This window comes from Punica granatum, chromosome 8 (genome assembly GCF_007655135.1).
Source record: "Punica granatum isolate Tunisia-2019 chromosome 8, ASM765513v2, whole genome shotgun sequence".
In the NCBI taxonomy this organism is placed as follows: Eukaryota; Viridiplantae; Streptophyta; class Magnoliopsida; order Myrtales; family Lythraceae; genus Punica; species Punica granatum.
In genome coordinates this window covers 19,679,536-19,738,255 of record NC_045134.1, presented here as the reverse complement: position 1 = coordinate 19,738,255, position 58,720 = coordinate 19,679,536, and the positions used below count along the sequence as shown (strand labels likewise).

General features: G+C 35.8%; 1 protein-coding gene across 2 annotated transcripts; it reads right to left on the bottom strand.

Annotated features, from left to right (window-relative positions):
• Positions 1-24,090: 24,090 nt before the first annotated feature.
• Positions 24,091-29,361, bottom strand: LOC116189098 (type I inositol polyphosphate 5-phosphatase 4-like). 2 transcript variants are annotated; one of them, XM_031518629.1, is made up of 13 exons: positions 28,675-29,361; positions 28,502-28,586; positions 28,112-28,180; positions 27,886-27,973; positions 27,671-27,781; positions 26,957-27,578; positions 26,639-26,832; positions 26,419-26,527; positions 26,163-26,311; positions 25,415-25,729; positions 25,243-25,332; positions 24,473-24,750; positions 24,091-24,384 (listed from the first exon to the last, which is right to left on the bottom strand). In XM_031518629.1, the coding sequence occupies exons 1-10, from the start codon at positions 28,705-28,707 to the stop codon at positions 25,501-25,503; spliced, it is 1,689 nt and encodes a 562-aa protein (XP_031374489.1). In that variant the 5' UTR covers positions 28,708-29,361; the 3' UTR covers positions 24,091-24,384; positions 24,473-24,750; positions 25,243-25,332; positions 25,415-25,500. The 2 variants fall into 2 exon arrangements, with proteins under 2 accessions (XP_031374489.1, XP_031374490.1); XM_031518630.1 differs by having other exon boundaries at positions 27,671-27,775; positions 28,675-29,360.
• Positions 29,362-58,720: the final 29,359 nt, after the last annotated feature.

The following is a 58,720-nucleotide window of genomic DNA, read 5'->3' as shown; positions in this document are numbered from 1 at the left end:
AGAGAAACCTTTCTTGTTCTTTTCGAGTTCCGAGAGTAAGGATCATCATCCTCGAGCGGACAATCATCTCCACCCCCATCCACACCTTCCTCTCTCATTCTCTCACTAGAGCTATAGTTGTAGTTATTTCTTGAATCATGAATTTAAGTCAATCAAACATAATGTCGAATCGTTTACTTAGTTATATTATAATATACGATAAAAATTATGATCTCAAATTAGAAATTTAATGATGATCACCTAAAAGATCGAGCGGCGGTGTAGTAGATCTCAAAATAGATTTTTTTTAATTTATTATAAAGTAAAGTTGGTCTAACCCATAACGTAAATTGTTCATTATTAAATATTTTCATAGGAGTGAAATGCAATGTAATCGAAAAATAACACACGCGCGGTGAAGCCACCAAAATCGCCCTATAATTTGTTTGGTTTCACAGACAAATTTTAACTTTAATTTTAACTTCACTCCACTTAACTCCATTTATCTTTAATTCAATAACACAATCATCACTTTCTCTTAACTATTCATTACTTTTGTCACAATTTAACAATATAATTACTACTTTCTTTCAACTAATCATTACTTTTTCTCAACTATTCATTATTTTTTCCAAAATTTAACAACACAATCATTACTTTTTATAAACTATTCATTACTTTGTTTATACGTTTTCTCATAATTCAACAACACAATTATTACAATTCAATTAAAATCAAAACTCAACTCTAAACCAAACATAGCTTTAGAGACTAGCTTGTACTATATTTATAGAAGACTATAGATTTATAGATTTTTTTTCTTGGTTATAAGGGGTCTTATAAGTATAATACGATGAAATAATAGTTCTAATAACTAACAAAGGAGTACGGATGGTTTTACTTAGTATCGAACCGGTAATTTCTTGATTGTGAAGCGAAGACTTACGCAGTTGCATTACACCATCTCTAATAAATTTATAGATTATAGATAGACTTATAAATTATAGAATATTATATTTGTAGACAGATAGATAGTTATAGATTTATGAATTCCAGTACTTTATCTATTTATTTATTTATTTTTGGTATTCAAACATAGAAATGGGGACTCTTCAATCTCAGTTTCTTGAATAAAGCCTGGTGTTGTTAAATGCATTTCTTTCTTTTATTACTATTGCACAATACCATATATCTTTTTTGGTTTTTTAGACCGAATTTGTTCCTCCGGATCACATCGGGTGTCTGTCATTCTTTTATGCTCGCTACTAAAAATTCAAGTAAATTCCGTTAAAATCCATATAATTTACTGACAGTCTAAATAAAACTTTTCAAATTTTCCGTAATTGACTTTATTTGCAAGTTATTAAGATTTAATTAGTAATTTACTTTAATTAGTTTTATGAAATAATATGTGCAATTTACTTAAAATATTTCTAACTTTAGGTAACTCACTATTTTCCAATGTGAACCCTGTTATTCGAAAGTCCAATTGAGTTCCGACTAATCCAGTCGAGATGAGTCGGCCCATTAAGGGGTAAATCTCTCCCAATATAAATTCTTTACATTCAGAAGAACTCAAACCCACGAACCTATGCCCACCTACCACAAGTGCATAGGACAAGATAAATCGGTTGAAACCAAGTATGATAGCCTGATTAAGCTGCTTCTTATCACCAAATCAACGGCGAAAGATATTATTTTCCTTAATTTATTGCATCATAGCCCTTGTACGCATAAACTTTAATTAGGAGGACAGAGAGGAGGCGGTTGTGACTTGTGAGGTAGCAACTCAGAAAGGGCTAGAGCTAGGGTTTGGGCTAGAGCTAGGGCTTTAGGAGTTAATCCCATCTCGTTCCCCCAGACCACCATTGTTAAGATCGAGGGGTTGACTGCAAGGAACAAACATATATAAGCTAATCGGGACATGTATATGTTTGTGTGTATGTATACCCACACACATCATTGGCTCATCTGCATGCATGCAGATGCAGATGAGTACAAAACAAGGAAGATTCGCTCTTAAAAATGTGCCCCCACGCAGTCCCAGACTGCAGACACAAACTCACGTACGAGTGATGAAGTTGGATTGGGATCTCTCAGAGAATGACTGACGTCATCGTGGAGTGAAAGTGGGAGTTGGTCTAATTTAAATTTCTCTGTTGATGAATGACTGACGATGATGATATATATAGATTTGCGTGGTATTCTGATTATATAGACTTATATATGAATGGTATTTCTCTAATACCTCATTGAAATCGCGATGATGAATTCAAGTCCTCGAATTTGATGTAATTATGGCTCAAATCAAATATTTCGCAACGAGATTCGAACTTATATGATTGGATCGCATGGATTGCTATGCCTATTGCCCCCAATCCTTTTGCCTATCAAAAAATATATCAATGTATATGTGATGTCATATTTAGTATAAATCACATCGCATCATTCGTCAGCAATATAGCATACGTGCATCCTCGAATGCAGTTCCAACCTTCTTCAGTTGTCTCTCTCTCTCTCTCTCATAGCTGATACTGATATGTGCCTTATTCGATAAGCAAAGGACTCGTCCCATTTATGGGAAAGGAATATATCTCTATACAAACAGTATCATCAAAACTCTTCTGCTCTAAGCCAACGATTTCAAAAGAAAGTGTAACGTACTGTCGTACGTCTTTGCTAATTGACTTAAAAATCACATATGTTTGATACCTAATAGTACTATTAGTGTCTATTTATTAATTATTTATGATTTATCTTTCATTGTATTAAATTTTGAATCTCACCTATGTAACCTAACAGTTTTAAGGTGGTTATTGGTAATGAAAAAACTTCACTCCATTTCAAATACTAATGTATATATTTAAATGGGGTTAAAATGATAGGTAGAAAAAAGTATGTGTAAGAATTTATTATTGAATTAGAGGAAAATGATAATGATTATATTATTGAATTGATGAAAAAATAGAGTGGAGTGGAAGAATTTTTTATTAAAAATTGATTGTAATAATGATTATGAAAAAAATATGTGTGAAAGATAAAATAGTAATGATTATATTATTAAATTGTAAAAAAAAATAGCGTGGACTGGAGTTAAGCTGTAATAGAATTAAACTCCATTATCAAATGAATAATATTCACCCTATCAATGGTTCCTTCCTCTGCAATTTATCAAAAAAATAGAAATATGTTTTCGATAAACTGAACATAGAAACATACTGAGAAAATTGACGCAGTGCAGTTGTAGCAAGCTCCGCAAGGAGCCAAAAAGGTTTGAAATTTGATTTTCTCCAGCAAAGTGAGCATGCGGGATCTATATGAAACCTATATTATATACTAATTGCAAGTTCGTAATTGCAACTCCTTTTTGTTTATTGAAACGAGTCGAAAGGCTGGCAGGTTCGAAGGAATAAGATTTGTTCGCATATATAAACTGGTGGTCAATATTAAAATTAGCTGAGGCTTGTCCGTGAGGGATTTCATTGTTTAATTCTTTTATATCTTACTAATTATATTTTGGTCATTTTTCCTTTTCATGAGGTTATGGTGAAAAGTGAGTTGAGGGTCTATTTTTGAGTTTTCGACAAGGACTAGTAATCTCGACGGTTCGCAGGGGTAGAAGAAACTTTATTTTTAATTAATATCGCTTAAAACATAAGACCTCCCACAAGGGGGCAATTCCAAGCAAGCTTGACCTCGTGATTGAAGATTTAAATTAAGACCTCCCATCAAGGACCAATTTTATGTAAAATTCTTGATGAGGTCATGCCATCCTAAGCAACAACAAAATCAATGAGGACTACTATTAATAAAGAAACCTATCAATAGAAATATATGACAAGACTCTGGAAGGATAAAATAGAGATAACAAAAACGAGATTGATAAAATGTAATTTATAAGGTCTTAGATAACAATCATTCCGCAAAGTCATAAGGTCTACTATGATAGTAGTACTATCAATAAAGAAACCGATCAATAAAATATATGACAAGACTCTAGAAGGATAAAACGGAGATACTACATTTCAAATAAAAATGAGATTGACAAAATGTAATTTTAAAAGGTCTTAGATAACAATCATTCCGCAAAGTCATAAGGTCTGCTATCAATAAAGAAACCGATCACTAGAAAAATATGACAAGACTCTAGAAGGATAAAACAAGGATATAGTACATTTTAAACAAAAATGAGATTGATAAAATGTAATTTTAAAAGGTCTTAGATAACAATCATTCCGCAAAGTCATAATATAGTGGCATTCGCTCGCAGATGCCCGTTAGGGTTCTTAAGTTAACCCTGCAACTCATCACACCCTCCGATATAATAATCAAACTGTTTTCTGAAGCTACATTGAGTGCAAACCAATTGAACATATATGGAATTATTTTACAGCAACCAAACACCCTTTCAAACTGTTACGTGAATTTTTTGAAATGTGATTTATCCAATGCCACCTTTCATGATAGATTCGCTTGTACATTCAAGATGAAGATTTTGCAAATCCGAACTTGCTGGTCCGACGAACACCCACACACAATGACCTCATCTAAGCCTATTAAATTTTTATTTTCTTGGTGAGAAGTTTTGCATGCATGCTTTATAAATTCAAGCATCATTATCATGCATTCAAACAAGTTATTGCGGTTATGCGTTTATTCATAAACCGAATTTCTCTATGGATAAAATTTTGCTATGGACAATAATAGGCTTCTAAACAAACTTAGCATTTCAATAATTAAGGGACTTGAAAGAGGAGTGAGAAATCACTTATCTGATTCGGCCTGCAGAGTTGGGCTCGATGATCCGTCACGGACGAAGATCCCATCACCATTCGCCATCTCGAGCCGTACGGAGTGCTTATGATGGCGAAGAGTTGACCACTTCCGTCGCAGTCGATAGTTGGATTCCTATGAGACGGGATCTGAGTGTTTCACATTGACGTCGAGCCCCACATAGAGGGATTCCACCGGAACATAGATCTGGAGAAGAATAGAGAGTACCCTCGTGTTCCTCGCTCTATATGTCCACTGCCCTTTGGAAAATTGGTGATAAGCTCACGAACCAAAACTTGATAAGAAAGAATTGTGGATGGTAGAGCCAACAAAACTCACTTGATAAGATGACTCGCCACGAGTAAGAAAAGTCGGGTTAATTCGCCACGCTCAAGGAAGAACGATAAGAATCGGGGTTTTCGCCACTAAACAAGGAACTTGTTTAGATAAGAAAGAGAAGAAACGCTCTAAGCAATTTCATTCAAATATTTATCAAATTCGTCTCTCTTCTCCTCTTACAATAGGTGTATATTTATATAGAGGGAAGACACCTCCATTGATACTAGAATAGGAAACTAATATCAAATATTCTCCAGATTACTTTCCTAAAATAGAATAAAGAAATAATCTGAAATATAAAACTTAAGATTACTGACTCAAGCTAATATAGGAAATAATATCTAATTAAGAGAAACTATATTATAGTAATATAGGAAACTTAATATCTAATTAAGCTAAATTCTTGTTCTAGAGTCTTCTAGAATGCGTGTTTGGTCTCGAAAATTCGAATACATGTTGGGCTGCAATCTGAAGCACATCATCCCTTCTCGGTTGGAAAAAGACTCGACCTCGAGTCTTTGTCGATTTTCTCCCGATCTTGATTTGTGCATTTCGCCGCTTCTTAACTTGCCACTTCAACAACATCTTTTCTTTGAGAACTCTTTCCAGTAATTCTTCATAAATTGACTGCTTTGTGTTTCCACGCCAGCCAACTCGTTGCCTGAACTGTTGCTTCCTTGGTGGAGTCGTATATGCTTTGGCAAATTTTGCCTCGATTGGATGAAACACCATCGACGAATCTTTAATAGCAATTACTTCCTGTAGTTCCACTTGGCCTGGGTCTAAAACCAGTTCAGCCTGGACTTTCTCTTCAAAGTTTGAAATTAGTTCCTCCCGAAGAATCTTGTCAATCACTAAATCCTTCTCGACCAGAACATTATTATCTTGTGACGCTTGAGCTGCTACATTCTTGGACTCCACTTTTTCTTCTTTAAATTTGTCACCCTTCATAGAAGTTTCTTCAAGTTGTACTTTGTCCTCGACATCAACAATTGTCATAGGAAAAGCATTTGTTTTTCCATGCTTAAGAGGATATGTAGACTTCATGCAACCGTCTTCAGATTCATAGAGGCGTTCTTCGTATCCCAAAGGAAAGAATCTGACCTTCAAGAGTTGTTTCATGTGCCTCCACGTAAATACCAGATTCCTTCCATCTTGAAGATGATTATTTTCAATTTCTCCCACTAAGTAGACGCTTTGCCCCTTAACCGATAAACAACTCTAACAACTCGACTTCCATCATCGGGGATGCTGTAGTAGTCGAAGAATAGGTCCACATCCGAAATCCACGCCAAGTATTCCTCAGCGCTCATGCTTCCGTTGAAAGTCAAAATTCTCTTTGGGGGATAATCCTTCTGCACCCATTGGTGTCTTCTTATTCCACCGGAACTCTCGAGGGCTTGGGTCACTCGCTCGAGCCGTGCAATGAACTCCTCTCGCGTCTGCTGGAAAATGAGATGCAAGTCTTGGTTGAAAGTAAACCCTCTTGGAACTCGTTTAGGGTTGCTTTTAGCCATAATCTTTTCATATTTATCAAAAATCCACTCAATCACACATGTTTCACTCGGCCAACAAGGATAGAACCTGCCTCTGATACCAAATGATAAGCTCACGAACCAGAACTTGATAAGAAAGAAGGGTGGATGGTAGAACCAACAAAACTCACTCGATAAGATGACTCGCCACGAGTAAGAAAAGTCGGGTTGATTCGCCACGCTCAAGGAAGAACGATAAGAATCGGGGTTTTCGCCACTAAACAAGAAACTTGTTTAGATAAGAAAGAGAAGAAACGATCTAAGCAATTTCATTCAAATATTTATCAAATTCGTCTGTGTTCCTCTCTTACAATAAGGTGCATATTTATATAGAGGGAAGACACCCCACTTGACTATAAAATAGGAAACTGATATCTGATATCCTCTATATTACTTTCCTAAAACAGAATAAAGAAATAATCTGAAATATGAAACTTAAGATTACTGACTCAAACTAATATAGAAAATAATATCTAATTAAGAGAAACTATATTATAGCAATATATGAAACTTAATATCTAACTAAGCTAAATTCTTGTTCTGGAGTCTTCTAGAATGCGTGTTTGGTCTCGAAAATTCGAATACACGTTGGGCTGCAATTTGAAGCACATCAATTGGTCCCTGGTGACAGGTGAGAGGCAGACTTGGAACTTCTGAATGTGAAACCAGCCATTCAATATATCCCACATATGTATTAGATACGCCTATACGAGTCTGCCATTCATGAGGCGGTTGTGGGTCTTCCTTTCGTGGAGGATTGCATTCTCTAAATCCAAACCCGTCCAGACCATCTCATTACCATTGACTCTCTGTCACATTGCTGCCAATGAAATGTAAAAGAATTATGGGATCTCCTTCGAAGGCGTCCTGAACAATGGGTTTTGTTCATTCCTTTTTAACCGTTGGGAAGTTTCGTCTCCTGCATAACCGCTCATTTCCCAGGGGTTCCTCAAACCCCCTGTTGGGAGTTTCGGCTTATGGGCCCCTATTATCTAACCCATATCAATTTTGTTCAGGCGAAAGTGCCGATAACGTGTATCGACAAATGATGAGTTTTTTTTTCCGGATTTTATATTAGAGTATATTTCAGTGCTTCATGAATTATATAGCATGATAATAATATGTAATTTTGTAGCTTTGTGATTAGTGAAAATTCTAAGAGCCACCATGGGATAATCCAAAGAATATCTTAAATGGCCATATCTCTATTAAACAAGCTCATGGCACGCTGCCTATGTGCTTCAAAGTTCATTCATTCGCTTGATGCAATTCTGTCGTTGTATTATTTGTCACATGACAAGATATAACTGTCGAAAAATTTCTCCTATGGTGGCTGGAACCGCATGTGAACCTAGGTAGATTTAACCCGTTCATGATCTCTCCCAGCTAATTCCGATATTTCCTTACGCCCAATCCTCTTTCGGACCACAATGAATATCCATACGGAGCAAGCAGTTGTACTTCTATCATTTAAATAAAACAAGTTCAACATTTCCATGTAAGGAATATAAGATCACGGCCGAATTTAATCTTGATTCAATTGGCTCATTTTGATTTTCTATGTATCTCTCACTGTCTATGGTTATCTCTTATTATTATTATTATTATTTTGGTGAGAAACGGGGCAATGCCCAGTACAAAGAGCATGTTTATCTCTTATTTTATTTTCTTCATCCTATAGGGAATAAATATTAGGGTGAGAATGGGCTACGGGCTCAAAGTATATGCTGGGCTCGAAATAACATTAAGGGTTCGGCCAGAAAAAAATGAAGCCATCTCCGTCCTAATTCGAACAAGTCCGATAGGAGGACCGTCCGAACGCAGCCCTCTCGTTTTAAGAGCACGTCTTTACTCGTAGAAAATAACAGAATGTCGAACATTATATTCTTCTTATAAGAAAGGGAATAACATCTGATTATCAAATTTCTTGCAGAAATTCAGAAAAGTCATTCTAAGTGTGCGTTCGATCCATCTTGGGTATATATGAGCATATCATTTTACCAATTAATAACATCTCCTTCAATGCAAATAATCAATGAAAACCCACAAGGCCTTAACAAATAATTAATCTACCATATAACAAAAACGCTCGAGCCCTAACAAAAGATTCAAATAGTAAGCTTTGCCATTTTCGTTTGGCCCTCAATCTTTTTCTCTCTCTCCAAATTCGTCCATGGCTTTGTGTGTGCGCCTTTTTTTTTTTTTTATAAATATTAGTAAGCGACATTAACAATGGCTACGTTTGCGTATAATGGAACAATTGAGCATGCCGTGCCACGTGCATAAATGCTAGGCATCTTTTTTTCTTTCGAATCCGTGGTACAAGTGCAAGGGAATTGGACTTTGCCCATATATTTTGAGCATGAGGTTCATGACAATGGACATAGACCCATCAACACTAATAAAAGAGGACATAAATTGGCACTGAATTAGATAATTTCCTAGGATATTGAATTTATACTTATCCACCATCGAGGGACCTTCCCAGCTGTCGGGTCACATCCGAATTGGTCCATGACAATTTTTGTGCTGGCGAATACATAGGCATTCATACCATTTTCAACTTTTTGTCTTTAGTCCTTATTTTTGCGACATGTGTCTCATCAATATTTATTTATTTTCGGAAAATAACTGAGACTATATCTATGTCGTCATATTCGAATATTGACACCTTATAATAATGAGTAATTAGTCAATTAACCGAAAAGTAGGCGCGCCGCGGCTCTTTGTTATAAATAATGAAAGGGTCAAGCCTATTAGTTAGGCCACAAGCCATCTTATGTTATCTGTTGGCATAATGCTAACAAAATCACACCCGCAATGTCTTTGTTGCAAACCTCAGCATTAATCAAACCTTTTGTTATCTCTCGTCAAAGTAGTAGAAGGAAATACAGGAAAATTAAATCACATAGAATAAAAATATATTAAATCAACAAATAGATCAGAATTATTCTTCAATTAAATCTACAATATGGTACAATCGAAACGGACCACTAATATATATATATATATATATATATTTTCTCAACGAAAATCAATGAATGTACATTGATCACAGAAATGGATATAAGGGAAAAATGTTCAAAATGGTACCTTGTAGAGAAAGTAAATACGACAGATCCACATAGATCACTGCAAATGAAGATAACATGTAACTAAAGCATATCAATTGAATTTAGATACAATGGCAATAATTCATTAATATTATTTCTAAAATAATCCGATTCTTCAATAAAATCTTATGTTGCTTTTGGTTTCAAAGTATGATTTTAAAATTAGATTTTAATTTTGAAAAAGAGTGGTGTAAATGGAGTTCATCCCTTGACTTTATATGAGTTATTTTGTTTTATTATGAAAAAAGAGTGGTATAAATGGAGTTCACCCTTTTAACTTTATATAAATTATTTTATTTTATTATAAATAGAATTAAATTAAAATAAAATTTTAAAATTCAATTATGAAACTAAACGAGGCATTATTTTCTCGTCAGGACATCAAAAAGTCAGGTCTCTCTGAGACCATACTTCATTTGCTGAGTCCTGTCTCCCCTGTGGGCAGCTTGTCTGAGTCAATTGGTCAATCACAAGGTAGTTTTATATTGTTGTTATTACATAACAAAAAAGATAAGATTTAATTACATAAATCATGTGAGAAGACTGGGAAAAGATAAGTATTTGTATATTGTAAATACGTCAGTATATAATATGTTATCTATTATTTATGGATTCATTAATGGGTTAATTTGACAAGTGTTCCACTGTCTACTGCCCATGTCGTAATCAAGCAGATTTCGATGACCAACCAATATGGATTATTTCAGTTAATTTGATTTTCATTCTTCTTATATAAGGTTATAAATTCGAATTTTTGTTAATACAGATAATTCTCAATTGAGAGAATTTCTATCCTCAATGATTCAACCTGGTTTGGACCTTGATTAATTAGGCCCTATAGGCTTCGAAGACCTGGCAGGGCACGTCGGAAAAAATAAACAAATAAATAGAGAGTTGTGTTTACAATTGGGGAAGCAGGAGGAAATTAAGTTTGTGTTTGGTTTTCGAGTTGATTAGAGTGCGTTTGGATTGAGAGTTGAGTTGAGTTGAGTTTTGTTTTTAATTGGTTTGTAATGATTGTATTGTTGAATTATGAGAAAAAGTGTGAAAAAGTAATAAATAATTGAGAGAAAATAATGATTAAGTAATTATTGTGTTGTTGAATTGTGAAAAAGTAATGAATAGTTGAGAGAATTTAATATTAAAAATTGAATTGAATGGTTAAAAAAATTTTAAAAATAAAAAAATTAATGATTGTGATGTTGAATTGAAGATAAGTAGAGTTGAGTTGAGTTGAGTCGAATATTTTTTCGAAAGCAAACACACAGTGATCCAATTCAACTTGATTTTGTGTAATGATTGCAAGTGTGACAAAATATATTAAAGTATGATATATATATATATATATGTATACATGTAAAAGTAGATAGAAAATTTATTATTAAAAAATTGATTATAAAAATAATTATGAAAAAATATGAGTGAGAAATTATTATTAAATAAATAAAATGACAAAATAATAATGATTATATTGTTGAATATGAGAAATAATAGAGTTGAGTTGGATAATGTTGAGTTATTACTTTTAAGAAAAATGAAGTCAGGCTTCGTTTGATTTTTAATGTCTTACTCAAACCAATTCAACTTTATTCTTTACAAATTCAATAACGTAATTATTACTTTTTTATTTTTTATCTGATAAATTATCTGGAATACTTTTTTCTAACTATTTTTACAATTAATTTTTAATAATAAGTTCTCTATTTACCTTCACATATATATACATAATAATATTTTAATAATGAATTTTTCATCTACTTTCGCATGCATCTATATATACATACATATATATTATCACATAACAGTATATTTGTTAACACTTATAATCATTGCACAAAATCAAGTTGAATTGTTGAAAACCAAAGGAAAGCTAAGGTATTTAAAAATGATAAGGTCGGCATAAATGATGACATCTAGCTAGATCCACCTTCAATCTTTGAAAATGGTGGAGATTGGGGAGGATAAGGGATCGATGAATATGTTATATATATAAATCCAAAAGTTGGCAGGATTAATTAATATATTAATTTTAATTATAATTGCCGATAAAAAGAACCAAACAACATTTTATGCACCGAACATACCGGCAGCATTATACATATCCAATCGAAGATGAACGTATACGTCGTGGTGCATAAATATTCGTATATAGTTAATTAATATCATAATATAGATACTGAAATTATCTTGTGATCATAATCAAATTGATATCAAACGGGATTTTAGCCACTAAAAATACTCGTGATTTCACTCAAAATTAATAAATCAAAGTATCGACATTCTTACTTAATAGCCATTATCATATTGTTGTCTTATTGAGGGACCAGCAAACGGACTTGCACTCTTGTTTTTAGGCATTCGTGTAGGAGGGATTCTGCATTGTGAGACTACGGAGTACTCTTAGTATTGATTAAGACTAATTATTGCCTGAATATCGACTTAATCTATACCATTTAAGCCCTTTTGGTCTGAAGAATTGAATCATTTTAGCTCCTTAATTTCTTTTTTTTCTCAGTCTTGGATTTGTTCCTCTTTTTATATTGTCACCTTCAGCTGAGCTTTTCAGTTTACTTATCCAAAAAAAAAAAACTCGAGCTGAGCTAAGCTGCATTGATCATTGTAAATAAATTACAATCCAATCTGTAATCGCCGAGCCTATAACTTTTCCATACTATGTACTTTTTCTTATCCGAATTAAATCTATAAATAATCATATTTTAGAATCTATAATTTCGAGATAATGGTTATCTTGGATGATGATTCCTAAACTCTGTTGCGCAGGTACTTCGGACAAAGAGACTTTTTCCTTAAATTCAACAGAAACTTTAAAAAGAAAAATTATGGAAAATCTTTTTTCCAGATATCTATTTTATGACATAACGATTACTCAAAATTAAATAGAAATTTATGTCATATTGATATGCTACATTTCTATATGATTGGTTCTCAGATTTTTTGTGTATTCAAAGCTCTGCATTCGATATGTAAAAATTGGCCATTCATGCATATAAGATCACCGGCCAAGAGTTTGTTTTTAGTCAAATAATAAAATCTTACTTGAGAGTTGAGACGAATCCAGATCTCAGGTCGGTCTAATTTAAATATAAATTGATGGTACAAAAGATTTTTTTTTCCTACTTTTGTTGGAAAATAAGGAACGATGAAAACAAAAATAAAAAGTGGAAAATAGAGGGGAAGAATACACAGTTTTCGATGCCAAAAAGAAAGAGAGAGAGAGAAAAAAAGTTTGGGTGACCAAATTGTCAGGTCTGTGTCCAATTCCAGGCTTTCTGGGATTCCCCTTTATCCAATTTAATTAATTAAAACGTCCAAAAAAACGCCCACGCATACATACACACCCATATATGTATATATATATATATATATATTTTTTTTTTTTGTTACAAATGAAAAATTTATGAATTTAATATAATAAAATATAAATTTTAAATATTTAATAAAAAATATAAATAATTTCATCTAAAACATGTTACACCCCCTTTAATCACCCATATAAATCCTTGTCCTCAAGAATCGGTCCACAGAGTGGGGCCCCTCATTGATTTGCTGACGCATGGAATGTAAAAACAAACAAAAAGCAAATAAAATATAAAAAAAATCAGTGAAATACAATTGCACATCGAATATATGTCGTCTTCCGAGCTCCGTCACCTAATTATAGTCCAATATCTTTATCTATACTATTATATAAGACTGTACTATTTTATAAGGAGAATTCTTAGAATTTTCTATAATTCCTTACTGCATATTCATGATTGATAATAACTAATGGATTAAGACCGATGATAAATGTGCATTAAAAAACTCTTTGTACGTTCTTTCCATTACTTAAACGTTCTCTTCTATCCTTATTTTTCAATCTCAATACAACGCAGCCTCCTTATTCTTTTCGTTCTAGTTTAAATTTTTACTTTTTTGCCACGATATATCTAATTTATTTTTATTGAAAATTTGATAGATCAAAGTCACGAGTGTGAAATATCAAATGTTATATGAAAGTAGATTTTTTTATCAATATATTTGTTGCATTTTTAATAAATATTAATTCTATGTGTAGCACGGTTATATATGTAGCATATATATATATAATAGATATTTTGTGTAAAATATTTTTTATATATAGACAATTGCCATTTAGATTTCTATGTGTGTCAAATACATCATTGACAACTCTCACTTCAAAAAGACAAATTTCAGAAAATAAATAAAAATCGACATTCGTATGTTCAGTAATATTCTCAGGAATTGGAATTCTACCTAACAACCTAAAGAGATTAGCATTGGAGATGTGCAATAATACTCATCAATTTCCAATAATATTGTTGATGTAGACCTAATTTCTATGTAAGAAAAATATACCTAAGTTAAATATATATGTTATTTAGAAATTGAGTTAATAAAACTAATATGATATATGATTTTATTCCTCAGTATCTTACTAATATAAAATTGCAATTAGTTTCCAAAATTAAAATGAATGAAAAAGAGAAATCTTTGAAAAAATGACGGAAAAATAAAAAGTAAAAGAGAATCATCGAACGGTGATTCCGAGATGGTCCTGGTCAGAATTCAGAATCTCTTGTTGGGGAGAAATATTAAATAAATTTTCCAGAAAAAAAAAATTCAGAAAAAAACTTTATTTCCGGAAAAATTTTAAAAATATTGAGGAGAATAGAGAGGATAGGCCCCCAAAATAGTCCCCGGCTGCGTTGCCACGTGCAAGATCCACAGTGCATTTAATGTTCTCCTCTTGTCTTGTTTAAAATATATCCAATGGATTTGTATTTTTGATTGTCTCTAAATTGGACCTTACACTGCTTTTTTACATAAGGATTACATTAGACAAAAACAAACTTCACTTGAAAGAGAGACACCTACCCTAATGGATCTCTAATTTTGTCAAGCCCACATACAAATTATATTAATTAAATGAATAAACTTATATTATATATAATTAATATGTATGCTTAATAATTTTAATTAATTAAATTAATAAACATAATTTAAAAATACAAAAGAGATAAAAAATATTTAAAATAATAATAAAATATATATTAATAAATAAAATAAAATAACATGACATAATGTTAAAAAAATACACGATGTAAAAAGAAAAATACATCCGTTAAAAATATTACATGACGAATGATAATTTTAAAAAAAAATTACATCCTGTTGTGGATTTTACTGTAGTTGCCACATATGTTCCATCAAGTCCGGCTATAATTGTCGATGTATTTCTCGATCCTGAAACTTGATATTATTTTGGAAAAATTCCAGTCACGGAGCAAAATTTTGCTCCATAGCTCCGATAGTGGTAAGCAGCTGTTGGGAGTTCATTGTACAAGGTTGCCCGGATCGACGTTCACATCTTACGTTTCCCGCTTATCCTTAACGATCATATTATGCAATATGATACGAGCTCTCATAATCACTCTGAGCTTCTTCTAGGACTACGATCGAGTAAGACCATGTATAATTGCAAAGCGAGCCCTTAGCACTCTGAATGCATGCTCCACGTCTTTCGGTGCTGATTCTTGAGCTTTGGCAAACAACTTACACTTCTTTGACTGTGGCCGGGTGATTGTTTTGATAAATGTTTCCCATTGATAGTATATACCATCCGCTAAATAATATCCAGTGTCATGGTTGTTGCCATTAATAGTGAAATTTACCTAGGGAATACGACCTTGTAGAACATCATCAAAGACTGGTAATCGGTCTAAAACGTTGATGTCATTGTTGGACCTAGCTACTTCAAAAAAGGCATGCCATATTTACAGCTCAGGTCTCACCATTACTTCAAATATTAAGCTTGGATCGCCATGAAAATCGCTCTTGAACATATCATAACAAGCTTTCAAGCAATTTCTCCACTTCTAGTGCATGCAGTCAATGTTGCCCATCATACCGGCGACGCCGCGGGCCTCCTCGATTTGGAGCAGGCATTGGACATCTGTTGCGTTAGGCATTCTCAAGTGTTCGCCCCGAAAACCACGACGATGCCGAACACGAACCTTTCCAAGCATTTGGTTGCAGTGGTCTCGGCCATCCGGAGATAATCGTTAATGACATCAGCTCTAACTTCATACGCCAACATAAGCATGGCGGCCATGCACTTTTGTATAGGGTAAAAGCCTTGGTTGCCTACCGCATCGGGCCTCTATTGGAAATATGGATCATGATTTGATAGGCCCTTGACAATGCGAAGGAACAAAGGTCATCCCATTTGAAATCTTCCCCGGAATTGCTCAAGAGAGTACGTCGACTCCTCGGCGAAGTAGTCCTTCACAAGTTGATTGTGACCTGCAACACGACTTCTGTTTACTCTTTTCTTTTTGGGTCTTGAGGAAGAGCTTCCATACACCCCTTGTTGGATCATCTTTAGTATTTCGGGGCATTGCTCTTCCGTATCATCGAAGAACTCGTCTTCCAAGCATTTTATAGATAGGAAGTGATAGAAATGGCTAGTTTCCAATAGCTAGTTCCCAACGGCTAGTTTACAAAGGTTGATTTGTTTAGTTCTAGATTAATTATTAATTTTCAATAAGACATGTTATTAGTGAAATTTAAATTTCATTAAATAGATGAGATTACAACGGTACACCATTCGATTAAAATAGAAATTACAAATTACAATTGAAATGGAAATTACAACTACATAGCTCACTAGAGGGGAACACCTTTCCCATAATATCTGTTATATACTGTTCATGAATGACAAGTGCATCTGAAGGCATATTAGACTTGTTTATAGAAATGAGTTGCACCAATAATTTCCTATCCTCTGTTTAGACAAGCCATTTCTTTACTGTATTTTTCTCCCTCTTTAGGTTGGCTTCCAGCTTTCTCATATCGAAACTCTCTGCTTAAGCTTCCTCATTTCCTCATTCCTAGACGCACTCGAATCACATCAGGATGAGATAACTTCGACTGCCTCATCGACATAAAGAACCTTTTTACCTTTTTTCTTTCTCTTTGCTGCGTCTCTACCTTTTGGACGAGGTAGAGGGCGCACATTCTCATCAGGGTTGGACAATGCCGTGTACCCCTGGAAGCATTTGTCTTTGCTCTCTTCGAACTATTAGTTAGATCCCAAAGTGCTCTCCATTTCAACTCCTTTCGAAATATGTTCCAATGCAACGACGTAGTGAAATTTGATTTTTATTTTATGTTTATCTTTACATAGCTGGTGCGCTAGCTCCACGACATCGTCTTCATTTGCTCCGCTTTGACGATAACGCTCAGCAGTCTCATAGCACCGTTGGAAGCTCCCGCAAAAATGGTTAATCTTATACCACTATTGCTTTAAGGCGTTATATGTTTTCTTTGAGAAGATGGTGATGTTGTGTTGGCGGCAATGTTCGTTGATTTTGTCCCAAAATTGCAAGGCAGTTTGATTTGATCATCGCCGACCACAAAATCTTTCCCATATAATAGCCAACCATTGATTAGCAGCTCGTCCTATTCCCACTTCCATTCATTCGAAGTGCGACCAACCTTGTCTTGAGCTTGAACCACCTCATTATCGTCATCATTGATGTCAAAACCTTCTACCACCGTTTGAAAGTTGGATGAATGGTGAACCCCCTAGCGTCGAATGTGGAGATTGATCATACTCGACGGCACTTCCAGATGTCGACCCCGTGCCACCCATAAATTGGAAAGGTAAACCCACATGTCCATAATACAGAGGAGGATATGGATGATGATAATACATATGATGATATGGATGATGATAGTTTGGATGGGGAAAATTCAGATTGGAGGAGGAAAATTCGTATTTGGATGAGAATTGGGATTTTGAGAATTTGGATTCTGGGGAAAATTCAAGTTTTGCATATAAAACCCGTGGGCATTTAGATTTTGTGGAAATTGATTTGGATCAGTCATTTTTTTTTTGCTCGTATAAGAAGAAGAAGAAGGGAGATAGTAATATGGGTGAAATTGAAGTGGGGTTTATGTGAGTATTTATGGGAAAATTTATTCAAAAAAGATTACAAAAAAAGAAAAAGAGATAATGAAATTCAAAGTTCAATATATTATTAGACTATTGCAATAAAAATCTTCTGTTATTTTAAATTTATGTTGAAAAATTTATTATAGCAAGTAAATTTTATATAATATATAACAAATTAATTGTTTTACATGCATAAAACTACAATCATCTATACTTTGAATCTGCACAAACTTTACTTGGATTAATTTATGTAGGTATTTTTGCCCTCAATCTGAAAAACTTTATTTGTAAAAACCTAATTTTCGTGTAATACATTAACTATACAATCTATAAACGAACAAGAACTTATAAGTGCAAAGTTTAATATATTATTAGCATATTTACAATACAAAACTCATATCGTTTTTCATTTATATTGGAAAATTTATTATAACAAATAAAATTTATATTATATATATAAATTAATTATTTATGTCCATAAAACTACAATATAGTTATATGTATTTTGGATCTGCATAGTTTATGAAATCTATTTTAATCAAAATGAAACTATAATTAAATTTAAAAAATATGAAATGTCTCCACTAGGAAAAAAAATTATAATCACACTATAGCAAAAATTTCACCAAATCTTTGTAGAAAAATTACCGCTGCAATGCACGGGTGAAAGAAGGCTAGTTATATTATATATTTGACCATTATCATAGTAACTACCAATGCTTTCATTGTTATAATAAGTTAATAACTAGCATTGTTATAATAACTATAGCTCACGTATATGCATAGGCCTTTTGGCTAATTAAATTAATCAATGAGTTAGTGACTGCCGAGCAAATGAGAGTTCCCCTAGAAAGTTGAAATTGTATTTTAACTTTAATAAAAGTATAGACAAAGATATAAAAATAAATATATACATAATTAATAAACAACCATTGGACTAGTGTTATAAATGTACATATCCACGAATAACTAATCAATTATAACTTTTTTTCACAAAAAGAAGAAGAAGAATAATCTTATCTTTTTATACCACTCTCTTCTCTTCCATCCTTCTTGCCTGCTTCAACCATTTCTAAATTCCTTTTCTTATTGCAAATTCAATCGAGTTTCATGTAAAATTAAACACGCCTCTTAATTATTCCACGAGCCTAAATTTCTTTTACATATACATATTGACTTGGATTCAGTGTTTGTCATTTTGTTGCATTTATTTTTTGCGTTATCACTAATACATGTCGAGCTTTTTTTTATTATTATAAAAGAGACTTGTGAACCTAATACAATAAAATGAAAATTATAATAGCTAATAAAGGGGCACGGGTAGTCTCACTATGTGTCAAACCTGCAATCTCTTAGCTATAAGGTAAGAACATACGCCACTACCTTATATCCTTTTAATAGGTCTAACTATTAAAATGTGAAAAGTAGTGCAACAATCTAATATAATAAATCATTAATTACCCGAGTTTGCAGATGCAAAAGCAATTCCGCACACGTTCGCTCATGCCGGAGGGCTAGTCTTCTTTATACCACTCTCTTTCTATCCTCATTCCCAGTTTCATCGATTTCTAAGTTCCCTGTTTTTTTTTTGGTCCATTCTAAATTATATCATATGTAACTAAATTTCATAATATAAATTATATTTAAAATTTTCTAAGTCGATACTAGACTTGTTTTTTTTGAAGTAAGATTTTTTTTTATCTATTTTATGTCGCATTTTATATTTATAATATTGTAATCATTTTTTTTTTGCTAACCCGGGGTGTCCATGCTTCAACAGACTAATCACCGGGGTTCCGTGAACCCCCGGCGGCGCACGGAGCGAGTAACTACGCCAAAAGCGCTCCAATGGCCCCAAGGAAATTCGAACTCGGATCTCGGTGCAAATTAACCACTAGACCAAATCCCTTAGGGTTGTAATCATTTCCATTTAGTGGCACAAATATGCCTCTATCCTTAAGAAACTTCTTGCATCTAGCCAGGTGCGCTAGAAGCATGCTATTGAATATTATCTCTCGTATCATAAGGGATGGGAGGGAATACACGAAGATTTTTTTTTTCACACTTCTTTTTGACCTTTTAGCCTCAATTTAAGTGAAAAAGTTGAAATAATGTCGAGCGGGTAATTTCTATTTTGTAGCCCTAGAATAAAAGCTGGTAACAAAATTGTACAGCTTTGCTTCCGGATGTGGTGTTTTGCACTAGAATGGCTCTGCCGTATCTGTCTTGAAATTCCTTTCTCCATTTCCATTTCTCCTTTTAGTATAAACATTAAAAAAGAATTATTTCACGTTATGATATAAAAGAACCAAGGGAGGATTTTCTCAAAGATGGAAACAACAAAGTAATGAGCATTCACTGGGACAAGGATTTATGTCTTTCTTGGCGGAGAGCTAAAATCTTGTAAGTTACTATGAGACTTATCATTGATTGTCCTCTTCCATCGTGAATTTTATTTTTGTTAATACTAGTGGTTGATTGTGTACTAAATTTTTTACGCTTATCATAACCAGGCAATATTAACTACGATTTAATAACTTAAATTTTAAGGTCAATTGATTAATTATATCTCTCTTCTAAATGGTTCGCAGTACTCCTCGATATGACCACAAGCTAGCAAACTACCAGCCTGTGTCACCCCAATAAGCTTGGCCTTTGCCTTGAAGCCTTGATAGTCCTCGTGTGGGGCTCGCTATCATGAGACGCTAGACCGGACTTTGCCTATTGTGACGGAATCACCTGACCAAATTCTTGCAAAGCCTTAATGTGGCCGGGGCTGCATCAAGGAAATTCTTTTGAGATCAAACAGTTCGATGGTCAATGAATTAACCCAGCACCGTGGCATATGCATATGCATGCATGCGTGCTTTCATAGGATGTCACTTTAGAATACGATTAACTCTGACGAGTGACGACACCTTATTTTCCTATTGTGCCAAAAATCATGTCAAGATTTTGTTCGAACTACACTCTAGCTGTTCCATATTAATTAGCCGCTTTCAGGGCACCGAACGATGTAATGAAACTTTACGGGGACGGATAACTCCGCGAGCCCTAACATCACAAATTAACAGCTCGATCGTATTAAACACAGGGCATGCAAGAGTAGATAATTACATATACACATATAAATATATTGACGTACATGGGGGCAATATATAAATACATACTGGTGAGTACTGCAGCTGCAGTGGCAGTGGCAGTGGCAGTGGCAGATTACGTGATAATGACGGTTGGTGTTTCTTTTTCTTTTTTCCCCCCCTTAAATTTTGGAATGAGTGAATGTGGGGTTGTACGGGCTTTTGTTTTTCTAACGCAGGGAAGCATAACTGCGACCATCCGCCTTGATGGCCCGTAGGTTATTGACCTGATGACTCACCCATGCACGCAATATGTAGCCATATCTATACGGGCTTTTCTTCTTTTCCTACTAATTCTACCCTCAGTAACATCAAACGAACATTTACTCAACCTCACTCTTTATTTTTCCAATAATTTCCTGCCTTATTAGAAATCAGAGCGATACGGACTCTTTATTTTTCCAATAATTTCCTGCCTTATTAGAAATCAGAGTGATACAGTTTTTAGGTGATGAATTTATTATTTTTTAGATTTTTTTTTTGGGGGAAGAAATAAGGTGGATTTTGACTATTACAGTTGTTGATATACATATAAGTTGGGAGTCAATGCAAAATCAATCACACATGGAACAGAAGAGGTGAGTCCTGCCCTGGAAATCATCTGAAGTGACAATGGCACCAATATAGATTGGTTCAAATTGTTAGACACTTATATTTCCCAAGGTCTCGGGTTCGAATGTTACGAATGGACATAATTCATAATTAGAAGAGTTTTATTCATTAATGAATCGATCTAGCTCGTGGATTAATTGGTGTCTTTGAGTTTTTTAATATGAGGTTTGTTACAGTAAATAGAAAAAGTGCGACCATTATCACCATAGGGTTTTATCACAACAAATATTTTTATCCCTACGGTGCGGGACAAACAACCGACTATTTTAAAGGTTCAAACCTGTTATTTGTTATTATTCGTGAGATTTAACACCAACTCACCCCATTGTTGTAATTTCCTTGGGACTTCCTCCTCTCGATATAACACTCTTAGATAGAACACTTCGGCATTTTTATATATAGAAGGATATGAGAGATACGTAAAAATATTAAATGATTCTACTTTACAATGATGTGGTGATGAAAAACTAATAGGATTCTTGCAATTAACAATAATTATGGCAGTTGTCCATGTGATTAACACACCATTCAGGAGTTTGCTGAAATTTAATTGATTCTTCTTCATGTCGTATGGCAAGGCAGGGCTGCCGAACAATTTTTTGAGTGATACATACTATTATTCTTAGTTAACTTAATATGCACTGAAACTACTCAGAATATTGACATGAAAAAAATACTCGACTATTAATACAGAAACGTTCGTCCGGGAAAAAAAAATAAAAATAAAAAAGTCCCCTTTCTTTCTACATTATTCCTGGCATCTCAATAACGTAGAAATCAATGTTAATTATTTTCTGAACAGCAATTGATATGCTAAATTCTTATGAATGTGTGTCGACCTAATAATTGAAAAGTTATGATCACATGAATTTATAGATTTATTGCATTGACTAATTTTTTAGCACAGTAAACAAATAATTTTGCTCACGTACAAAAGTTAAATGCAACGTGTTCCTTCACCAAGCTCCCAAATTTGCTTTTTTTATATCAAAAGTTAATTGTAACTGCCCCGCTTATCTATATCAATATATTTTAAAAAATTTAAAAATTTGTTTTAAGATAAAGTTTAAAAAAAACAAAGAAAATTTTATTCAGAAACAGAGCATTCTAAGGCCATCTGATCAGGCCTACCATGTATTTGCTTTCATATATAGATATAGATGTGTGAGTGTTAAAGAGGATTATTAGGCATATTTTATGGGAGGATTTAGTATTTGGAAAAATCATTTGCATATACTCAATTAATTATTTTCTATAAAAATTATGTTGTTGCAAGTTAAAAAAAAGTTTTTTAGTGTGCACCCTTGTATCCGAAGCCTCGAAAAGGCCCAATTAATCCAATCGAGCAGAGTTTGCTCCCTAAGAGGTAAAACTTTATCAGTATGAATTTTTTTTCATTCACATGATTTGAACTTGAGACTTTTTTTAAATGGAACAAGTGCCAAATCATTTGAATCAATCCAAATTGATATGGAAGTCATTATTTTACTTTATATGCATTGCAAAATTTTATAAGTGCAACATATATATTCCAATTATTCAGTTCAACATATAATTATCATTTGGAACATTTTTTAAATATTATATTCAACTAAATTCTTTTATATATATATGATTATATATGACTATAAACTCATCAAATAAAAAATATTCTAGTATGTGTTTCCAAGCGGATTACTTTCCAAGTGTAGTTAAAAAAATTATATATATATATATATATATATACACTAAAGAAAGACATGCTACGTACGGTATTAATTATAATTTCATCTTATATGTGAATTACTGACACGTACTCGCTCTACGTCTTACATATGAAATTGATCGTTTTCTTTATAAGGATTTTTAAAAACTTTTAATGAAGAGTAATTAAATTTTAAGTAACAGCAATAATAAAGAGGAAAAATTAAAGAAAATAATTTTATATTCAGACTCACGAGAGAGTAAAAAGTAGAGAGAGAGGAAAATAGGGATAAGACTCGGGGAGACGAAAATACGAGGGGGAGAGATAATAGAAGTGGTATGAAAGGTAGTTAGAAATTATATAAATTTATCCTTTTACCTTTAATTATCTTCTGATCTAATGGTTCATAAATTTGCTGTTTTACTTTTTAATGAGTGATTTTGGGATTACGAAAGTTACACAAATTGCCTTTTTCTCCCATATAAAATAGTGTGGATAAACTAGAGCACTCCTGGATGACGTGCAGGACTTATTTGAAAGATTCAAAAAAGTTTGAGGACCAAAAAGCATGGGGAGAGAGAGTGAGGGGTAGAAGTTGAGCGGTTGGTTTATTTTCTTTTTGGTGGTGAATGTGGGCGAGGGAAACAGAGAAAACTGCTTCCACGCTGTTGAATGGTCATCTACTTGTATCCAATTGCTTTCTCATTTTCGGTTAATCGAAATTACGTACGGTTATCATTCTGAAGTCCGAAATTCAAATTCAAAGAATTTCTTAGCAAGGTTCGAGGGAATGTTTTTCGATGACCAGTATGAGCAAATTGAGCACTAGTTCTCCATCTTGAACTGAACCCTTCGCCGCTGCATTTTACCAATGATGGCAGATCATGGCCAGCAGCCTGACATACATATGAAGGGCAAAGGGTAGTGCAGTAAATAAATAAAGTAAACGGATGAATAAATAAAGGTATGCTCTCGGTGCCCTTTCCACAGTAAAATCAGTTACACCAGGAGAAGGAAAAAGAAGAAAAACTGCAGCTTCAGACCCAATAATAACACTGCACTTCCACTCAACCTTAAAAAAAAAAAAAAAAAAACTCTGCTGATAAATTTAAAAAATTATATTTTATGAATCCTTGTCCTCTAGCCAAATAATTCCAAAAAAAGAGAGCAAAGAAACAATTGCCTTGTCTGTGTTCTGTTTCTTCAAGAATTCATGAGCCAAATAGTCCTGCAAACCCAAGATGTCAAAGGTTAGTAAGTATGCATGGTATATAAACATGAAGTATTCAATGTTCCGTCCAATGTCAACATCGAACCTGACTATCGAGCGGCGTTCGCAAACTGATGAATGGCCAAGTTCAGTGATTCGGGTTCTTGGATTTGGGTTGCAGTCATGCGCATGGCTCCAAATCTGTACTTGTTTGCAGCCAAACATAGGCATGGGGAAATATTCGATGACGAACCGGGAGTCGGGACAAAACCGTAGATGCGAAAGCTAGTGGAAAAAAAGGGACGTCGATCTGGCTCTTGGGGTAATTGGAATGTCTCAATCGCAGACTTTAAGGCGAGAGAGTTTGTTTTTTAGCCCACTTGCCTGCAGATAACAATGGGGGACCAATTGAGCAGCAGAAAAAAGAGAGCTTCACAAGAAAAAGCTTTAATGGGAAAGATGTAATTTTCAGTTGTTGCTTCTCTCTCTCTCTCTTTTATTTATTTATTTATTTTTGGTGATGTGTGTTGCAAAGGGACTGTGCAATAATTTTCTTATGTGGGGCTTGAATTGACCAAGCCCACGAGTTGAAAGGGTCAAAGAAGTCAGCATTCTGTTTCAACTCTTAGCTTAGGGACCAAGTCCAAGGTTGTGTTCATCATCATCACTTTGCTCATTACTGAAGCAGAACCTTTTCAGTTCCCATTAACTCAAACATATGCCATAATGTTATTATTTTTAACTCTACAATTACTAAATACATGAGGAGAAAAAGAAAAGAAGGCAAAAGAATCTCGTTCAATTTAGCAATGCAGAAAGATTTTATGCTTATTATTCTACGGAATGTACGACAATCCAGTGGACAGGGACAATTACCTGTTCCATTGATGAACCAGCATTTAACAGGCTCCAGTTCTTGATGAATTTCACTTGAAGTTTGATTGGTTCCACCTTCGGGGCAGGATTCTATTACAGATCAATGAAAGTTCAGTTGATCGTGTATATAATTGAATAAGCGTCGCGTTATGCTATGTTTTTCTGAAGGTACCTCGATGACTGCTGCACTTAGCTTGATGAAGTCTTGTTTGTTTGAGGAGCAAAGGTTGGGTTCGAACTGGAACAGAACTCAGTTCCCTAATAGAAGTAGTTAAAATTCGTAAACCCATGTGAATGAGGAAGCAACTCTTCCACTTCGATCCTTGCATTGGAGCAGCTCATGCTCTTCTTGATTCGGCCTCGGTTAATGGACTCCACCTCCACTAAGAAAACGCCATAAACTGGCCTATGATCGGAAAACCTCGACTCGCCCCGAACATAAGACAACTGACTGAGCCCTCGCCCATACCAAAGTATACGATCACACCTTCATACATAAAAGCAAAATAGCTAAATAAGAATCCAGTCGATACATTGGAGGACATAACAGGGGAAAAGGAAAATCCTCAAACAGCAAACCATTCTACATCGACTGAGAACAACCCCTTTTTCTGTTTTGCCTGAACAAGGCATTTAGAATTCCTTATTTCTTTCAAATGTTTCACAAAAAAGAACAAAATAATAATGATGATGATGATAATAAAAGATAAATTTTTCATGCAGTTCGTCGGAAAAACACTCTTTCCTGAAGTTCATTTTGACGATTGTGTTTCGTATCATGGTGAAAAACATCAAGATCTATTTGTATATGTTTAATATGGTGCCACTATATGCTTTCTCGACTTTATGGATATTTGTGAATAAACATCTCTTGAACTGGATTTTATTCAGTAGCGCAGAGAAGATTTTGAAGAGAGTACCATGCTGGAGTTCTTCGCTTTTCCTTTGGGTGCCTGTTTTCCCCAGCATATCTGTCAGAATTATTTGAGTACTTGTATGTTGGAGGAAAATATATTCTTCCTTCATTCCATCCCACAAAGACCCGCCCGCCTTTCTGTTCTATTCGGAGCTGTTAAGGATATCCAAACTTCCAATCAGCACAAGCTACAGATCTCTCAATCGATTCAAGACATATGAACCCAGGCATAAAATAAATAACTGAAGAAAGTCGCATACCTGATCATTCTCTAATAAAGCTCTCCAATTTCTCATCTCAACAAGCGCCTTTGCATACCGATAAGACAATGCGATTCTATAGTTTAAATCCCCCAACCAAATAACTCGACTGCATAAACACAGACAATTAAGAATCTTGGTTAATGTAAAGACATATATTTATATCAATATAAGGCATGAACACTAAAAGGTTATATATTCAGATAGACAACAGTCGTACTCATGCTCGAGAATCGTCTGAGGAGAATTTTCATCTCCCGAGCCATGGACTCGGGGAAACCTTGTCTTCCTAAGAATCTCCATTACATCAGAGTTCCTTCTCAGCTCGTCTCCCTCCTTCTCTCCCGAGGTCAAGTGGCTACAGATGAAGCAAAAGCTTGTTTGGTGCAAGGACATGCTAATTGAAATTGAACCCTGGAAAAGGAAAACTATTTTAGAACAATATCTCACCCCATATCCTACTCAAGTGAGCTCCTCTATGTAGTTTATGCTTGCAAACCAACCAAAAGAAAGGAAAGAAGACGGAAAAGAAATCTACCTTGTTTCCAAGATAACCCATCAATCCTCTGCCTACACAAGAGACCTTCATGTTCTGAACTGAGTCCCGGAGGTCAACCCGAACCCAAACAGTCAGAAATATCCCCACCATTTGCTTGCTCGCAACCAGGCAGTATCTCGACTGCCCTGCTTGAGAATGATCAATATCCTCCATCAAACCTGACTTACTGTTGAAGACTGGAGAATAGTAAGGGTTACCAGGGGAATCTCCAGGCCCATTTTCCTCATCCGACGAGGGCCAAAGGTAGCTCTGATCACAATCGTTCATCCTGTCACCAAACATGACCCGGTCACAGACACTGAACCGCCGGTCCAAATGGGGCTGAACCATCAAGTTTTCACGGTCCATTCTCATGCTTTGACTGAGTGACTGGAAAGATCGACGATGAAAGAAAGAGGAGGCTTTGTGCCTTGCGGACCCCTCAAAGTCTACATCTAGTTCAACTAGAGGGTCGGGGATCGGAGAAGGGGTGAGGCAACCTCCGCTGGCCCCGGGAAGGCTGTTGAGGGTCCTCCTTATTAGTGCCAGCCATTTCTTGGCTGGTCCATTGTCCTCCGTGCCCAACACATTCCCAGCATTCAATGGGACAATCTCTTGAAACCTAGCAAAATCGCAAGAAGCAATACAAAAAGATTCATCACTTGAAAGAAAGAGGAAAAGATCATTTGACTAGATTAAAAAAAAAAAATGTACCCAAGAACGTAAATATCAGCCGGAGGTGAAGTGTGAAGCCAATCCTCAAGGTTCAAGTGACTCGGTGGGGATTTCCCGGCGACGTTCCACGTTGCTACAAAGAGCCTGAGCCCATAACAACATGACAACATAGTAAATAAACTCCAAAGAATCTATACTCCATTACTCATGGTTCCAGAAGAGCAAAAAGAACAAAGGGCTGATTTGAGACCAACCTGTAATTTTGCACGTCAGTCACCTGAGAGGCCTCGAGGTCGATCTTGCCTCGCCGGAGTTGGTCGGAACTTCTCTTGTTCAGTCTCTCTGTCGATTAAATCAGAGAAAGAGAGAGATTTATTTATTGCAGTATTCAGATTGATTACTTTGAGGATTAAACAAAAACTGGGCTCTGCAAAACGAAATGCAGGGATATATATATATATATATATATATGAACTGAACCTGTTTTGCTTTTCTTGATCGTGCATGGCTCCTGCTCTGCGTAGATGTCCCCCCATTCTTCTTCACCGCCTGAAAAAGAAAACCCATAAAGCCGATTAAAGCTACTTCCAATGTATATGCGTCACCATATATAATTGACTGGCACATATTCAAAGAAAAAAAAAAAAGAGAGAGAGAGAGCAGATCTTGGGGCTACACATAGAGATAGAGCAGAGCCCAAGAAAGGGGCAAAAAAACAATTTTGCTCAAAGCAACAGTGCTGGGGAGAAATCCCCATTGCCATTCATCAGTAAAAGCCAAAAGCCCAATCAAGGGGACCAAATTGAAAGCTTCAAAATCCTGCAATTACACAAGAATGTGTGTGTGAAATCATGGAATCATGAGAATCACCTCCATGGACAACGTCATCAGCCTCAAAGTCCTCAGCTTTGCCCCTGATGTTGAACCATTTCTTGAATGTCTTGGGCCATGAAAGCTTCATCAGAATCAGCAACGAGAAACAGTCAGAACCCAGAAAAAAAAGAGGGACCCCAGTGTGGCAAATTCAAGATGTTTCCTCAAACCTTGCTTTTCTTGGAGCTCCCATCATCTCTCATTGTGTTGCCAACTTCATATAGCTCTCTGATCTACAGCTGAGACTTATAAAGGGGGTGACTCGCCCCCGGGGCCCTCCCTCTGTTTAATTAAACAGTGCCCTCTGTTTCAGGTGATTGATGCAGTACAGCAACAACGAGGAGCGAGAGAGGAGGAAATCCCAGTTTTTGGACATTACTCGGTCCTTTGCTGCGGAAATCCGAAATACCCAGAAGGTGATTTGGTGTGTTGCTTGCCTTTTTTGTCAAGATTAGATGGAACAGGGGACACAGTCTGAAATAGAAGAAGAAAAAGAAGGAGAAACAGAAGCAGGGGTAATTAAAACAGAGGAAGGAAGGACAATGGAGGAACAAGAAGACTGGGAGTGAGAGTGTGACTGTGAGATTCCGGGAGGGATGAGACAATGTAGGGGGGAGAAAGAGAGACGACGAGGAAGGAGATGTTCTTTTTTTTGGGTTTTTGGAGTTTCGTTGTTGTGCTCTGCTACTGATTGCAGGGCAAGAAAACACCAAACCTCGTTCTCTACGGGGGACAGAGCAAAGTATCGAATTTGAAGAGGGAATAAAGTTCAGGGAGGGGGAGAGAGAGAGAGAGAGAGAGAGAGTGCTCTGTGAAGTCTGAGCTCTCTTCGGATGGTGAGGGAGAGAGAGGGAGAGAGGGGCTTTTTAGCATTTATCTAAGGCTGGCCAAGCAAAGCTTGGGAACCATCAATGTGATAGTCCAGTTAATAATAAACTTCATCTTTCAAATGAAAGATTAAGAGTCGAAATTCGACTTAAATACAAAAATATTTACGTTAATAGACCCTTATTCTTTACTCTATGAGAGTTATTTTGGTCCACTGTGCATTTTTAGTGATATCATGATGATCTAAATGACCTATATCTCATCGAGTTCTTTATCCATCGAGGCGAATGAAATATTTTCGGCTATGGAAAAAAAAAAGAGCAAAACTTGGGGACTTGGGAAGGTGGCAATGGTGAAAAATGCATGACATAAAAAATAAAACATTAGAATAAAAATAAAATTTCACCCAAAAAATAAAAGGCAATACTCTTATAATTTTATTGGCTGATTAAAAAGATGGAGCTACGAATTACGAGGCTGAAGCAATTCCCGCATCACGCTTCTGATGAACAGACTTTACTCAAGGTACATGAGTTCTAACACATTGAAAGCTTTCGCGAGTCGATGCCTAAGTTGGAAATGATTTGAGGAGAATAAATCCTTGCCTCGTGGGAGAGAAAGAAAAGCTACTACAAAATTGGAGTTGGTCTCCTCTCTAATCTAAAATTTCGAGCTAATGGGTGGTCAATCCTACTCCTCTACTCGGGTTCTTATTTCTGTTTTTTTCCTAATATGAGACTACTAATTCTCAAGAACTACAATGTTATTCTCGATTATACGGATATATGAGATATGCATATTACACGTCTTGGCCAAGCTAGTTCAGTGAACTAGAAACCGCTCGACTTGAAGGATAGTACAGAGGCAGGAGTAAACGGAACATATATAAGTATGCCTCATCGAGGGGAAGAGATCGAGCTTGATCATCGGGAAATAGTTTCTCTTTTAGCTCTTTAGGTTAATTTGTGCATAAATGGACATCAAACTTTTCTGTCGATGTAGGTTTGATGCCGCATTTAAAATTGATCAATTGAAGCTGTCTTACGGATAAAAAATAAGAAGGAAATTAATATCGAGATATGTATGCACGTTGTTCTTTCTCAACATAGTGCAGGCAGGACACACGTAAACATCAAGAGCATGGCAAGCATGTCCCTGTGTATTGAACTCGTCCATAAGGCAGAAGATATTTTAAAAAAAAAAAAAAACATGTGCTTCGGTATCCATCTCCTTCTCAATCGCTCTTCACGCATACATTGCGGTCCATTTTTCGGTAATCTATAACTTTAGCATGTTGGTCGATCATATTGTAAAACATACCGAAGCGAATTTTCCAACTCCTTGAGATTTAAGATGCCTTACTAGTTCGTCTTTTGTCTAGTAAGCAGTTTCTTTTAAAAAGTAGTAATATATAATAATAACAAATAAACCTAATAATCTCATATTATCAGCACAATCGTGCAGACAACAAGGCCATTAGTTCAATGTATGTCAGATATTATTGCTTCAAGTGGTACTCAACTGAATTGGAGAAGTCATTCGATTCATTAACTGCATGACTCATTAATACCGCAAGACTGTTGGATCGATAGTCAAGAAATGATCGGTCACATGTTAGTCCAACACGCCCGAGGTGATAAGGTACCTGCTCCAGCTGAGGGAGAGGGACGGTAAAAATTAATCTTGGTCTCGATAGGATTAGTTAATGCGAAAATAGTTACTCAAGGGGGAGAGAAGGATACAAAGTAAGTGAGGGCTGATGCGAGTTTGCGAGATGAAATTGACGCACATCGCTTGATAGACTGATGGGTAATTTTGGTGACCCACCCTCACCATTTTACCAAAACCTGCCCGGATCCCTTCGCTTGTCTGTCTATGTCACTGGAAAACCTTCTCTCTCTTCTGCCCGCGGTCAGGGAAATTAGGTTTGTTTTGTTCTAAATAATCAAAAAACCCAATCCAGTACGATGGCCATCGTACGTTTGGTCCTCGAAAAGATGTGTGTTGAAGACAATTGTCCAGAGCTTGTTGCTTGTTGTATCGACATAATTAAAATAAAAGTAACATTTTTTGGTTAAGTAAATGACAGTGATTTACTATTGAGTGTGAGAATAAATCGAAATTAGGGCTCAAAATGCCCCCACATAAAAAGTAATTAAAGATTATCGAAAAAATTAAAGGTCTGAAATTTCAATTTTGTTTCTCTCTAATTTGGAATCATTTATATATATCCATTTTGGTAAGGTCGCAATAAAGAGAAATCGGGAAGTAGCACTTGCCTTTATTTTGACAACAAGGAATTTCAATTATTGGTGAACTATCTATTCCCTTTATATTTAGATTTTGGATAAATATCGGTACCACTTCCTAGACTATCCTCAATAGTAACTATCACACACCAAACTAAAAAGGAAAAAAAAAATCGTACTCCCCAAAGTTACGTGTTGCTCTTCTATAATTAAAAGAAATGACAAGCGTCCTCGAAAGCGAATGGTAGAACCACTAATATTTACCCTTAGATTTTTATTTTCTTGTACTTACTCGCAGCGGCATGGAGTGCACTTTTATCATATCCAACGGCATTTTAATTAATGTGACTATTGGGATGGTAATTAGGTAATTTTCAAGGAGGATTTAGCATTGTTGATAAAAAATAAGCGAACATGAACATTATATATATTTATTTTGATATAAAAGTACCATTAGTTAGTCCCGAGACCTTTTAGAAATTCTAAACCAATCAATGGCAAAGGACATTCATATTTGATAGAGATCCACTAAAGAAGTGTTAAATAAACTTACCATATATATTAGAGATATTTTGTTATTAAAGGAATCAAAATATCATGATTTTCTATCTGGTTTATGTACAATTTGTTATAGAGATTTCCAGATTCTGTCGTATCATTTGGCCGATAAATAGGATACCTAATCCATGTGATCTCCTAATTAAGTTGCTCATAATGATAAATCTTCTATTTCCATAATTTTAGTCTCATGGACACCATGTATTTCAGTGTGAATCCTAATATCCAAAAGTCTGATTGAGCCCGATTAATCCAGTTGAGTTGAGTCGGTCCACTAAGAGGTAAAACTTTCATAGTGTGGATTCTTCGCATTTACAAATACTCGAATCCGAGACCTTATTTAAGCGAAATCAACATCTAATCATTTGAAATAACCCACGGTGGTTGGACACTACGTATCTAAATATCTCTATATCGTTCCAATTTTATTGGATGTCTCCTAAGAGACGTATTTGAATATTTCTACTCTCCTTCTCTTGTATTTTCTGTTCAAATCTTCTCGGTAACAGTTTATAAAGAGAGAATTTTTCTTTATGATATCAAGCATAATTTTCACCTGATCATGCTCCTGCTAGTATTCCTTATTATGACAAAGACATACATCTCACCAAAACAATGCCCAAATTAGAACGAAATTATGTATATCTACTTCTAGCCATTATTCTAGTTATTATAAAATTTTGTAATATATTTTAACATCAGGCGACAGGCTTTGACGCTACATTCTTGCGCGCATGTATATATATATACATATATGAAAGGAAGAATATGATGGGCTCAGTCATATTGTCTCAAAACGCTATGTTGTTGAATGAAATTTTCTTTATTTTTTAAGTTTTTTTTAAAAGACAATTTTTTTGTACTTTTAAAAATATATGTATATAGATTTGTGTAACCGTTCATTATTTTCTCGAACTTTTTTTTAGCTTTCTTATAGAATCAATTTTCTTATTTTAATTTTAAAATTTTAAATTATATAAGGGTAAATTGTACCGGTGGTCCAAAATGTTTTACAAATATTTCATGATGGTCCAAAAAGTTTTATTCGCTACATGATGGTACAAAATGTTTCGAAGTTGCTTCATGATAGTACAAACCGTCAACTCGAGCTTGACGCCGTCAAGCCGACGCTGACGTGGCTACTAAGTGTCACCTCCTTGCTGACGTGGCAGAAAAATTTTAAAACTTTCAAAAATAATTTTAAATTTAAAAAACTTTTAAAAATAATTTTAAATTTTAAAAACTTTTAAAAATAATTTTAAAATTTTTAATTTAAAATTTAAATTTAAAATTTAAAATATTTTTAATTTAATTTTAAATTTCAAAATTTTAAAATAATTTTTTTATTTTTTTTCTAAATTTGTACTCTTTTTTGTATTTTTATATTTTTTAAAAAGTTTAAAAAATTTTAAATTTTTAAAAATAATTTTAAAATTTTCAATATTTTAAAATATTTTATATTTTATTCAAAATTTTTACTCTTTTTTTGTATTTTTTTAATTAATTTTTGGATTTTTTTGGACTTTTTAAAATTTTATTTTGTCTTAAATGACGTGGCGCACTATGATTGGTTCCACGTAACAAAAGTGACACATAAAACGCGTCACGTCAGCAAAATGTTAACGGCGTCAGCTCGAGTTGAAGGTTTGTATGTACCATCATGAAACAACTTTGAAACATTTTGTACCATCATGTAGCGAAAAAAACTTTTTGGACCATCATGAAACATTTTTAAAACATTTTGGACCACCGGCGCAATTTACCCATTATATAAATGTAAATTTGTAAGATCAGTCATTATTTTTCAGTTTTTTGAGCTTTTTTATAAAATAATTTTTATTTTTATTTTTAAAATTTTTTAAAACAAAAAATTATAGATTTTTAGGACTGATAGTTATTTTCTTGATTTTTGAGCTTTTTATATTTTTTATTTTTAAAATATATAGATTTAAATCTATAGAACTAGCCATTATTTTTCTCAAATTTCTCATTTAGTAAAATTATATACACTAGAAAAGGGGTACTTTCGACTTTTCAAATACAGGTAGTTACAAAATTAAACTTTGACTCAAATAATGGTAGAATATAGATGATATAAGATTTTATAAAAAAAAAGTCCACATAAAACAAATCAAATAAGTTCTTATTTGCTTTTCAAAAAATGAATGAGATATATTTTCTTAGATCTGATGTTTATTTTTCAAAAAGTAAATCTAATCATATTTTTTTAGATAAAGATATAATGTACTATCTATATTGTATTATGTATGATACGCTATCAATAGGAGAGGCACCAAACACAAACCATGACCGTTGCTACCACAATTAGTTCCTCAATTTTTTGCACGCACGCTAGTTTACGTTAGTATATCCACAATGAGACTTTTGGAGGTGAGTTCTTAAATTTTTTGCTTTTTTTCACACATAAACTTTTGTAGAATTTTAAGGTTCTCCAATTTTGTGTATGTGAATGAGTGTTAATATAAGACACAATACAATATCATGTGAATCTTGATAATGTTGAAGATAAAAATTTATCCTGCCATGGTTGGAATTTCTCTTTTAAAATTTTTATGCATAAACTTGACAATGTTAAATTTTTCAAGACATATATCTAGTTCTCTTCTTTTATATAATTTTTTTTCCATATCTTATTCGTGAAATTAAATTACCATTAGTCTAATATTTCTAATCATATACTTTTATTGATTGTAAATTACTATTTTTTTATAATTTATAACATGTATATTATATAACAAAATTAGCGAAAGAAAGATGACATTCAATCTCATGCAACGCACAAGCTCCACGACTAGTAGTTGTAGAATGATGGAACATACTGAAAATTAATTGGCCTAATACTCCATAAGAAATTACATGGTACCTTATCTCAAGCAGGTTGCTTCACTTTCTATTTGTCCTTTTCTTTTTTTACCTTGGTATTCAAAAGTCCAGTGAGCTAGTTCAAGATATGGTTGGTCCATATAGTGATAAAGCTCTCTCTCAACCAAAATTGTTTTCATTCATAAGAGTCGACCCTAGATTTTTCTTAAGAGAAATAAGTGTAGAATTACTTAAACCAACTTATATTGATTTCTATATGGGAAAACAACGTCATGTATCCCAATATTTTCATTTTATCTTAGTTTTATTCCAACTTCAATTTTTTTCTGAGATATCCTAACGTTAATGGTTTGGTTTAAAATCTATCCCCCCGTAAAAGTTCCGTTCATTTTTGACAGAATTGATTTCCCTATACAAGGGAGAAATTACACCATATATCCCAACTTTTTTGTTGTTTCTCACTTTTATCCTAACATTTTGATGCTTTCTCAATTTTATGCCAATATTCTGGTAGTTTCTCAGTTTTATCCCAATCTTTTACTGTTTTCTTAATATTATCCCAACATGTTGGGATAAATTTGAGAATCTGAAAAGAATGGGATGAAATTGAAAAAAAATAGAAGGGTTGGGATGGAATTGAGCAAAAAAGTTAAAGGTTTGAATAACTGAGAAAGAACAAAAAAATTTGGATATATGGTATAATTTTTCCCTTATATTGAGAATTTCGTCATCATTCCGTAAAAAATGGATGGAATATTTACAGCGGGATAGATTTGATACTAAACCATTAATATTAGATATCTCAGAAAAAAAAATCGACATTGGGATAAAACTAAGATAATATGTGAATGTTGAGATATATTGTGCAATTTAATCTTTCTATATTTGTCTTATTTGACTTGGCAACATTTTGAAATATATATGTATAAAGGTTTGTGTGTGTGTGTGTGTGTCTTCTCAGATACATAGGGGAATGTCTAGGAGAAGCTTGTCGCAACAAATCAGGATGCAAGAAAGAATGTATCTTGAACGCATAGTAAAATCTCTTTGGGCTCTGAGAAAGTGTCCTTAACATTCGAGACTTGCAAAGGGACATTTCGACATGTTGTTGGGTTGCGAGAGAAAACCAAGAACCACATATCCCAAAACCTTCCATCCATGCATGCATGCTGAAGTGTGTATCAACAACAACTTGCATCTCTACTTTTGCAAAAATCTTTGGAGTGTCTTTTTGACTCAAACCCTAGACGCCTGTCCAAGACAATCAAGACAAGTGTCCCATTTTAGGGTCCCCACAGATTCTTGTGCACACACAAATGTGTAAAGATGAGAGATGGTAAGCACATAGATGTAGGATCTTGTTAGGGCATTAAGGGGCTCCTAGCCCTAGTTTTAAGTCATGCAATCTTCTTGGGTCTTGGGTAGGTGCCCTAATCTATTATTAACACATAATTAATTATTTTTTTACTCGAAAAACATAATTAATTTAATTATTAGCTGTATTAATGGGGCCAGAGTTCATTGAGTGTCTTGGTTTAAGCTACTCATGAGATCGAGGCCCTCTACACACATTGTGATGCCTTAAAAATATAATTGACTAATATTCATCATACACATGCTGCATGTGGGAGACTGTGTACGGTCCCCCCTTGCTATAGCCCTTTTTTAATTTAATTTTTCGAAATTCAATGATTTCCCGCAAATTGTAATATAATAATATTTATATTTTTTGGGTAATTGATAATAATAATATTATTATTAATTGAAGATTTCTTTGTCGGGGTTCAAGGACTTAAACTATTTGACCAATAGACGTTAACGGGCATTTTCCTTCATGCACCCTATAAGGAGACTTCCCAACATATAAAATCACTCAATTCCCCAAGTGAGACTTTTTCCACAATGGCAATGTTCATTCCCCATTAGAAGTTTGCTCTAAGGAGATAACACCGATGGCTCCATGAATCTATTGAAAAAAATAATCTAGGAGTCTTATTTTAATTAATAGAAAACGGTCGGGATATTCAAAAAATCCAACCAATCAGCAAGTCCAACCAAACCGGGGGGTCCCGATCAGGTTTTTTTTTTTTAATTTGGGTTTTTCTTAATCTAAGATTTTGTTTTCTTACTTCCTAGTTTGTTTTATGGATTTTTTTTTTACTTTTCCTAAATTCAGGTGGGTTTATGACCCATGAAACCAAAAGCCAACACCAAAATAATGTACGTTCATCAACTTAAAAAATTATAAGATAATTTAAGATTCATGTTAGTTAGTCATGAGATGCTTTTCAAAATGCAAAATACGAAATTCTTTTACTAAGTTAGGACGAATTCTTCAATATTTACTCTTTATTTCCTGCACTGATATAATTACTAAAATCTAAACTATCTATCCAATGTCATATGGCCAGGAGGTTGATCGCATACCCTTTCTTAAGCAAGCTCTCAAGTTCGGATCGAACCAACACGGCTCGAATCTAAATTAGTAGAGGCCCACTGAACTCTCAAATACAAGGTGGTGCACAAAAAAAAATTGTTTCGGCTATCAGTATTTTTTAAACGAAAAACTATGATTTGAGTGGCAAAAAAATGAATCAAGCATTAGATATAATATAATTTTTCATGTTCTTGTGATGTTTAACACCCAACTTCGCTTCTGTCTCTCATAAGTAAACGTAATTTTCTTTTTATTATAATGGAGACCGACGGATATATGAACGGATAAGATAGTGGAGAAATGAAGGAAACAAAATTAATATTCTCCATATGCCTGGTCCTTGATTGCGCTGTAAATCATCTATAACGAAAAAGTTAATCTGAACAAGATAGGCTTCAAGTGAAATTAATATCACAGGTATCAACAAAGAGTTCATTGAGTGGTAAGTAGATTCAACTCGTATAAGGAGGAGAACACATGCTCAAGTTTAGAAAAGTGCACTTGTTAGAAAGTGTTGAGGATGTTAATCCCACATTAGAAAAATTAATGAATATCCATGGGTTTATATGAGATTTAGGTACCACCACTTATCAGTTAGAGCTTTTAAGTGAATATGGGCTTAAGCCCGTATAAGCCCAATGAAAATTTAATATGGTATAAGAGCGGGTTACATTTCTGCGTATCCACGTGGGCTCATATTATGCCTACCCAATATCGAGAGCAGCCAAAAGAGCGTCTCATGTTAGTCCCTCTCGCCCGAGCACAGAAGATGAGTCCAACTCGATGTCAGTAGTTGAGAGCGGGTGTTTAAGGCCACCCTACAATGTGTAGCCAGAAATAGACCACACGTTACAGGTGAGGGTGGGTGTTGAGGATGTTAATCCTACATTGGAAAAATGAATGAATATCCATTGGTTGATATGAGACTTAGGTACTACCACTTATCAGCTTGAACTTTTAAGTGGATATGGGTTTAAGCCCGTATAAGTCCAATGAAAATTTAATAGAAAGGAAATAATCTTTAATACTCGATCTCTCGGAATTATAAGAGTAATTTCTCCTATATTTTAAGCTTACCGAAAAGATCAATATCATCACATGCATACAGCTTGGAATTTTCATCCACGAGTAATGGCATTATGACTCTTAATTATCATCTTTATGAAGCCAAAGTATATAGTAATCTACTTCAATTTTTATTTTTATTATTTTATTTATTTTATTATTTTTTTTATTGTTGTGGGGGAGGTTGTTCTTGAGACTTTTGCACCAACTAATTTTGCCAAGGATCAATTCACGCCGGCCTGTCGCATTTATATATGGGAGTCAATTCCACACAACGCCTAACAAGATTGGAACTCATAATTGTACATAAGAGAAGAAAACTTCAATTACATATCTGAATTCTGAACAATGACATATCTGAATTCTGAAGTGACCTCATATTACTAGCCGATAGTGTGGATACACTGGATAGTACCAATAAGAACTCAAGATAAACATATTCTCAGCGATCGTGAGCGAATTGCTCATAATAAGGATGAAAAGGATATTGTTAAATTTTCGATGTTCGTTTGAGTGGTTAGACTTATATTCACTAAAAGTTTACCCTTTACAGCTAATGAAATTGAATTCGCCTCTATAAACTTGTATGGAATTTCTCCCACATCTCAAACTCTTAACAAATTTATATTTTCTTTACAATTTTGAATATATTTTGACGTAATGCGTAAATTCATCAAACTCTCCTTCCAATGAAATTATTCTTCTCCCAAAGTACTTAGTATTTGGAAATTTAATGAGCTCCGATTAATTTATATTTTGAACTAGGTCGGTCCATCTCTTCTAATCATGGATCATCTTATTCACAATATTTGAATCCGGGACATTGCTTAAGGAGAAGACAGACGCCGAACGACATGAAAAGCTGAACCAACCCATATTGTTACAATATTTTTTTTTTCAATTACAATAAAAAATCGTATGTGCGAGAAAGTAGAGGAAAGAGATAAAATACAAAGGGATGTTATAAAGCAATTTTGGCGAATTTAAGTAAACGATCTTAATTCTACGTTGAAGGCACGTGTCATTGAACTGGAACTGCTTTTTTTCTACGTGGATGATGAATATGGATTTTTTTTAATTACAATGAATATGATTGCATCAAGTGAGTTTCTTTTTCTTTTTTTCGATTTTGTCCTCTATTATTTGTGTTACCTTCCACTTGGTTTTATCTAATATAGAAGAATCAATATGACTCTTTCTAGAAGGATGGTAGGTAATCTGCTATTATATGCGCGAATTTATTAACCGAACTTTTTCATCAATTACTTCTAGTTTATTGTTTTGGTAAAAATTACTTTTTTTAGATAAAACTTTTTGGTATCCTATTAACCAATAATTAAAGGCAACCACGTCATAATTGTAAAAGGCAGACATTATTGCCACTTGCAAAATCATGATCTAAGGAAAGCCTTAAATATGAGAAGTTCTTGAGTGATTATATCTGGTCTCGTGACGTGAGAAAATACCAATTAAATTGCATAAAGCATGAGAATTTATGCTAATCACTCAAATAATTGTTATAATTATTTTTTATTAAAGAAATCTTATTGGTTCTTCCTTTCCATATCAATATAAGATAAGATCATTTAAAATTGTCTCCTTAACATTGTGTTTGGGAGTTTTTAGGGGAGGGATAAGAGGGGAAGGGAGAGGAGAGGAAAGGGGAGGGAGGGAGAATGTATCTTGTTTGGGAGATTTTAAGAAGGGAGAGGGATGGAGAGGAGAGTTAATTAATGAAATAAATGTCTATTATAAGACAATTATAACTTTATTAATTTGAATTTACATTATTTACTTATAATGCATTTAAAAACCACTTTATATTTAAACAATAAAGATTTTTTTCTATATCAAAATGAATCGTACATGCATTAATTAACAAAATAATAATAATATATATAGCGTCTGTATATATATATATATACACACATATAAAATAACAGTATATATATAATATAGAACGTATATATAACAATATATATATATATAACAGTATAGTATATATAGCGTATGTATATATATTGTACGAACCCGAATGTGGACTCTCGTCGGGGCCCGCATTGCGCGCTTTTGGATCGCGCGGCTTGGGAGTGTCCACCTTCCCGTGGGGACGCATGACGGACACGCGTGAGAGAAGGAGTCGCCACTTATCATTTTACGACTCGAAGGTCGAGGGCGGATAAATTACCCGGGTCTAGGGGTATGGAACACCTAGTTTGTCGTTAAGGCATTGATCTGTGCAGAACCGGAAAATCCGTGTTCGGAGGTTCATGTTACGTGCGGGTCTATATCCCGCACGCCCTTTTGGTACTCTGGTTTGTTAGGCTTGCATGTTTTATGATATATCGCATGAATTAAGCTGCACTCGGCTCGCACGTTTTGACACCGGAGATTTGGTGAATTAAACGATGTCGGTTGAGAAGCCGAGAGAGAAGTAAAACCGTATGTCGGGGAGTTGGTTCACAATCTTGCGTTACAGTTCATCGAACCATGGAGGTTGAATCCCTGCGTGAACTAGAACCGCGAGATCTTGGATTTACTTTCCTTTGGGCAAGCATGAAACCGATTCGAATGATTCGACTCTCGGACCGTTTGCTCGCCAACTGAGATTCTTACATATTGAATGTACAAGACAAAAATCCTTACAATGAACTCTCAAAAATACATCAAATCATAATTACAAATAGGTGAATCTCAGTCAGTTTGCATTCGGTTATTATTCCGCTCTAACTCACCGTGAATTTAGGGAAACACCGAAAAACTGAAATTCGACATGCGCTCTCAATGAATAGAGCGTTGGACCCTGTGAGTGATGATTAGGGTGTTGGACCCTGTGCTTGATGATTATGGCGTTGAACCCTAATATTATTCGGCCTAGAGATCAGGCTCGACCCGCATGACAAACAAGTGTTGAAAGATAACACGCAGTAGGTAAATAACAGATAAGATGTTTGTTATTGTCGTGTTTAGGTGAATTAACAGATTATTAACCTAATGGTGTTTTTGCGAGCAAATGCCATATGCTAAGCAATCAAACACGTGCCAATGTTTTAGCATTCGGCTTTTGTTGGAAACTTGAAAAAGAGAGTCAAATCTCATGTGTGTAGATTGCTTTTACAGTTGTTCTGTATTGTGACACTGAATTTCCACTGAATTAGCCAAACTCGTGTTTTGACTCTAGATTTGGAATCTAGAATTCCTCCTAACCATTATCTAGTGCTTGGTTAGCTCGAGTGAAAGGTTAATCAACATTTTGCATGTTTTCTAACAGAGATAACCGTTCTAGTTACCCGATTCTATGTTAGGATGACAAAAACTCATCAGTTAGATAAGAAAAGGCTATGCAGATGAACCTGCACCTGGACAGGTAGCCCGTTCTTATCCCGTACTGCAGTGTTTCTGTCATGCTAACCCTAGGGGTGTCGCTGAATTGTGAAAAGATGATTTTGCCCTTTATTTGAAAATTATTTTCAGAAAAGAGGAAACATCGTAGTGCGGGCCACCTCGGCCTATAACCGGTGTCGACCAATTCCCTGGATCGTCCAGGGTTGTGCAAGAACCCCGAAAAAGCCAAAGAATCGGTCGATCTGTCCGGAAGTGATCTAGAAAGATCTTCTGTATCCTGACCTGAGTTACCTGGAATCAGGTAAAAACTCAAGTTGAGACACAGAAGCCCTTTTCAGACGTCCATGCTACATCGGACCGCGCGTTTCGAGTTTTGAAATTGATAAGTTTGAAAAGGGCACCAACGTCATTTGACAACTCATCGACGCGAGTTATCAGTTAATGGTCAATTCGTATAAATTTTATCACTATGAAGTGGGTTTAATCATGTGAGCTCCCGATTAACCCGTTCATGAAATTAATGCTTAAGGGTTGTGTCGAATGCATTAATTGTAAAAACGATTCGTGACTCGGCGACCAAGACGGGTCAAGAAAGACCGAGGATGATTCGGCCAACGATGGCCGAAACACCCTTTGATCCTAATAGGCCCGAAAGGGTCTCCGAATTGTGAATCCATACATATTTTGGTTTGGAAAGACATTTCATGTGAGATTCTCGATGTAATTGAACTTGCAAATTACACGAAATCCGAGAACAGATTTAAAACAGGAAGAGGAAGCCTCATGGAACCCAAATAACTCCATGAGACTCTCGGCCTATTCTCCCTGGAGAAAGCCGAGAGGTCTCATGGCTTGTATTTGGTTTCACGAGTTTTCCCGTCTTGTTTTGAATCGTTTCTCGCATGCTCAAACATCAAACATATTAAATAACATGATTAAACGAAAGTCGGTATTATCATGATTTAAATAACACATTCAAACATGCAAACATGCACAAACATATTATTTAAGGAATCGATAAAACAATACCGACTTCATGGATGTGAGAAAAACAATAAAACTAGGGAAACAATTTAAATCGGGGCAAAGGAATCTGGTCTTGACTCAAAAAGGTCAAGAATGCTCTCGGTTACCTCATGGAGAGGTTAACCCGAACGATCTCGGCTTTTCCGGGTCGGGATGATTTCCTCGACTTCGATTTAAATATTTCCCGACATACTAGCACGTTAAACGATGATAAACATGCATGGTGTAATAAGGAAATTGCATAAAATTAAAGTTCGGAATTAAAATCATGCTTAAAACCCCTTAAAACTCCATAAACACCACAATAATATAAAAGTCCTAGCTCCTCTAAGTCGGGAATGGTCATACCTTGTCCCGAGAGGCGGGATGGGACCTTCAAGAGTCGGGTTGGACCGTTGGTGGGTCGGGTTTGGGCTGTTTTGGCTTGAACAGACCCGAATGGTAGCAATAGACCCGACTGGAAGGGTGGACAGACCCGAGTGGCACAAGTCGGGTCGTACGTCGCCACGGAGGCTCCCGATGGAATTTTGAGGCAATGTCGGCGGCCTTGGGTAGCCAAGGGACCCCTCTAGGTGACCGTGGTGGTCGTTTGTTCCCAGAGTTGTCGGCTCGACCCGTACAGTCCTGCAAAAATCACCGAAAACAGAGCACGTCTGGAAACTGGCCCGACTGGGCAGTTTTTGGGTCGGAATTCATAACGATGGATTCCGATGTACTTTTTGAGCAAGGCCAACGGCTCCTGACTCCTAACTGACCCCTGGAGGTGATAGAAGTGGTTGTTCGTCGAAAAGGGTCACGGATCGACCCGATATACAAGAAAACCGAACAGACAGTCAGAAACGCCGGCCCGACTGAGCAGTTTTCGGGTTGGAATTCATAACGGTGGATTCCGATGGAATTTTTGAGCAAGGTCGGTGGTTCCCGACTCCTAACGAACCCCCGGAGGGGTTTGATGGGTTTTAAAAGTTCAGACCAACTCGAAAAGGTGAGAAAACAGGGTTGGAAGTTTTGACCCGGCTGGGCCAAAACTGTGCTCGATTCTTTACTGAGCTGATTCTCTAACTTAGAGGCTTCAAACTTGAAATCTAAGCTCGGAAATGGATAGAGGGAGTCGAAAACATGTAGGATATGAAATTTGGTGAAGTTTGGATTTAAGTCGGGATGGATTCCGACTTAAGTCTTGAGTGTTTTGCTTGGTTTTTGGATGGTTCTTGCTTGCTGCGATTTTGCTGAAGTTCTTGGGAGGTTGAGAGCATTTTTTTGAGTGAGAAATGCTAGAGAGAGAGTGCTTGAAGGTGAATCCTTAAGTTAATGACATTTGGACAATATATAGGAAAGCTTAAATGCAAGATTAGTGAAGAAAAGTGCAATTAGGGCCATGGATTAGTGGAATCCGAATTTCTTAAGGAAATATCAAGCTCAATCCTCATCCATTGCATTAATGGAGAAGAGATAAGAGCATTGATGGCTTGGATGGGAAGTTGGAGTGTTGAATTGAAACACTTAGATATTTTGCAAAAGGAAGACAAAGGCAAGTTGTCTTCTTGGCTTGAAGAAGAAGATGACAAGAGAGGGGTGGTTCTTCTTGTCTTTGGCAAGGGGAAGAAGGTCCCGTGGGTCCCACACGAGATTGGAGGTGAATCGGGAATGCTCGGATGTCGATCGGTTACGTGTTCGAGTTCCGTGACTTGAAAGAACGTTGTATCAATAATGTGCGCGAGAAAACGATCCCGATAAGCCCAAGATTATCAATTTTCGTGGAAGAATGCTTCGGGCAGTGTTATCAAAACCGGACCGGACCGGCCAGTTCAACCGGTCGGATCGAAAACCGGACCTATGACCAGTCCGGTTCTCTTAAAAATCGAAAATGCATAAAAAAACGGTGAATTTAAAAAACCGGCCGATTTTTCTATAAACCCATAGAACCCATTCGAACCGGCTGGTTGGATGGGTTCTGGATTTTAAAAGGAAACCCGACCCGAACTACTTGACCCGAATTTAAAATCAGCCTAATTTTCGATCTGCAAAGTGGAAACCCTAGTCCCTAGTTCAGTCTTCACTCTTCACCTTCGATTCGACTTCGAGGCTTCGACTTCCAGCTCGGTGAGTCAGTCAATGTTCATCTTCGAGCTCCTTCCCATCCCTTCGAGGCTTCGATTTCCAGCTTGGTGACTCGCAATCGGACGACCGGTGCTCCACCCACAGGTCGTGAAGTCGTAGTGGTATCATCATCACTAGCAGCAGCAGCAGCAGCAGCAGCAGCTTCTGCGTCACTTCCCTTCCCTCACTCCAACTCGCCGCCCTCTGGTGCCAGGTCTTGCATCCCGCTGCTCCCGTTCCCTCTCAGGTTAGTCAAGTCTCTCTCACTAGCTCATTGGGTCCATTGGATTAGTCTCCTCTTCGGTCCTCCCTCTTTTTGTGCCTTTTTCTTTCTTTCTTCCTTTCTGAAGGAAGTAGTTTGAGCCCCCAAATTGACGCTATTAGATTCTAACTGCGGGATTCCTGATGGGATCCTCTCTTTCAATGGGGAAGCATTGCCAAAAACCCCATTCAAGCTCCTATTCGACAAGCGTCGACTGCTTGTACCTGGTCTCGATCTGATCGAGTTCTCTGGCTCAACTCCTGCCTGGCTTTGTACCTTCAGAGAACCTTGTATAGCTCGGTCGAGCTGCAGAATAAGCTGGGAGAGAAAGCTCGAGGTTAACTGTCATGAGGGAAAGTTGTTCTTCCCATGAATCCCTTGTCGAGAGAAATCGGATTGACTAAGGATCCTGGTGTTATAATTCATAATGACGTCTTGAATTTTTATTAACCATTGCTGCCTCGTTGTTTGCTGTGCATATTGTGAACGAAAAATTTTCTGCATCAATTACTAAAGTGGAGGTTTCAGCCTAATAGAATATCTCCACCCTCCCTGAAGTTCATACCGTGCTAATATGATCCATAAAGGTCTGCTTTCATCTCAATTTGCGCGTCAGGTCCAGATGCTGCCTATGAATTTAATATTGGTGGTGATAATCACATTTCCTGAATGCAAAAGTTGGATTCTGCGAATTAGTGTTGGATTCTGCGGAGTGAGAGAAAGATGATTTTGTTTAAATTCAGTACATTATTTTCCGTATCCAATCTCTTCTTGGTTCATATGTATATGCTCTGCCTGTTTTCACCCTCCCCCCTCCCCCGCGCCCAGCTCCGCTTCTTTTTTTTTTCCTTTCTATAACATGGTATGAATTATGAACTTCCTTTTGCTAACTTATTTACCTGTTTTCGTGCAGTTAGTTCCCTCTCTATTGTATTGATCTGTATGTTTTTCCCTCTTAATCCCTTTAGTAGGAAGAATAACCTTACCTGGGATTTTATTATCTAATATATATTACCATTTTTTTGTATTTTATATTATTTTCTTAAAATAATATTTATTTATTTATTTTAAAAATAAACGAGCGGTTCGACCCATCGAACCTCCGATTGAACCCATGAACCCATGCCTCGGCCGGTTCGATGTCCAGTCCGGTTCTGATAACACTGGCTTCGGGTGCGTACGAGGCTCGGAAGCCGTTTTTGCCCGTTCCGGGTGACCGGAGCGAAGTTAACCGCTTCTGACAGCATATCTTGTGTCTGCATCTCACGTTGGTCATTTTGACATGAATTGTCAGACAACGTGAACAATTGACCCTTAAGCCGGTAATGCAAATGTGAAGCCGAAGACGTCCTACGATTCCGAAGTTGGATTTCTCAGATTATTTTCTGAGTTACTTGGGCGCTCTAGAAATCAATGTGATCTCCGTTTGTCAAGACTGAATCTCTAAGGACTTGAAACATGGTGCAGTTCAGTCCGACGATTTCACATTAAGCCTTGGAGTGTGTATCACTGTGTAGCGCAGGCTTCCGGCTTCAAGTTTCCGTAAAAAGGACCTCTGGATATGCCTTTCCACTGAAAATGGCTATTTCTGCTCCTCGGAGGTTATTCGAGAAACTGAGAAGGGTTCTGCTGTCTGTTTTGCCCAATTGTGAATGTCTGCTAGAGTTTTCAGGGCAATGCAGTACGAACTTCGTTTGCCGTAATTCCATCAGACCAGTCTCCGGCTATGCTCTTCCGAAGAGGGGTATGCTTGTTTTGCCGCTCGGAAGTCATTTGGAGTGTTGTATGGCTTCCGAAAGACAATCTGAAGCACTGCTCGGGCTTTGTATGATTGTGAGGCATGGCCGCATCTGATATTTGGAATTAACTTTTCTCCGAGAAACCGACATTTTTGGACTTCCACTGAAAAGTTGTCTGTATACAGAAAGTTGTTCTGTATAGAGCAGATGATTTTCAAAATGCCTTTAGGGACGCTTTTCATCTGTTTGGCATTGAAGTGGATTTTTAGAGTTCAATATTGGCTATCTTCCAACGATCGAGCGAACTATCGGAAAATAGTACCATCCGTGTGAGATAATGAAAATGCCGATTTTGAACATTGTTGAGCTCTCTAGTCACTCTGTTGCTTCTTGATGACCCCTGGAGTCCTTCTGTCACATCCATGTGTCATTTGCTCAATTTTGCCGACTTGAGGATGAATAGTGATTTTTCGCTCTGTTGAGCCGTTTTTCTGTACTCTGCTCAAGTCATAACTTGGATCATTGCTGATAATGTAATTTGAATCGGTGAGTCAAAATGGAGTGCTGACATATATAACTGTATATATATATATATAAATATATATAATCGTAACATAATATTAACAAAATTATTGTAATGGGAATTATGTGATAAGAGAGTAGTAGCTAATAACATATGACTTTCTCTAAATTCTTCCAATTTGAAGAGTTAGGAGATTTTTAGGTGACGTTTGAAAATCAAGAGTGATTTTAACTGAGCTTGAATCGTGATTTTGACCAAAAATTTGGTCAAAGTGGCTGGCCCCACAAATATCCGTTGAAGCGAAATCCCCTGAACCCACATTCGGCCCCCACCCCAACCTTTTCCCCCAACCCCTCCTCATTCTTCCTCAGCGCTGCAGATCTCGTCGCCCAGGCCCCCCATTGTTCTTCCTTCTTCAGCAACGACAGCTGCTCCTTCAGACGATTCCACCTTCAATTGAGAAAGCCCACCCGTCAGCTGGACATTGAAGCCGGCCCTACCTCCCCGCGACTCCTGCATCGCCTCCCCTGTCGCCCCGGCCCCTCGAACATCTTGATTTCTTCTTCGTCAACGACTTCTGATCCTGACGACAGTGCCAATAATCGAGAACGCCCACCCGTCAGCTGGAGAGTGAAGCCGGCCTTTTGTTCCCCTCGACTCCTGCATCTCCTCCCCTGTCAGAGTGAGCACAGCTACCTGAACGATAGCTTCGGGCCCCTACCTACCGAGCGTCTTCTTAAGCTGCCATTGCGCTCCGAAATACCGCACAGCAACAGAACAAGGTATTTTCTCCGACTCTTTGGTCTCTGTTAGAATTTCGAATTGCGATTGGTCTGGAAACGTTACCTGAATTAGGGTTTCGAAATGTTCTTGCTCTGCCGAAAACTGTATTACATGTCTGCAATCGCCTAGTTCTGCGTTGCTTGTATGACTGATTCTTGCTTGTATGACTGATTCTTACATGTCTGCAATGTTTAGTCCTGTATTTTCATTAGCTGGTAGCAGTGGAGAAAGCCCACACGTTGGTTTTATGTTCTGTTGTTGTTAGGTATTATTGTGAATGCTACTCTCTTGTCTGTGAGCTTAATTGGTTGCAGCAGTGTTACCTTGACTATCAACTAGTAACACTACTTGAGTAGTGATGCTGATACTTTCAGATTTCGAGAAGATGCAAGCTTTTGATTTGCCGAACATGTTATTTACCTAAACTGCGTAAATTTGGCCTTATTCAGAGGCATAGTTGTTTCTATAATAGCTACTTACTGTGCTTACAGGTAACATATTACAGACTTGCCTGTTCTCTCGCATTAATTAGTCCTGATGTTAGCTGATCCAGTTGCGAACATCAATCGTTGCCTTCGAGCTGCTTCTATGTATGATTTTGGGTTCCTCATCTGTACGATAGTTCTTTGTTGTGCCTTGCTTGTATGACTGATTTTTTGTGCATCGCCTCTATATGGATATGTTCCTTGTTAACCTTGATTGTTGTATGTGCTTGATAAGTTCTCTCTGAGATGGCTCCCAAGGGTGAAGGTATAGTTGAGTGGACTGACCAGCTCGAGGAAGCTTTAATCGACATCATGGTTGATAAGTTCCAAAGGACGCACACATCTTCTTGGAAATGGAAGGACTGGGAACAGATGAATACAGAACTGGAATAGAAATTTCCTGGTGTGACTCTTGGCACGGACAAGTTGAGGACAAAAGCACGGCGGCTGAAGAGTCAGTACAATCAGTTCACAGAGCTCATTCAGCACACTGGAGTAGGTTGGGATGAGCAGACCAACACTGTCAAGGCGAGTCCTGATATTTGGGACAAGTTCATCAAGGTACAATAACGATAAATCTTCACATTTACACACGTTTTTTTTTTGGCAGAGTTGTCATTATTAAGTACATTTGCTCGCGACTAACATGCAGAGGCACAGCAACTTCAAGATTTTCCGGGCAAAAGGCTGCAAGCATTATGAAGCCCTTCATCTATTGTACAGATCTGCTATAGCAACAGGTGGTCTACGAATTTCTTCCACTGAGCCACCTAAGAGCCCTCGATCTTATGCACGGATGGAAGAGCAGTTTCTAGCAGGCCGCAACAGCCGTGGGAAAGAACCTATTGATCTTGAAGAGGGATCCGGCGACAGTAATGACGCGGCTCGTGAGCTTGATGACCCTGTCGTTACAGGGTTCAAGCGACGCGGCAGGAAGAGAGGTTCGAACACGAACTCGCAGATGCAGGAGCTGATCGACTTGTACTGGGAAAGTATGAACAAAATGGACAAAGCCAAAATATCTACTCATCCGGAGTCAAAGAAGAGCAAGTCTGTGACGAGCCCCGAGAAACCAGAGAAGCACAGCATCGAGGAAGCCGTTGATGTGCTCAACGAAATGCGGGAAACAATTTCAATGAATGAGTATTTTGCTGGTCTCGGCCGTATTACTGAGGATGAGCGTTGGCGTCGTGCGTTTGTGCGCATGTTCGATAAAGCTCGGCGCGAATGGTTACGACGCCTTGTTGCAAGTTGAAGGCCGAACGCTCCCCCTTCTAACACTGCGTTTGTTATATACTTGTCTACTTTCCTTTTATGACTGCATTCTCGAAACATTTTGTATTTGCTGTGTTTTAACCTGCTTGACTATTTGCTTTGTCAGAATCTTTGTTATGTGTCCCTCTATACTTCCTATTTATGTTACAGTCGTTCGTGCATTATTCCTTTCTGCAAATATATTTTGATAATCTGTTCCGTTGTTTGTCGCTATAGTCCATCAACTTTAACGGAAGACACGATGACAATCGCCGGAAACTCAGCACGATATGATGATGACTCAAGTGGCAACGACGACTACAACCCACTAGATTTGGCTGTCCTTCTGTTTGTACAGGCAGCAGCATCTGAACATGTCCCCCGTAGACGTCCATGTAGAACTTCACGTCTAAGAGGCAGAGAGTACATTCACGAAGTGCTTTCCAATGACACACAGTGTTTTGAGAATTTCAGGATGGAGCCTTACCTATTTCATAATTTGTGCGACACATTAAGAGAAAACTGTAACATTCGAAATACCGAGCATGGTATGACCGTCGAGGAGATGCTCGGAATGTTCTTGCTCGTAGTTGCACATAGTACTCGACTATTCGTTATTGCCGAACGCTTCCAGCATTCCAAGGAGACTGTCAGCCGTGTATTCAATTTAATACTTGAAGGAATGCAATCCTTGGTGGCAACGTACGTAAGACCTAGGAACGTAGAGGAGCAACCCGAAATTCGGAGGTGCCGACAGTGGTACCCATTCTTTAGGGTAACCAGAATGTCTCATACGAAAATCATGTCCATTCTGTTATTACATGTACTACAAAACGTTACCTGAATTTTATTATTATTGCAGCATTGCATCGGGGCAATGGATGGAACACATGTTCCTGCTATCATGCCAGCTTCGGTGAGAGGCGCGTATCGCGATCGAAATGGTGAAATTGCGCAAAATGTTCTTGCTATCTATTCACATCAAATGATCTTCACCTATGTCATGTCCGGATAGGAGGGTTCAGCACACGACTCAAGAATACTTTCAGATGCCGCAACGTTACCTGAATTTCCCGCACCACGAGGTGGTAAGTTGTTCGGGCTCAGATACCACGTTGTTTTGTCAAGTTCTATTGCATTTCGATAAAAAGTGTTGCAACTACATATATATTGTTTGTACATGTGTGCATGCAGAACAATATTATGTAGTTGATGCGGGCTTCCCAAATATTCCCGGTTATTTGGCACCTTACAAAGGCCAACGGTATCATCGCAGTGACTTTAATAATGACAATCCTCCAACGACGAAGGAAGAGCTGTTTAATCAGCGACACGCATCCGTTTGTAATGTAATAGAACGGTGCTTCGGTGTTCTGAAGAATAGATTTGCAATACTGCGAAGAATGTCGAACTTCAGACCGATTCGGCAAGTTCTAATTGCGCAAGTCTGCTTTATGTTGCATAATTTTTATTCGTATCAATAATTATCATGATAGATTATTTGCGGAGTATGGTGATGCATGGCAATATTACGATGAATTCCACAACCCTCCTCACCAAAATGGAATCCGAAATGATGTGGACATGAGGAGTAGGGCGATGGATGCAGTACGGGACCGTATTGCAAATCAAATATGGCACGCTGAAAGGGGGGAACATCTTAACATGTAAATAAATGAATGGTGTTGAGAATATTGTAATTATGGAGTTGTATTAAAATGGAATGGTGTAAATATGTATGTGTGGGGCCCATTATGTTGACTTTGATTAGTATAATTTATTTTATTATGGGTAGAGTCAAAATCAAATCGCGATTCTAAAATCACTCTTACATTTCAAACGGGCCATTAATAATGGAGGGAAATGGATGGAGAGTGTTTCCCTCCAAATCCGTTCTTCTCCCTTTCCTGTCTCTCAAATAAATCTCCCAAATAAGGGAAATACTCTCCCTCTCTCTCTCTCCAAATTCGACTCTCAAACATACAGTAAATATGCATGTATCATTAATTAAGTGAAGGACCGTACTTGAAATGGGCGATATGATGCTCCTGCGGGTACCCTTGCAAAATAGGCTCTAGCCAAATAGCAACGACCTACTTTTAAAGGTTGTAGGGTCCCCCAAAGTTGACTCGTTTTAGGGCAATTGTCCTACAAATTTCCCCTAGTGCAAGTAAAAGCACAAAAGGCTAAGAAAGGAACTCATTGTGTTCGAATGAAAGAGCGGTCGATGGCCCCCTTTTGATGCTTACCCTCAATTTATAGATAATATATAATTGATGGGCCATTCACGATTCTTTGCCATTTGCACAAATACTATGAATGTAGGTCTCTTATTCTACGACTCTTGGAATGCCACACTTAATACATTTCTATAACCTATTATTATTGTTGTCGTCGTCGTCGTCGTCATCATCATCATTACTATTACTACTATCTGTAAGTCCATTATCAATCAATTTATGTATAATATATAATTGTTGGGGCATTCATCATTCTTTATCATTTGTACAAAATCAGTAAATGAAAACCCCTCATTCAATAACTCGTGGAGTGCCACGTTTAATACAATTCTATAACTTATTATTGTTATTATTATTACGTAAGCCAATTGTCAATCGAATGGGATAATTGTTGGAAAACTATTATTATTATTATTATAAAATGGATATTTTCTTGAGTTATCGTTATTATTATTATTAACAAATAATAATTAGTACTACTACTACTTCTTCGAAAGTCCAGTGTCAAATGGGATAATACTATTTTATAAGCCCGTTATCCATCAAATGGAATGATTGCTTGGAAAATATTATTATTATTATTATTATTATTGTAAAATGGATAATTGATTGGCTTATTTCATAAGCCCATTATCAATCAAATGTGAAAATTTTCACATATAATAAACTCGCGTAAAGCGCGAATACGTTGGCTAGTAATATAAAAGTTGACCAATAAGAAGTTATCTCGTATGGCAAGTTTGCATTAATTACCTCTCATCTTGAGGTTTCGGGTTGAAATCTTATTGGGAGGTTGTGAGAATTAGTTAACGGTAATTCTAATAAGTATGGTCCAGATGGTTTACTTGGATCGTAGCCCGGTGAAGGATCAGGTTGTCATGAAACCCAAAAAACTCCTACCTTTATTCATAAAAAAATAAAATAAAAATTGATATTAGGATCTGTTCTTATCAGAATACAAAGTATGAGGTGACGTACGTACGGGATCAATTACTATTGAAAATTAAGATTGACCTCCTGAAGTTATTATGATATGGCCTCACGTACTTCACATATAAATAAGTGATTCATGAAATTAAAAACTCTAGCATAATTCCTAATCCATGTAACACTGAAGTGGGTTATATATGATGAAGGCCTTAACCCCAACAATATCTAGTAAGTAGCCAATACTTATTATCCTGAAAGAAAAAAAAATTCAATAATCTCGGGCTGCATGCTAAAATGGGTATGTAATCATCGAACAGGAGTACTTCAAACTAGGAAAAGAAAACTAACACAATCTACATATAAATGACTTGAATTTATTCACCCAAAAAAAATGACTTGGATTTACAAATAAAGATATGATGAAGTTGGGAAAGGAGGGACAATCAAGATTTCTAAGTTCAAATCTCACAAACTTGTACCCTTTTGTTTAGATTTTTATTTTCTTCTATTAAACTCACTGATCTCTTTTGTAGTGAAAAAAAAGAGAAGATATGATGAATTTTTTATATGATTACCTGATCTTTGCTTTGCGTGGCATTGGCACCTTATCCTCTCGCTCGATTCCATTGGGTTGGAGACAAAATGTGTCATGAATCCCCCTTGGCCATCCTGAGGTATCTGTTCGCGTAATTACCCTGTGCCTGAAATAGAGTATCCGGCAAATATTTCATGTTGAATTATTATTTGAACATCATAATATTTCACTTGTAACGGTTCAATGTGTAAGTATGTGATATGGGATCACTGCATTGACGATCAGGTTGTGAAACCTTTTTTTATTTTCATTTTGGTTTAATTAGATTTTCATTTTTTTTTCTTGAGATTGAAAGACGAAGAGGAATGTGTTGATAATATGGGTGGAACTACCCTATTAATTATTTGCACTGTGAGATTTGATGTGAACATCGATCCTTTTCTTCTCTTTCCATTTCCTTGTCATAAATTAATATGCGCGAAGCTATTTTGGAAAGCAAATAGGACATAGGATTTTGGATGAGGATAGGATTGCAACAAAATGAGGGAGATTTATACGGTTATAAATGATAGTGTGTAGCTAATACCGCGGGCTAATTGCGGGAAAAAAGTAATTAGCTGAAGACATAGGGTACGATTTGGATTCATTGGACATCACAAATCTACCAATCATATTATAAAGTCAATGTGTGGATTCTGGGGATTACACAATGATCATGTACTAGATGCAAGACAGATTAGTAGCTAAGATAAAACAAAAACGACTAAGTGGTTTTTCGCTCTGGAAGACTGGTGATGTTTCAACCAACAGTTTTAAGCTAGTGAATTGCGGATGGCTGTGACCTGCGATGATCAAGAGAGGCGTCATTTGTGGTGGTTGCCAACGACAATGGTTGGCAATGGTAGTGGTGTCTATGGTAGCCAGTGGCGAACATGCTCGCCGACGACAGTGGTGGTCGAAGGAGGCTGCCGTTGGCAGTGTGGTTGGTGGTGAACGCGGTGCATGGGCAGTAGCAATAAGGGCCAGTGCATGGTTGATGGGACCTTGGTGGCATGGACAAGGTGGCCACGGACAAGAATGATCGTGGATGGGTGCGGCTAGCACTAGTAGTACGTATTTTAGGATGTATAAGGTGGTTAGGGATAACTGCTTGAAAAACGTAACTTCTTCTGTTTAGGTTAAGCACCAGCACTTATCATTCCCCCAAACTCTGTCCCATTGTATTTTCGATTATAAAAAAGGGTATATACACTCCGTTTACAACTCTGTCCTAGTTAAATCCACTTTATTCCGGATTTTACTCACTCTATTGCGATCGAAAGAAAGATAATATTCATATCAGGGTACATACAAGTACTACCAATATATATATATATATATATACATGTATATATGAGTAACAAACCTAAGCTTAAAGGCAATTGAGATCGGTAGAAAGAATTATCTCTATAGAGATATTCAGAAAAAAAAAATAAAGAAAAACGTTCTTCATAATTTTAGGAAATAATTGCTTAAAAAGTTCAAAATTTCGCCAAATTGAAAATCTGATTTAACATTTCAGTTATTACGAAAAAAAAACCTATGATTTCAAAAGTTTGCTACAAATGTGATCCTCATATATTATTATTATTTTATAGACTATATATGTCAAAATTAAGATAGTTGAAGGTTCGAAATGAGCCAATTCTAACCACTCGAATCTCTGTTAAAATAACCATTATTGTTTACCATCTTCAAAGACCTTTATCACCGATCACAGTGGCCAATGATTAGTTACATCATCGGTCTTTTTGTAGAGTACTCATAATTTTCACTTCTATAATCTCTGATTTATAACTACAATGAAAGTACAAATCTCTTTCCATTTTTCATAATTTCAATGTTATTGCTTCTAGTTATACGTACTTTTAATTTGTAGTACACTTTTCATCTGTATTTTTTTTTTTACATTTCAACATATCTAAAACAATTTTAGTTCATTTCTTGTGTCAAGACTTCATTTATTTAATATTCAATGTTTATGAACTAATTTATTTATCGCTTGTATATAATATATTTTAATTAAAATATTTCATCATATTATTTAGATTCATCATATAAATGTCTTTGCCAGTTATTCTTGATGAATTAGTCAATATTTCATACGAATGTGTAATAAGAAATTACAAATATTTAACATGTTACACCAATAAGCATATCTCTAGAACTATTCACTCAATTTCTATTTTACTTTTCTTTATTACAGTTCTTACATTAACATCCCAATTTTAAATTAAACAATAGAAACAACTCTCAGCTTCATCTATTAATATTTAGGAAAAATTACACCATATATCTCAACCTTTACATGTTGTCTTGGTTCTATCTCAACACCGATTTTTTTCTGAGATATCCTAATGTTAGTGGCTTAGTATCAAATCTATCCCGCCATAAACATTCCGTCCATTTTTAACGGAAATGTTGACGTGGCGCGTTAATTGCTCAATGTATCCTAACCTTTTAATATTTTCTTAATTTTATCTCAACATTTTTATTTTTTCTCAATTTTATCCCAATCTTTTCATAATTTCTCAAATTTATCCCAACTTGTTGGGATAATATTGAGAAAACAATAAAATGGTTGGAATAAAACTGAGAAACTATCGAAATGTTGAGATAAAATTGACAAAGCATCAAGAGATTAAGATAAAATTGAGAAGCAACAAAAAGGTTGGGATATATAGTAATTTTTTCCTTATATCATGACCCATACACTCTCCACGTCAGCGTTTTCCGTCAAAAATGGACGGAAGTTTTAAGGCAGAATAGATTTGAAGCCAAACTATAAATTTTAGGATACCACATAAAAAAATAGACATTGAAATAACATTAAAATAAGATGTAAAGGTTGAGATATATTATGTTATTTTTCATAATTTTAAAAATTTTCAACCGTTATGCATACAGATCATTCCCTATTACCAATGAAGAAAACCTACTTTTTCGAACAATATTTTCTATCATTTATATTTGTTATACATAATGTTGCGAGGGCTTATATATATGTTTTAAAGATTGAAAACTTATATGGTTTTTGTGTTTATGAAAAAGCTAATAATAATTTTAAAAATTTGCAAAATATTGTATCGAATTATATTATCTTCACGTGCAATGTATGTAATTATTTGACTAATTATGTTAAATTTACAGGGTCATGTATCACTGGAATATAAAAAAAATGGTTAACAATTGATGGAGAATTATTACAATAATCTCACACTTTCTTTTCGGCAGGTAACACAATCTCACATTAACTTGGGGGCATTAGGATAGATCTTTATTAATTAAGACCAAACGTACGATTTTTTACGTACTTATCCAAATTTGAGTGACCAACCAATTTTTTTCTACTTATTATTATTTGAATAGAGTTGAACAAAATTTTCGTGTGCAATATTTACCTGTGAGTCCATGACTTATTGCTTTATAATATATATACATATAAGTACTTATATGTCTTCTTTTTTTTTTTATAGATATGTATTTATATATCATGATCAGCTTCAAAAACCCTTTTTTTCCCCCTAAAAAATCTATTTTCCCCTTTTTAATTGAGAGTTGAGAAGGATAGACGAGGCAGTCAAAGAACTATCTTTAATTTGTACTTTGGGCAAAGTATCCCCGTCTCTCTGACTTCTATCTTAAGTTTTTATTTTTCTTATTATTTTAAATTTTCTTTTTACTTTTTTTCAGCTTTCGAATTAGAACTCCCTTATTTATTTATTTATTTTTGGTAGGATAGAACTCCCTTATTTCGAGCGATATAGATATAGATATATATATACTCACACACACATAGAACTCCCTTATCTCTCAAATCAGAGGCGAAGTCAGGATTTCTGTTGAGGAGTGGCAAAAATATTATAATAAATATAATTTTGGAGTAAAACTTTAAAAATTCAAAGATTAGGAGGGTAAGGGGAGCAAAAATGTTACAATAAACATACTTTTGGAATAATATTTTAAAAAATTTAAAGTTCAGGGGGGCAATTGCCCCCTGCTAATATGCTGGCTCCGCCCCTGTCTCAAATCGTTATCATTAGGTTTTCTCTTATTTGAGTGGGCTTTCTTCTTTCCGGTCATATTGTTTTTGCTTTCTACACATCTAAGAAATTGGCCAAATAGCATCTGCAAAGCAATTGCATGCATGTGGATGGATATGCATCAACTTTATTTTAGACCCCTTTGAGGAGGATCTTGGCATACCTACAATTTGAAACGTGGATCCCACAAAATCATTCTGATACTTTTTTTTATTTTAGTGAACTCATCCTGATACTTTTTATTTATCGACAATTAACATATAACTTTTAAAATCGACAAATTTGATCAGGACTCTCTACGGACAAAATTCAGAATAAACATATGAAATCACTTTCCTATAGATGCATATACTTAATGTAATGTTAAGTTCTATCTAACCCTAGCCATATTGCAGGAGCTTTCAAAATCATAAATGCTCACCAGAATTATTCATGTGCCAAACCCCACCTCTTGATAAGCAAGTTCATATAATCCAACCAATGTAAGAGAGGTCTATTATGATGACCTTTTGTCCGCATATCAATGTTACATGGAACTGATTCATCAAACACGAGTTCCATAAAGTCCAATATAATGCTGATTTTTTCAAAACATCTTTCCCGTAATTTGTTCTCGAACTAACATCTCAGGCCGAACGATATACGTACCGAAACGATCCATCCCATGTCAAGATACGGGAACATATACATAATTCAATCTTTCAACTCGTTGAAATAGTGACCTAAGAGTGCAAAGGGCAATGCTTGGTTTTCCAATTGAGGTTAGGGGAGAAGCTTTTTGGTGTGGTGGGAGAGAAAATGAAGGATTTGACTTGACCATATTACCAATGATTTGAAGCTTTTCACTTTTCTCCTTTATAACTTTCACCCCCACAAACAATTAATGGGGGCTCAATTCCCATGGTCTTCTTCTCTTTCAATTGGTTCATTT

Bases quoted from the DNA above. Each gene is read 5' to 3' on its own strand.
- LOC116189098 (XM_031518629.1), bottom strand. From the start codon at position 28,707: ATGAGAGATGATGGGAGCTCCAAGAAAAGCAAG. The intron at 26,528-26,638 runs GTACGACTGTTG...GTGTTTATGCAG, and splicing joins CAGACGATTCTCGAGCATGA to TCGAGTTATTTGGTTGGGGG. The intron at 26,312-26,418 runs GTATGCGACTTT...TATCCTTAACAG, and splicing joins CTTTATTAGAGAATGATCAG to CTCCGAATAGAACAGAAAGG.